General features: G+C 38.4%; 1 protein-coding gene across 1 annotated transcript; it reads right to left on the bottom strand.

Annotated features, from left to right (window-relative positions):
* Window positions 1-13945: 13945 nt before the first annotated feature.
* Window positions 13946-69039, bottom strand: LOC126473203 (tektin-2). Its single transcript, XM_050100106.1, has 8 exons — window positions 69002-69039; window positions 68167-68244; window positions 53212-53441; window positions 50266-50482; window positions 48056-48270; window positions 39360-39582; window positions 15223-15446; window positions 13946-14252 (listed from the first exon to the last, which is right to left on the bottom strand). The coding sequence occupies exons 3-8, from the start codon at window positions 53412-53414 to the stop codon at window positions 14123-14125; spliced, it is 1212 nt and encodes a 403-aa protein (XP_049956063.1). The 5' UTR covers window positions 53415-53441; window positions 68167-68244; window positions 69002-69039; the 3' UTR covers window positions 13946-14122.
* Between the last annotated feature and the right edge of the window lie 3050 nt (window positions 69040-72089).

Below are 72089 nucleotides of genomic sequence, written 5' to 3'. Positions count from 1 at the left end.
GTGGAATGGAGTATTACTTATTATTATTTTAAATACTTGTAACAATATTAACACTTCAGAATTCTGAAGATATCGGGGATAAACATATGAAGTTAAAGGTAATCAGACTGCAGTTACATAAGATTTCAAGGGCAGGACAGGAGATAATAGTTGAGAAGAAAGTAAGAGAGGACTGTAGCCTATCCCCCATGTTAGTCAATTTGTAGTTAAGTTAAGCCAACGGGAAACTTGGGAAGAGAATTAAAGCTCAGACATCATAATTCTGCCAGAGATGGCAAGCAGCATGGAAGACCAGCTGAGTGGAATGGACAGTCTCTTGAAAAGAGAGCGTAAAAGTAACTTCCATAAAAGGAAGACAAGAGTAATGAATTATGCTAGAGTGAAGTCTGGTGGTGCGGATGGAATTACATTAGGAAATGAGACACTAGAAATAGTGAATGAGAGTAGGTCAGCAAAATAAGTGACAGCAGCAGAAGTAAAAGGGCTATGAAGTGCAGATTGGCAATTGCAAGAAAAGTTTTTTGGAAAGAAAAATTCTGAGGCGACTGACAGACATGGCGAGCTGCCCCAGGGCAGCATTTTGTCCAAGCATTAGAGGTTTACAGCATCCTCGGGGGAACTGATGAGGAAAAGGGGGGTGGGGGGGCTGTGATTGTATTCTGCTGGCCATTCCAGTGTGTTGTGGTCACTAAAGCCACTCTGTGAAATTATGAACAGTGTTGGTGGAAGCCGTCATTGGCAGAGACAAACAGCCATTGCACATGAACTTTTCATTTGGAGTGCTAAATTATTTATCTGGAGAGGAAATTATTTATGCTGTGCAGGGGGCTCTTAAAAATGTAGGTTCCCTTGCTGGGTCCTGCTTGGCCTAATGGATAATCTACCCTGATTATGTGTGATCTGTTACTTACTTTTGAACGATTATAGTAACTCTGACTGATAATAAAAAAAAGTGCCCACTCAATAACAATCTGTGATGTGAGTCTACATAATGTGAAAGTAAGCTATTTATTTATTCATTTGTGTTTCCGTGCAGTACAATCACACAAAAAAGATAGCATAGGGCAAAAGCATGAGAATCTGGAAACAGAGATTTTTAGTAGAAGAATTGAAATGTTTTTCAGAAACAGATGTAGCTTTCTTCATTTACACAAAACAAGTACTTTAGCAGTGTGATGGACAGCATGAGATTCAAATTTCTATATTCAATCACAGTTTGTTGTAATGTCAAAATTATTTTTCTCTGATTTCTGTAACACAACGATAATAATAAAATTCTCCAGTAGGATAGCAGGACATTCAAACTTTTTCCTCAAATTCCTCCCAGAACCTGGTCAGAAGATTGAAAGGTACGGCATGTCTGGGATCTTTTGTGGCATGGGTTGCCCTAAAGTTCACAGTACGTGAGAATAGTTGTTCCATCATAGGAAAGGAAATTCTTATTACTTTTTTGGCCTACATAAGTTTCAGATACCTGTTACCAAGCAAGGCAAATGATTATTGTGAAGACAAATGACAGAAGTTTAACATTTTTGATATCTAGTAAGTAACTTAACAGAAGAATAATCACAAAAGAACAGAAGAATAAACACACAAGAAAAGCAATGGTGCCTTTCAACTGAGCACATCTTTATTCATTGTCAAGTTAAGACTAATGTTTATTCTTTGTAAGTGACATGAAAGCTGGTGGCATTAACACAAGCCAAGTACATTGAAATGATCGTGATATATAAGGTAACATCTACATTCACACATAATAATAATGGACATTCTGGCTTCACATAAATGGCACGGTTTGTAGTGTGACAAGATACTGGAGTTTTCATACTGCTGTATCTATCACCTAAGATCTTACAGGTGAGATGATAGTAATGCAACATACATTAGAATAATATTATGTGTATTCAAACAATGTTTTTGTGCATTGGAATGTTATGTGAAACATATACTTAACATATCTTTATTTCTGTTTCACATCGAGTGCACAAGTGACACAACATTCCAGCAGCAGTATCTTCACTGCACAAGCCATAGACACCGAACTGACAATCACCAAAACTTATGCAATGATCAGCAGACACTGCTGTTCAGCACTGCACGCCTCTAACTCGACTGTGTTAAGTAAAATTTACTTGTAAAACTTTAGTTATGGAAATTCCAGGTAAGAATATCAACAATGTAGGGCAAATTAAAAAACATTTACACAAGCCTTGGCCAAGCCTTTTAATCAGCAAAAGAGGAACACACACCATTCATACACACAAGCAAGCACACTTCCCACACACATGACCACCAGCAGCTCAGGTCAGACTGCAACTATCACATGGGATGGAAGCACCAATCTGGAGGGGGCAGGGAAGGGGAAGGGATAGTAGTGTATGTTGGGAGGGGGGGGGGGGGGGGAAGGAGGAATGCTATCTGGCAGAGTGAGTAGATTAAAATGCCAATAGGCACAGTGTTGGGAGGTTGTGGGGCAACAAGGTGGGGAAAAAAGGAGCGAAAAAGCAGAGGAGCAGGGAAAGATGGGTAGGTGCATTAGCAGAGAGCAGCAAACAAAGAGGCTGGGAGGCGAGAGTGGGGAGGAGATGATAAGACAGAGGGGGTTGAAACTATTGAGTGGAGGGTGTGGATACAGTATGTTATGGTAGTCTGATGCCAGGATAATTACAGGAATGGAGAACGTGTTGTAAGAATAACTCCAGCAGCACAGTTCAGAAAAGCTGATGGTGGAGTGGAGGATCCATATGGCTCGTGTAGTGAAGCAGCCATTGAAATCAAGCATGTTATGTTCAGCTGCTTGTTGTGCTACACGATGGTCTACTTTGCTCTTGGTCACAGATTGGTGGTGGCTGTTCATCCTTGTGGACAGCTGGGTGGTAGTTGCACCAATATAAAAAGGTGTGCAGTTATTGCAGCAGAGCTGGTAAATGACATGGCTGCTTTCACAAGTGACCCGGCCCCTGATCAAGTAGGATCACCCTGTGACAGGACTGGAACAGGAAGTGCTGGGTGCAGTGACTCAGGCAGGTTTTGCACCTTGGTCCTCCACAGGGATATAATCCATATGGCATGAGGTTGGGATTAATTAAAGTAATTGGGTGACTATCATGTATGTAATGTTGAAATTGTCCATTTTCTTGCCAGTCTTTGTCAAGAACAGACACACCAATTTTATATGCAATATACCTGTGTACACTGAAAGACATTAATCACTGTAACATTGGGAGTATTTACAAGCAAATGATGTTACAACCTTTTAAAAGTTATTAGTTTGATTGAAAAAATTCCATATAGCATTACTTTCCTAAAAAAATAAAAAAGATATTACAGAAATTTTACACTGAATGAAAATTTATGAAAATAAAACACAGACACAGAAGTACATAAAAAGTTCATAGAAAAAAGGCAGTTTCAGAGATTAAAGGGAATCACTAATGCTACATATTAAAAGGAAGTTTCTTTATTTTGCTCGCAGTTTAATGAACCTATAAAAATATAAGCAATATACTAAGTTTTTAAAATATTCATACTAAGAAAATTGTTTTAGCCTACATTCGGGAGTAAGTTATTGTTCTGATGAAGGTCGTAGTATGAAAATCAAATTTTAAGAGGTCCAGTTATAGTACTACACCTTATGAAGTATAGATGTTACAAAATCTCACCTAAGGCAGTCTAGGAACCTGGGTTTAGTCTGCAGAATGGATAACACAGGCTAGATGAAAATTTATTTCTCCTGTGACATATTGTTTACAAATGAAGCTCACTTTTATGCAAATGGAGAGGTAAATGTACAGAATCATAGACACTGGTCAGATGTAAATCTTCACTGGATGGATCTGTGAACTGAGAACCACCAGCTAAATATTTCACGTGCGCAGTATAAACTCTTTGATTCTCCACACTCCCTCTGAGCTAAAAAAACAAAGCCTAGATATAAACACACTTATCAGTTTTACTCATTGTAATTAACTGTCATGTTTGTACTTAAGTAAATTGCATTTTCATGTGGCAGTTGATGATGCCAAGTTTCTGAATTATGCACTGTAATAATCCCAGAGCATGCTGGAAAAACTGAGTTTTGCTGAAGAATGGTAAAACACTTTGCATCAACTGCGCCACTGAGAATCACTCATAAATAACTGCATCACACAATCAATGCTTACCAGGACAAGTATTATTGACCTACCAATGGTAAATGTGATCCTTAGTCCATTTGGGGATTCTGGTAGGATAATTCAGTAATGTGGTTCACCCAAGTTGAAAACCAATTTCTCTTGGCCTACATAACCTCAGATGAAACCAAATACAGTTGTGTAGTGGCTGCACTTAACAAGCAGATAGCTACAGAAGTACAAGACATCCCAGATTCACCACCAAAGACTGAAAGATTTGCCTCTAGGAAGCATGCACTTGTTGCAGTCAGAAGCTAAAGGACTTGAAAAGTTGCTCCACACTGAAGAACTCAGTGACTCCACACCATCTCAATTACTTTTTCATCTTTGCATGCTGGTTGACAATGCAATTAATGATGATGTTCTGCAGAATATATGGCTGTTGCACTTACCTGCAGATGCACAGAAAATACAATTTGCAGCTGGTGACCTTGATGCTCTTACTTAAACTATGACTGAATAGTCAAGATGTATCCATCGCTGGGTCATTGTAACTGCCTTTGTGAAAACAGAGACTTCTCTGAAAGCACTGCAAGGACAAGTAGCTGAACTGTGTAAGCAGCTCGCATTCCTAAAAATAGGACGCTACATACGTGCATCACGATGACTATGTTCCTCCAGCAGCATACAAGCATTCGTCCACAAGCTAGTACCACAAAAAATTTGTAGCTGAAGCTCAGCAGTGTTGCCCACCTTGTGACAAGGGAGACACTGCTGGAAATCAGTAGCAGGTGATTCCAAACTGGACAGCTGTTCACTATTCATAGCAGAGCACTCTACCAAATTGCAATTTCTCTTTGACACATGTGCTGATATCACAGTTTACCCTTCTTTTCACCATCCATGGCAGAATAGCAATGAAAATTACCTGTATACTTTGACTGGATCTTCCATCAAGACTTAGGGCTACATCAATTTATGTCTAAATTTCGATCTACGTCATGAATTTGTGTTGCCAATGTGTTGTAGTCGACTGTTTGAGCAAAATTCTTAGCTTTTTACACTCTTCACACAGATCTTTGCATTCAACATCTGCTTGATTTTACTTGATTATGCAACGCAGTTGTCTAGTCATGGGTATCTATGCTGTGCCTACCATGCTGGCATCAAAGTGATTGTAGGTGATTTGCCATAAAAATGACTTGCTTCATCAGTTTCTCGAAACCACCTGTCCATTGCCTACTCCAGCACCAGTAAGTCACTCAACAGTACATCATACTGTCACTCTGCCAGGACCACCTGTTCACAAGACCTCAGGGACTGCATCCACAAAACCTAAAGACCACAAAGCAAGAGTTCTCTTTCAAGTTAGCACATGGGATCTGTCATCCTCCAGGGTAGTTGAGCCTCACCACTTCTTATTGTCCCCAAGAAGATTAATGGGTGACTGTTGTCAGCCTAGTGCCAGAAGAATATTTGATCATTATCATGTGCCACATATTGAAAACTTTACTATGCACATTAATTGTAAGACTGTTTTCGCCATGATCGACCTCATCCGTGCTTTTCATCATTTACCAATAACACTGGAAGATATACTCAGGACCACTGTTTACACTCTGTTCAGACTTTTTGAATTTGGGTGAATGCTATTCATAATGTGCAATGCCACTTAGACTAGAGATTTTTAGTTTTGTTGTGTCTGCATTGATGACCTGCTTGTAATGTCATCTAGTGAGGCAGATCATCCAGCATACCTGCAACTACTATTCACTAAACTACAAGAACACAATTTAGTGATTAACCCATAAAAAGGTGTCTTGTGAGTGATGGATGTAAAATTCTCTGGGTATCTTATCAATGCACAAGAAATCTTTCCACCTCAAGACAGAGTAGAAGCTATTTCTCAGTTTCCTCAGCCCACAGCAACTTGACAATTACACTGGTTCTTGGACATGACCAACTTTTATAGATTTTTGGGTGCAATCGTGCACTGTTGAAAGCATATCTCAACAAAATGTTAAAAGGTTTGGCTAAATCTGTAGATGTGCTACAGGGGTCTGTTGCAAAGAAAGCATCCTTGGCCAAAGTAAGCACAGAGAAGTTCCTGACACAGCCAGCAGGGTGGGTGGGTCAGATTGTGGCTACAGACTGAAGGGAAATGTGAATGTGTGTCATTCATCTCATAACATACAGAATTTCATAACGTAAGTCTGATGTACAGGAGACATGTTAGGTTTGCAATTTACTTATTTAAAATTTTATTAAACTTACAATATTACTTGTTAAAGAATTTACTTATTTAAAATGTGTCAAACTTACAATATTACTTGTTGAAGAATTTAATTATTTAAAATTTGTCAAACTTACAATATTACTTGTTGAAAAATTTATATAAGATTCTTTCTAATGCTGTTTCAGAATTTGCATCTTCTATAACTAACATAAATTTTTATTTCATTTTAAGGATCCAGCTCAAGGTACCACTTTGTCCTTCATGAAATCTTCCCCTGAGTAGTAGCATCCTTCAGTTGGAAAATCATGTAACTTGCTTCTTAAAAATGTTTCTTCATATTCATTGTGTAACATCCTTTTATTTTGTTGTGAAGTTTCATAGCTATGCAACACTCACATAGCAGTGAAACGTGAGCATACATTTATCTGATTATTCCCCCTTCCAAATAGTTCACGCTATCTTCTCTTAACACGTGACTACCTCATAGTGAAATGCTTTGTACTAGTAGGTATACAGCACCTGAATAATATGACTGGGAAGCAATAGCATTTTTATGGGTGAGATTCTTTTATATTAGTCTAGGGTCAATAAGTAACTGGAAGCACTGGTTAATTAGCAAAGACATGCTCAAGATCTTACAAAATAGACATCGCTGGTATATAGACCAGAGCTACCTCAAAATCAGTCTGGGTTTTGTAAAGGAAGAGTGACCAGAGATCAAACTGCCAACATCCAATGGATTATGGAGAAGGCAAGAGAGTTCCACAAAGATTTGTGTCTCTGCTTTATGGATTATGTTAAAGCCTTTGACTGTGATGATCACAATAAACATTGGGAAGTGCTCAAAAGCTTGCGAATACCAGATCACCTCATTTACCTCATATGGAATTTATCGTCTGACCAAGAAGCCACAATGAAAACCATATATGGATCAATTAAGTGGGTCAAGATTCAGACAGCAGTATGGCAAGGCTGCATACTGTCACCTTATTTATTCAATCTGTATGCAGAGCACATTGTGAGGAATGTCAGGCTAGATGAAGAAGAAACTAGAATTAAAATAGCTGAATAAATATAAATAACCTTAGATATCAGTTGATGCCATACTGATGGCAGGAAGTGAGGAAAAGTTAAAGATCCTCTTACAGAAGGTGAAAGAAGAAAGTGCAATTCTGACTCTGTGCTCCCGTAAACTAAAGAACACCAATTTCCTCTGGCCTGGACTTTATTCTCCAGACTTTCCAGGTTGAAATCCATTACTCCTATGATGATATTCACCCATTTCATTCTCTACTGCCCTCTTCTCCTCGTGCCTTTGATCTTCCCCAGCATTAACGTCTTTTCCAGCACATGTCTTCTCATAGTGTGTCCAAAATAGGTCAGTTTCCGTTTGAGTATCAGACCTTCCAAAGAGCAGTTTGCTTTCATTTGAGGTAATACTGATCTTTTCATTCTCTTTTCAGTCCATGGGACTCTAAGGAATTTCTTCCAATGCCACAATTTAAAGGTGTCTTTCTATGCTGTTCATCCTTTCTTATCATCCAGATTTCATTTCTGTACATCACAACTTGAACACTAGCCCTTACTACACGAATCTTTGTTAAAGCTGTGTTTCTGCTCCTTAAAATATTGTCAAGGTTGGACATTGCCTTTCAGCCAAGTAACAAGTACCTATTGATTTTGTGGCTACAGTCATTATTAGCAACAGAAATCTGAGAGCCAAGATAACTGAACATAGAAACTACCTCCATTGTTTCTCCTCTCATATGCCATGAAGCGATAGGGGTAGTTGCCATAATTTTCATTTTCTTGATGTTCAGCATTAGACCAGCCTTTGCACTTGATTCTTTCACCTTCCGTCAGAGGATCTGTAACTCTTCTTCTCTTGCACTTGGTTATATTTATATCCCAGCTATTTTAAACCCAGTTTCTCCTTAATCTAACCTGACATTTCTCATAATGTGCTTTGCATATGGACTGAATAAATAAAGTGACAGTTGCAACCTTGCGAAACTCGTTTCTGAATCTTGACCCACTTAGTTACTCCATATATGGTTTTTCATTGTGGCTTCTTGGTCAGAGTATAAATTCCATCTGTGGTAAATAAGGTGATCTGTTACTCACACATTTTTGAGTAACACCTTACCATACTCCTTTCTGAATCTTGACCCACCTATTTGATCCATATATGGATTTTCACTGTGGTGCCTGGGTCAGAGTATAAATTCCATATGATGTAAATGAGGTGATCTGGTACTCAAATGCTTTTGACTACTTGCCATAGTTTACTGTGGTTGACACAGTGAAATGCTTTATTGCATAATCCATAAACATATTTCTGAAATTCTCTTGCCTTCTTCACAATCCATTGCTGTTGGACTTATGATCTCTGATCACTCTTCTTTTACAGAACCCAGCTTGTTTCCCAAGTAGCTCCGGTATATGTACCGGTGATGTCTATTTTGTAAGATTTTAAGCGTATCTTTGCTAATTAACCAGTGCTTCTAGTTACTTATTGAACATAGTTTAATCATGGTTAGGACTTAGCCGCAAATGAAAGAACATGGTTCTAGAAACCTTTTCAAGTTTCAAACATCTATGATGTACATATGCAGACTGAAGCAATGAATTAAAATTTGTACCAAGCTCAGGATTTGAATGCGGCTTACCTGATCACTAGGCAGATGCACTAACCACTACACCACCATGGCACATTGGTTTTTCACAACTGCATGGACTACACTGCATGCCTTCCTCTTCAGTCTGACTTCCCATTCCCATCTCAGCCCATGCGATGTTCCCCACTCAAACAGAATTTCAGAGCATCTTCAACTGTATTGGAATAGCACATTAGCATCAAACCAAAAGGGGGATCTTGCCTGACACCCAGGCTGAAATGAAACTATATGGTTCCACAGTCCTATTCAAGTCTCAAAAATCTATGATGTATATGTGCAGAGTGAAGTGTCAAATGAGATTTTATACCAAGGATGGGATTCACTCAGTCTCCTGCTCCCTAGACAAATGCACTAACCACTAAGCCACCCTGGCAACCCTCTGTGATGCTGTTCGAGTTTAGGGGGAACACCAAGTTGGCTGAGGCATGGATGGGAACTTGGATTGAGGAGGGAGGCACACTAGGGTAGTCTGTGCAGTTCTGCAAATCCACTGTCCTATGGTGGTGTAGTGGTTAGCGCGTCTGCCTTACAAACGGGAGACCCAAGTTTGAATACCAGCCTAGGTACGAATTTTCATTCGTCACTTCAGTCTAAATATATACATCATAGATGTTTGAGACATTAAAAGATCTCTGGAACCATATAGTTTTATTTGATTAATGCCTGGGTTTCATGCAGAATTCCCCATTTTGTTCGATGCTGAGGTACTGTTCATTACAGTTGGAGAGCCTCTGCAGTGCTGTTCAAGTTTAGGGGGAATACCGAATGAGCTGAGGAGTGAATGGGAATTTGGATTGAGAAAGGAGGAGTGCTACAGTAGTCCGTACAGCCATGCAAAGTCACTGTGCCAGGGTGACATAGTGGTTAGCGCATCTGTCTGGTGAGCAGGAGACCCAAGTTTAAATCTCGGATGTGGTACAAACTTTCATTATTCATTTCAGTCTGTATATGTACATCAAAACTGTTCTAGCATAACCACAAGCACCGGAACAAAGAGGAAGAACACAAGACCAGAGAAGGCGGTGAGCAGATGTCAGCCAATAGCCTGCTGATGAGGACCGCGCCACAACAGGAGCGACCTCTGCAAGAAGACAATATAAGTGCTGCTCCTGCCAGCCTCGGCCGGACATTAGTGGGCAGTATTTGCACGGCCTAGCAGAGTGTGCTATGGTAGCAGTTATTAGTGATCCACAAACTGTGTGTCAAACTTGCATGAACATTATATATAGCAAAGGACTCAGATGTACGTTGTATCTCACCCAATGCTTGTGACACCATTGTTATTTCATAGTTAAATGTTGTCAGTCTGCTTCATTGAAATAAAACTACTAATGTTATCTGATTGAATTGTTGTATAGCATTCTGAGAACGCAGCATCCCTCAGGCACCCTATACGCGACTAGTGGGCTGGACCCCAGAAAACACCCCTTATTTACATTTTTCCTCATACCTGTATGTGCTCAATAATCATTTAACTCTGTAGTTAACGCTACAACAAAAATTGTTGAAGGTTGCAGATGCCACCAATGACCCACTTGTCCTGTATCCAGCTACAAGGTATGACAAAGCTGCACTATGTTAATGATCATAGTGACATAATTGGGTTATGCAGAAGAGACATGTTTATTTAATTGCATAAGTGGCAATAGTTAAAAGCTATACATTTATCATGAAAAATTATGAGTCTACAACTAATATCGAATGTTTTCAATTATTTTTTCCATGTCACTTCCTTCCCAAACCCATCCCCCTCCCCCAACTACTAGCCATGCTGCAGGTGTCTTAGCACAGGGTATATTTTCCTAGTAGTAAGCTATATATGTATAGTTTGGTTCAAAATGCTCCAAGCATTGCAAAGTTAAACTTTGTCACACCTTTCTCAGCCATCCCACTCCTACAAATTCAATTTCATCTGGACTGTCGCCAGTCCACACAGTAAGTCATATATGTACCAAGTTTGGTTGAAATTGCTTTAGTTGTTCCAGAGTTAACACTAGCAGGACCGAGGGACCAAATTGGCCCCTTTTCGATCTTTTCAATTGTTTTCTGAGCAAATCGTAAGTTTGACTAACTTGATATTTTGTGACTTTTCATCAGTCATATGAAATATTCATCAACATGTTTTGGAGTGTCCTATTTTTATTAGGTTGAGAAATATGAAGCTTACCATCTAGAAGGACAGCGGGGCCAATTTAGCTCCTCCGACATTTCTCTTTATTTAGAGGCTACTTCTTTGCAATACTGCATATCAAATCACATCAACTGTTGTCCCTTTGTTGTTCAAATATGCAACAACAATGTCATTCAATCCAGCACTGATTGTTGGTTAGTTGACGCAAGGATTTCAGCTCTTGTCTGTTGTGACGGTATCTGAGAGTCGTCCCTGCAGTCATGAGCTACGAATACAAGAAGCGGCTAACAGACGCTGAAACACTAGCAGAACTGAGAAAAATAGAAGATAAAAGTTCAGGTGAAGAATTTGAGTTTTCCGACAGCGATCAGTACAATGAAGAAAGTATAGTAGTTCCAGTATGTGCAAATGAAGAATGTGATTCGTGCAACGAATGTGATGATGTAAACACAGCCCAGGACAGTTTTCCGCTAAATTTAGGGGAAAATGAAGCTTCTACATCCAGCATGCCTTCTGATGTTCCAAATTCTAGCTCTATAAGATCAACAACCCGGACAACATTTGTTTCCCGTGGAAGTCAGTCAAAAACTGATACTGGGCAACCTACTGAATAAAATGAAACAGCAAAAGATGGGACTGTGTGGAAAATTGTACCAGTGGGTTCTAATGCAGGTCAGTAATATTTCTACTCTTTGTGTAGAGTTTTAGTTTGTAAAATTACAAGAACAGATATACTCAAATAATATCAGTACATTACACATTCTAAAAATACTGTTCTTTTTTCATATGTTTTCAGGTCATCTACAAAGTCATAACATTTTGCGGGAGAGCTCAGGACCAACATCATATACTAAAAGGAAAATTCAAAGTGGGAAACTTCTTAGTGCTTGGCAGTTAATTTTCAGTGCTTCCATGATGCGTCACATCAAGCACTGTACTGAAGCTGAGGCTCGTCGTCGAACACAAGATGATTCCTGGACAGTAGACACTGAAGAACTGGATGCTTTTGTTGCCATAATGTATGCAAGAGGAGTGTATGGGGCAAAGTATTTTCCTCTCAAAAGTCTATGGTCAACAGTATGGAGTCCTCTGTTTTTCAGACAAACTATGGGACAAAACAAAGTTATTGAAATAATGAAGTATATGAGGTTTGACACCAAGTCCACTAGATCTGAACGCCTCAAGGCTGACAAATTTGCTCTTGTCTCAGATACTTGGAATGCTTTCATAGAAAACAGGGTGTCGTGCTATAAAGCAGAACCTTATCTTACAGTTGATGAACAACTTTTGCTGTTTAAAACAAGATGCCCATTCACACAATATATTGCAAGCAAGTCAGATAAGTTTGGCATAAAATTCTGGTTACTTGTAGGTGTTTCTAGTAAATACATACTGAATGGATTCCCATATACTAGTGCTGATCCCCTTCGACTAGCTGACCTAGGCGTAGGTGAAAATGTTGTTCTTAGGCTCATGGGACCATACTTAGGCAAAAGTTTGAATGTCACTACTGACAGTTACTTTACTTCACTAAGCCTTGCACATCCACAACTTTAGTAGGTACTTTGAACCGTAATCGAAGGGAGGTGCCTCCTGCTGCAAAGACCAGAAAACAAACACTCCACTCGACTATTGTGTATAAAAATGATGATGGAACAACACCAACAGTTTATCAAGGGAAAACAAATAAGAATGTTTTGTTACTGAGTTCACTTCACTCTCATGTATCACTGTCTGATAGTCAGAAGAAGACTCCTGTAACAGTGCAATTCTACAATGAAACAAAATTTGGGTTCGACGTTGTCGATCAAATGACAAGAATGTGCTCTGCAAAAGCCGGTACAAGACGTTGGCCAATGCATGTATTTTACAACATTCTTGATTTGGCTGCCATAAATTCCTGGGTGTTGTATAAGGAAGTGACTGGTACGCGACTTAGCAGGCGGAAGCATATTTTTGATTTGTGTGAAGAGCTGCAAGCGCAGTATGTATCACCAAGAAATAAAGAGCCAGACCAGAATCATGCAGACACTAAAGGCGGACCACAGAGGGCAACTAAGAGAGAGAAGTGTAAAATCCGTACCTCATGTAAAGGAAACCATACTGCTACTGTTTGTTCAGGTTGTGAGAAAGCAGTATGTGGCAAATGTGAGAAGAGAAGACGAGTGTGGTATGACAAGTGCAGCAGTAAACAGCAGTGAACTACGGTGGAGAGAGAGAGAGAGAGTGTGTGTGTGTGTGTGTGTGTGTGTGTGTGTATTTATTTCATTAATAAAAATCAATAAAAGCTATATATGTCTGTTACATTCCATTACCTATCACAATATGATCAAATAAACAAAAATAAACATGGCACCAATTTGGCCCTGTCGGTCCTTGTAGGTAGTAGCCTGCTGCTAGTGTTAAACTTCAATATTACCAATTTCCCATCCCAACCCCACAAATAGGGATGCCAGGGGATGTCTTAGTCCCCTGGTAACTGTTTCCTTATACTAAGTCACATATGTGTACCAAGCTTGGTTGAAACTGCTCCTGATGTTCCACAGCTTTGGTAGATCATACACATACATACACAGCCATCCATTATTATACTGTTGATTAATATCACGTAACAACCAAGCATTAACAGTGGACAGTGTACAAATGAAACAATTAATGATGCTGACTTTTTTCTGCCCCAGCATCTCTTGTTTTGTTCCACATGTTTAAAGGTGTATGCATGTGTGAATGAATCATCAACAGTTCTATAAAAATGCTGTACCAAAATTACTGAAACATAAGTAAGCTGTAAACCACATGCTTTTATTACTAAAAAGTATCAATATTGTATACAAATGAAAATTAACATCTCAGTTGGTTATGGAATCTTCTTTGATGAATAACATGACGAGACCAAAGAACAAGTTGTATGTATATTACTGTAAGAATAATTCTTAAGCACAAAGTGGGAGGCAGCAGGATGAATCTACCTCTCATCAGGGTGCAATGCAGACCGTATGTCACAACAGCGGTTCAGTAAAGTCAGAGCTTGGTTCTTGCAGTCGATATCGGCGGCCAGTCGTACACTGTGCTGCTGCAGAGCATTGTATGTTGCTCTGGAAGAATAGACATAGTCTAACATCATTTATCTTAAAAGTTTAACACAATAAGGCAAGTATAATAGATAAAAATTGTGTGTGTGTCTTGAGACAGCACAACTGATGCCATGCAATGACACGGACTTCAGTCACCCAGTATTTGAGAATGAGAGCGCTTTGCAACTTCCAATGAACTTTACAATCAGTTTCAAACTTTTATGAAACCTTTTATCACTGTCAACCCCCACATAGTTCACTTTTTGTTTGAAATGGAGCACAAATTGTGCTGACTGTATTCTTACAGTTTTTCATAATGTCAGTATCTCATGACTTCCAACAAACTTCAAGAACAATTTCAAACCTCTTCTAATCTTTTTCTCGCTTAAATGCATAATGTCAAGTATTTGTCACAGCAACTCATTTGTAAAGTAATCAACATTTGAAGCTGTTTTATACATGGGTGTTTGATCCTTAAAAGAATCGGTGGTTTTGCTGCATCAGTATTATTTATTGTTCTACCTCTCATTTTTTTACAGATCATGTTATGTTGAAATTTTTTGACGACTAAAACTAGACCATATTTCTTAAATTTGTTATGTAGTAGACACTCCTCTCTCTGTACAAATATTTTAAACTATTATCTATATTATTTCCAATTATTAGGTGATACATAATATATTTCGAAATGGTGGTATGAACATTGTCAGAAATAAGAACTTAAAGGCCATGGTGTTCACAGTAGTGTAAGAGATGTGCTCATTGATGATCCTGAATTCATCCTAAATTGTTTATATAAAATTGTGATCCAGACTACTGACTGCACTTTAGGGTTAAATTTTTTTTAATGTCATTTGATTAAACTTTCAAAATTTATTTTATTGCATGAAAAATAAAACTAGACATAGCTTATAAAATTTCTTGCTAAAATGTATGCACAGAACTCTCGAACAGTGTTAGAAAGGAAAAAGAGTAGTCATGAATTCCTTACTTTGCATCAGCAATCTGCTGTGTGAGCTTTTGTCGAGACAGTTGGAGCTGGAGTAGTTCATTTTTTATTGTCTGTTGGGCATCATCATACAAAAGTTCTGCGCGTGGCCGCCACAGACGTATCTCGAGACGTGACTCTGCCAACTTTGATGGACCTGTTTTATCAGCTAGAGCTTCTTCCAATAGCGAAATTTCACGATTTATAACACCCATTTCATTTTCAGTCTGGGGAAACAGAGGACAAGCTTTTGTTACTGGACAAGATGGTCAGCTTCATTTAAATTATGAGTATAATAAGTATTTCTGGTGCCACTGAAATAAAGCAATAACCTTAATTCACAGATAATGTTAGAATAAAAAATAGGAGAAAAGAAAAACAATTGCATAATAAGCAATAGTATTTATTTCTCTCTCATTGTGACCTCTTTTCTCCACCAAATCTCCAACCAGCTGTGATATTTGTTGCTTTGTTAATTGATCCTTGTACAGTCCCATTCCCTTCAACCTCCTCTTCTCTTTGCCACATCTAGGAATGTCTGATGCTGAAAGCCAGAATTTCTGTCATCTTATATTCACATGTGATTTCTATAACTGTCTGATAGGTTAACAGTTTGCAAAACATATTACCATCTTCAAAAACGAGAAATAATGTGTGCAGTGTGGCTTCTGAAGAAAATATGCTGTGAATGTTAATGTATACTGAGGAGTTAACTTATTCTGTTGGGTGTAGGAGAAAGGTATGAAGGATTTTACCAAACAAGAAAAAAATTAGATAAAGAGAAATTAAATAAAGACATTTGCAGAACATACTTGCAGACCATGGGTCTGTGACCTCTTATAGTTTGTTGCCTTATATATGTGGTGTCTGTTCTTTCAGGTATATCCCAAAGAACAGACACTATTTTGATTCTGAAATCACTATGAATCAAGATACAAAGGAATTAAAGACATTAGCTGCCAGTGGGCATTGATTTTATATGAGTGAAACAAGTTGAAAATTTGTGCCGGATTGGTATTCAAACTCCGATCTCTTGCTTTCAAAGGTGGTGAGATGCCATGAACAATGAGGCTGATGAGCAGGGGCTCTACATCAGTAGTGTGTGGTATAAGTTGAGAATTTGGGTCTGCTGGGAGGGGTGCTAGGGCAGTCCTTGTGCTTTTGCTGACCACTGTGTCCATATGGCATAGTGGTCAGCGCATCTGCCTGGTAAGCAGGAGAGCCAGATTCGAATCCCGGTCTGGCACAAATTTTCAACTTGCCCCACTGGTATAAAATTAATGCCCGCTGGCAGCTAATGTCTTTAATTCCTTTGTGTCTTGTTGCTTCAGCACCAAAATTACCTGTGAAAAAGAGTGACACAGTCCAAGGTGTGACATTGTAAGCACATTCCAGTGTGAGCTGTCCTTGAGCAGTCAACTACAATAACCTTCACAGTACTATTCACTCTGAGATGTGGAGTAGCACAGTTAAATTTACAAAATGAGAAAAGTAATACTGCATTTTCTTAGTATTAATTGTGACAGTAGTAGACAGTTGAACTAGAATCGTTAGAGAGAGGAGCATGATTCTCAGTTGATCCGACACACATATTTTCAATAATTTTCTAGCTGCCATAAAAAGTTTAAATACTGATAAAGTTTGGTCTAAGAGGAACATAAATGATTTGTTGGTGGTCAACTCCTTCTACTCCATTGACGAATTTTTTGGTAGAACCAACTGATTTGTATATATTACTGGTAATATCAAATAATGCAAGGAGGAGGAGGAGGAGATTAGAGTTTAACGTCCCGTCGACAACGAGGTCATTAGAAACGGAGTGCAAGATCGGGTGAGGGAAGGATGCGGAAGGAAATCGGGCGTGCCCTTTCAAAGGAACCATCCCGGCATTTGCCTGAAGCGATTTAGGGAAGTCACGGAAAACCTAAATCAGGATGGTCGGAGACGGGATTGAACCGTCGACCTCCCGAATGCAAGTCCAGTGTGCTAACCACTGCGCCACCTCGCTCAGTCAAATAATGCAAGTATCAGTGCAGTAATGACAACATTGTAAGTAAGTGCTGTAAAATTATTTTGCCATTTGGTGATGCATGGCTACAACAGCCTAAGGATTATCGTATGCAGCTCAGTGTATAGAACATTTACTTGTTTTGTAAAAGTTATATATTACCATTTAAATAAAAATACATTTTAAGATTTTTTTATTTATTCCACATTCACGTGAACCATTTCACCTAGAATCTATGGAAGGTACATATTCATTTTTCTTTGTAAATATTTATTGTGCATGGTTGTTGTTCTGGTTTGTTCCACACTCTGGATGATCTCCACACTATGCAACAAACATACTATGGAACAAAAAGTATATTTAATCTAAACTAATCTACAATAATGACTATTGATGATGGTGGAGCCTCCATTAGCTCTGCACATTACCGCTTGCAAGTGTTTAAATATTAGAAATGTCTTAAGTTTGTTAAAAGTAATGTAGATGTATTCACAGAATAATCTGGTATTGTAGAACAATACAGAAAATGAAACTTCACTTCACACTTTTTTTTAAAAATTGTAATTTTCAGAATGAAGATCTGATACACAATAGCTTGCCAATGGAATAAAGTTTGTTAAAAGTAATGTAGATGTATTCACAGAATAATCTGGTATTGTAGAACAAGCCAAAAAATGAAACTTCACTTCACACTTTTTTTTAAAATTGTAATTTTCAGAATGAAGATCTGACACGTAATAACTTGCCAATGGAAATGATATTTAAAAATAATCAACTAGGTCTATTTTCTTGTTTGGTTGGAATCTAAAAGTCCTCTTAGTTGTCACTGTCTGAACAGTATACCTGAATTTTTTGCGCAAATGAGTTCAAATAAATATAATAATTAAATGCAGAAATAATTTTGTAAAAGAAATATACACAATCCAGTCACATTAATCTGATCACCCCATATGCTCAACATCTACATGCGATAACGACTCACCGACGACAGGTACAGCACTATCAGTGGGGAACGCAGAAAACAGTGCAGTCGTTGTCATTGTGTGGAAACAGAGCAATATATCTGACATCCAAAAGAATATGATCATTGGCTCTCGGGCCAAGGATGGAAGCATTTCTGAAACAGCTAAATTTGTAAACTGTTCACATACTGTTGTGGTTAAAGTATACTATGCATGGCAAAATGACACTATTCGAAACCAGTGCCGAGGCAACTGTGGTGCAACATAGGATATAGATGACAGGGGTGAACAATGGCTGCAGAGATTTGTACAGATGAATCGACATGCAACTGTTGAGCAAACAACCACCCACATGAACCAATGGGCTACCAACAGTGTCTCCTCAATGACCATTCAATGAACGTTGCTACATATGGGTTTCTGCAGCAGGTGCCTGGTTCATGCGCCCATACTGACTGCTGTTCATTGGGGATGAAGACTGGAATTTGCATGCCACTACTGCAACTGGATGTGCGTCCACTGAGTTCCAACATGTGGCCTTTCCAGATGAATCACATTTTATGCTCCATGAGGCAGATGGGCATTGATGTATATTGTGTGAAATGTCTTAAAGCAAATGCCCTGAATGTGTTATGGTCTATGGAATGTTTTCTTGGCATTCCTGGGGTGATCTTTTAATTCTGGAAGCCACAGTGGATCAACCCAAGCAAGCATCTATCCTTGCAAACCATGTCCATCCCTAAATGCAGTTTGTTTTTATTTGGCATGATGGCATCTACCAGCAGGACAATGCAACATGTCACAGCTTACACTGTATGTGTGTGGTTCAAAGAGCACCACGACGATTCTACCATATTCCCCTGGCCACCACACTCCCTGTATTAAAACCCTGTCAAGAATCTGTGGGACTACCTCGAATGGCTGATTGCGCCGTGGATCATCAACCAAGAGACCTAGCACAGCTGGTTACAAGATTGGAGTCAGCATGGCTCCACATCCCTGTTGGAACCCTCCAGAACATCACTGACTCTCTTCCTGCACACCTTACAGCGGACTGTGCTGCAAAAGGTGGCTATTCAGGCTTTTGACAGGTGGTCACAATAATGTGGCACTGGTGCATTCAGTGTGTATGCCTGGAGGCACATTGGAGATGCTACTCCGGCAGCCATTGAGGGAACAGGATGCAACCAACTGCAGATTGTGGTGCATGTTAGAACAAATGATGTCTGTTGTCTGGGCTCTGAGGTCATTCTTGGGTCATTCCAGTGACTGGCATAGAAGGTTGAGAAGACCAGCTTTGCTTGTGGAGTTTAAATGGAGCTCACAATTTGCAGCATTGTCCCCAGAACTGATTGTGGCCCTTTGGTTCTGAGTCAAATGGAAGGACTGAACCAGAGACTTCAAAGGTTCTGTGACAAACTAGGCTGTGGCTTCCTGGGCTTGCACCATAGGGTTGAGAACTGTAGAGTCCCCCTAAATAGGTCAGGTGTGCACTATACATCAGAGGCTGCTACTGAGGCAGCTGACTGTGTGTAGGGGGCACGCAAGGGTTTTTAGATTAGGTGACTCTCCATCCAATGCAGATAATGATAACTGTAGGAAACCCAGCAGTACCTGTGTAAAATCGAAAGAAATGCATCCCATAGGTGAGAGTATTAAAATCCTAATGGTAAACTGCCGAAGCATTCGCAACAAGGTGCCAGAGTTTGAAGCGCTAATGAAAAGCAGTGAAGCGCACATAATACCAGGTACAGAAAGGTGGTTGAAACCTGAAATTGATAGCAGTGAGATTTTTGGGTAACATTTAAGTGTATATCGAAAGAATAGGCAAATGGCAAATGGAGGTGGTGGTATTTGTCACAATAGGCAAAACGCTCAAATCCACCGAGATAGAAAATAAAGCTGCATGTGAGATTGTTTGGAAAAGACTTAGTATCAGGGGTGGGCATTAACCATAATTGGACCCTTCTATAGCCCACCACGCCTATCTCCTGATGTAACCAAAAACTTTAGAGAAAACTTATACGTAAGTTACCCAATCATACTGTAATCATCAGTGGAGACTTTAATCATCCAACAAATAATTGGGAAAATTACAATTTTGTTAGTGGTGGGCATGATAAAATGCCCTGTGAAATTTTACTGCATGCCCTGTCTTAAAACCGCCTAGAACAGGTAGTTAGGAACCCCACTCATGGTGGAAATATATTTGATCTAATGGCAACAAACAGACCTGACATCTCTGAGTATGTTCACATCAAAACTATTATTAGTGGTTATGAGTGATAAAATATCAGTGGTTATAGTGTTCAGAAAAGACCCTTTTTTTAGGATAGAGAGGACAGAAAGAAACCAAGTTTTAAGAGAGGTTAGGATTGAGACAAACCTTCAGTTTGAGAAAGAAACCAAAAAACATAATTCTAGCTAATTACATCAGCATAAACAGCTGTTGGTTAAGAGTTTTCAACAGTCAGCAGAAATTTCAACTCTACCCAATTTTAACTCAGTCAATGTGAAATGTCAGCTGTCTTTATTGCAACAAAATATTTGAGGACTGAGAAATAAAATTAATGAATTAATTATCTGCATAGATGAATAAGAGTCCTCAAACCCAGATGACATAATTTGCCTCTCTGAACATCATGTGACCACTGGTATAGAACTTCTAAGTGTTACAGGATTTAGGTTAGCATCTCACTTTTGAAGAACAGAAATGGAGAAAGCAGGAGTTGTCACATTCATCAGGAACTGTCATAAATTTAAGAACATAGACATTCATAAATTTTGCCTTGAACAGCATACGGAAGTATGTGCAACAGAAGTAGAATTTCACTAAAAATCCTTCATAAAATGAAGTGTATATTGAGCACCTGCAGGTAAATTTAATCTGTTCATAAACCACCTTGAAGCTGTACCAGCCCATTTAACAACCAAAAACAAAGAAATAGTGGTTGCTGGTGACTTCAATGTAGATTTCCTTAAAGACTCTCCCAGTAAGAATTTATTTGAGTTAGTAACACTATCATTCAACTTAATTCCCACTGTAAAGTTCTCACTATGGTAGCCAATTGCTCACAAACAGCCATTGATAATATCTTTATAGAAAAGTGCAATGAACAAAATTATATTACAAAACCAATAGGCAATGGCCTCTCAGACCATGACATGCAGTTCCTTCTGTTAGACGTTAATACTGAACAGGATATAAAATCTGTTAATTATGTGTTCAAGAGTGTAATCAATAAGCCAAAAATTGATTATTTTAGGACACTTCTCAGAGACATTCACTGGAGTGATGTTTACAGTGCTCATGGGATGAATGAAAAATATAACACTTTTGCTAACAAAGTACTTACCTTATTTGAACACTGTTTTTCCCAAAAACTAACCAAGGTTAGAGCAAACTCTACAAAGAAGCCATGGATTACTCAGGAATAGAGGTATCTTGAAAAACAAAAAGAAAACTGTATTTGTCAATCCGAAACAGTTATGATGTTTATGCTATAGCACATCACAAGAAATACTGCAAAATATTAAAGACTGTAATACAGACATCAAAGCAAATATATTAAAAAGAAAAGATAGTCATATCAGATAACAAAATAAAGGCAATATGGGATATAGTGAAGGAGGAGACCAGTAGAACCAGACATGAGGAGTGACAAATAGCATTAAGAGTAAATGATACATTGCTGACAGATGTGTATAGTGTTGCAGCACTTTTTAACAAACATTTTATAACAGTTACTGAAAAGATGAGGTTGTCAGGTTCTGTAGATGCCGCTATGGAATACATCAGTCCAGACATTTCAAGTAACTTCCACAATACGAATTTGACCCTCGCTACCCCAGCAGAATTAGTGTCCATCATAAAATCTTTAAAACCAAAAACATCTAGTGGGTATGATGAAACATCAACAAAGTTAATTAAAGACTGTGATTCTGAGTTAAGTAACATATTAAGCTATCTTTGTAACCATTTGTTTATCAGTGGAATATTCTGTGAATGGTTGAAATATGTTGAAGTTAAGCCCCTGTTTAAGAAGGGAGATAAAGAAATAGCATCAAATTTCCGTCCAATTTCACTTTTGTCAGCATTCTCAAAAAATTTATAAAAGGTAATGCACAATCAGCTTTATAATCATCTTTCACAAATAACACACTGTCAAAGTTGCAGTTCGGATTTCTAAAGAGTTCTGATATTGAGAAGGTTGTCTACACCTACAGTGAAAATGTACTTAATACATTAGACAAAAAATTGCAAGCAACTGGTATATTTTGGGATCTGTCAAAGGCATTTGACTGTGTAACTCACAGTATCATTTTAAGTAAATTAGAATATTTTGGTGTAACAGGAAATGTCTTCCCCTGAACCATAGACCTTGCCATTGGCGGGGAGACTTCTGTGCCTCAGCAATACAGATGGCCGTACTGTAGATACAAACATCCATACTGTAGGTGCAACCACAACTCAGGGGCATCTCTTGAGAGGCCAGACAAACATGTGGTTCCTGAAGAGGGGCAGCAGCCTTCTGAGTAGTTTCAGGCACAACAGTCTGGATGATTGATTGATCTGGCCTTGTAACACTAGCCAAAACAGCCTTGCTGTGCTGGTACTGCGAACGGCTGAAAGGAAGGGGAAACTACAGCCGTAATTTTTCCCGAGGGCATGCGGCTTTACTATATGGGTAAATGATGATGGTGTCCTCTTGGGTAAAATATTCTGGAGGTAAAATAGTCCCTCATTCAGATCTCCAGCCTGGGACTACTCAGGAGGGCATCGTTATCAGGAGAATAGAAAGTCAGACCCTTAATCGGGCAGGTAGGTTAGAAAATCTAAAAAGGGAAATGGATAGCTTAAAGTCAGATATAGCAGGAATTAGTGAAGTTGGTTGGCCAGAGAAACTACACTTCTTGTCAGGTGAATATAGGGTTATAAATACAAAATCAAATAGGGGTAATGCAGGAGTAGATTTAATAAAGAATAAAAAAATAGGAGTGTGGGTAGGCTACTACAAACAGCATAGTGAATGCATTATTGTGGCCAAGATAGACATGAAGCCCACGCCTACCACAGTTGTACAAGTTTATATGCCAACTAGCTCTGCAGATGATAAAGAGATTGATGAAATGTATGATGTTTTAAAAATAATTATTCAGATAGTGAAGGGAGACGAAAATTTAATAGTCATGGGTGACTGGAATTCGATATAGGAAAAGGAAGAGGAAGAAAAGAAGTAAGTGAATATGGAATGGGGGTAAGGAATGAAAGAGGAAGCTGCCTGGTAGAATTTTGCACAGAGCATAACTTAATCATAGCTAACACTTGATTTAAGTATCATGAAAGAATGCTGTATGCGTGAAAGAGGCATGGAGACCCTGGAAGATACCAGATTGATTATATAATGGTAAGACAGAGATTTAAGAACCAGGTTTTAAATTGTAAGACATTTCCAGGGCAGATGTAAATTCTGACCACAATCTATTGGTTATGAACTGTCGCTTAAAACTGAAGAAACTGCAAACAGGTGGGACCTGGATAAACTGACTAAACCAGAGGTTGTAGAGAGATTCAGAGAGAGCATTAGGAAATGATTGACAAGATCGGGGGAAGAAGAATGGGGAGCTTTGAGAGATGAAATAGTGAAGACAGCAGAGGATCAAGTAGGTAAGAAGATGAGGGCTAATAGAAATCCTTGAGTAACAGAAGAGATATTGATTTTAATTGATGAAAGGAGAAAATATCAAAGTGCAGTAAATGAAGCACCCAAAAAGGAATACAAATGTCTCAAAAATGAGATCAACAGGAAGTGCAAAATGGCTAAGCAGGGTCAACTGTAAGAATGTAGAGACAAATCTCATTAGGGGTAAGATAGATACTGCCTACAGGAAAATTAAAGAGACCTTTGGAGAAAAAGAGAACCTCTTGTATGAATATCAAGAGCTCAGATGGAGACCCAGTTCTAAGCAAAGAAGGGAAGCAGAAAGGTGGAAGCAGTATATAGAGGGTTATACAAGGGCAATGTATTTGAGGACAATATTATGGAAATGGAAGAGGATGTAGGTGAAGATGAAATGGGAGATATGATACTGCATGAAGAGTCTGACAGAGCACTGAAAGAACTAAGTTGAAACAAGGCCACGGGGGTAGACACATGTAACCTCCCCCTCACTTATCGACCTTAATGACAGTGAAAAATTAAACCGCGTGTACCTAATGGAAATTTGGGAAAAGCAATTGTCACCGAAGTTAATCTGTCGGTAAAGAGGGAGGAAAGGGTTACATCTAAATGAAAGGAAAAATGCAAATGAAACTGGTGGAAATTAATTTTGGAAAGGGGTAAAGTTAAAGAAGAAAGTAAATGTGCGGCCGTTACGTTAACAATTAACTAGCGGTAATTAGATATTTGAGATTAGGGGGAAATTATGGTCGCCAGTCCTAAGGACAATTACTATAGTAACTGAAAAACAAAGGTAATTACACATATAAATAGCACTAGAAGCGTGGCAACTGAAGGTTGACACGTGTAGTGTGAAAACTGAAAGTTTGTCAGAAGTAATAACTTTCGCTGCACTCTGACTTAATTTAGCAAAAGAATTAATAAAACCAGAAAACTGAAAGTCAATTTAGTGACTGAAATTAATAGTGAGCTTTCTTTCTGAAGCACATCGAAATCCAGTAAAATACGGTTAGTCTTGGACTACCTCAACAATCATTTCAAAAGCAACTTGACTCTACGCAATTTAGAAACAAGAGATTTAATTTTGAACTTGAATTAAATGATTCTGAACAATTAACAATAGTAAAATTTAGTACGTACCAAGCTGAGCTGCAGTCACAGGTAAGCTAAAATATGCTAACAAAACTCGCACTCTTAATTTGTGCTCGTGTAATCTAAATATTGTAGCCAGCTATGAATACTTTAACTGAACTTTGAAATTAAAGCAGTGAAATCTAATCATATTATTTTAATGCTGGCGTTTGAATTTCAATGACACTCGGGTTCATTTTGGAAAAGGAAGGGATCTTGCTTGGCAATGCAATTGGGACAATGAGCAACAAAGGTTCATGCTAAGTTGCTGTAATTTTGCGAGGCAAATGGAACAATTTGAAAAGCTGAGGTCTGCCATACAGTTCTGAAACTTTACGTGCTTTTAGTCTTCCTTGTTGGTTGATTGAAGGTTTGAAGCCGTCGATCGAGGAGGTGGCGACAGTCACTCATTGTCGGCCGTCGCTGTTGAAGAAGCTGGATGCTGGCGCGCCTTCTTCTCGACACGGTCACCAGGTGAAACGGGCTCTTGATGTCCGCCAGCTAATGCTTCCCATCCGCGACACCATGTCAGAAACTATCATTGCAAGTCGAGCGCAATTACATGCTGCTGAACCCGGAAAGCGCGGCAACTCGCGGGAGCGTCACACACCACCTCCTCCACTCGCTACTCCAGCCAGACTCCCTCTGCCCGCACTCCACGCGGCAGAGTTCACACTACCAAAGATCCTACACACTTTTTGATTCTTCACACGACCTATCGATTTAATCGTTCGATAGCAGTTTTCCCTAGGCAAGACCCAGCGTAAAAATACAAATAATATTTACGAAACAAACCAATTATACATCGACATAAATGTGTGTGTGTGTGTGTGTGTGTGTGTGTGTGTGTGTGTGTGTGTGTGTGTGTGTGTGTGTATATATATATATATATATATATATATATATATATCTAAAAACAAAGATGATGTGACTTACCAAATGAAAGTGCTGGCAGGTCGACAGACAACCATATCATATATATATATATATATATATATATATATAGTAAAACAATTACAATATATAAAGGCACAGAAATGTCATATCTTGAGGTAACAAAACAAGGAAAAAAATAATAGTACAATAGATGGAAATAGGAGGATATGCATTTCCGGCGTTACAAACATTCCATTAGAACTACTGACGGCCTTGGGAGAGCCAGTCCTGACAAAACTCTACCATCTGGTGAGCAAGATGTATGAGACAGGCGAAATACCCTCAGACTTCAAGAAGAATATAATAATTCCAATCCCAAAGAAAGTAGGTGTTGACAGATGTGAAAATTACTGAACTATCAGTTTAATAAGTCACGGCTGCAAAATACTAATGTGAATTCTTTACAGATGAAATGATAAACTGGTAGAAGCCGACTTCGGGGAAGATGATTTTGGATTTTGTAGAAATGTTGGAACACATGAGGCAATACTGACCCTATGACTTATCTTAGAAAATAGATTAAGGAAAGGCAAACCTATGTTTCTAGCATTTGTAGACTTAGAGAAAGGTTTTGACAATGTTGAGTGGAATACTCTCTTTCAAATTATGAAGGTGGCAGGGCTAAAATACAGGGAGCGAAAGGCAATTTAATATTTTTACTGAAACCAGATGGCAGTTATAAGAGTTGAGGGACATGAAAGGGAAGCAGTGGTTGGGAAAGGAGTGAGACAGGGTTGTAGCCTATCCCCAATGATGTTCAATCTGTGTATTAAGCCAGCAGTATAGGAAACAAAAGAAAAATTCAGAGTAGGAATAAAAGCCCATGGAAAAAAAATTAAAACTTTGATGTTCACCAATGACATTGTAATTCTGTCAGAGACAGCAAAGGACCTGGAAAAGCAGCTGAACGGAATGGACAGTGTCTTGAAAGGAGGATATAAGATGAACATCAACAAAAGCAAAACGAGGATAATGGAATGTAGTCGAATTAAGTCAGGTGATGCTGAGGGAATTAGATTAGGAAATGAGACACTTAAAGTAGTGGATGAGTTTTGTTATTTGGGGAGCAAAATAACTGATTATGGTCGAATTAGAGAGGATATAAAACGTAGGCTGGCAATGGCAAGGAAAGCATTTCCAAAGAAGAGAAATTTGTTAACATTGAGTATAGATTTAAGTGTCAGGAAGTCTTTTCTGAAAGTATTTGTATGGAGTGTAGCCAGGTATGGAAGCGAAACGTGGACGATAAATATTTTAGACGAAAAGAGAATAGAAGCTTTCAAAATGTGGCGCTACAGAAGAATGCTGAAGATTAATGGGTCAATCACATAACTAATGAGGAGGTATTGAATAGAATTGGGGAGAAAAGAAATTTGTGGCACAACTTGACTAGAAGAAGGGATCGGTTGGTAGGACATGTTCTGAGGCATCAAGGGTTCACCAATTTAGTATTGGAGGGCAGTGTGGAGGTTAAAAATCATAGAGGGAGACCAAGATATAAATACTCTAAGCAGATTCAGAAGGATGTAGTTTGCAGTAGGTACTGGGAGAGGAAGAAACTTGCACAGGATAGAATAGCATGGAGAGCTGCATCAAACCAGTCTCTGGACTGAAGACCACCACCATCACAACAAAAATTACAGGAAATGCTGCAAAATGGTTCAAATCTTATATCTCTGGCAGGGAACAAAGGGTGTTATTAGGAAAGAGACATGTATTAAGCTATCAGGCATCATCCAACTGGGAACTAATTACATGTGGGGTCCCACAAGGTCCCATCTGAGGGCTCTTACTTTTTCTTGTGTACATCAATGACCTTTCATCAATAACATTACCAAATGCCAAATTTGTTTTATTTGACAATGCTACAAACATTTCAATAAATAACAAATCAAGTGTAGATCATCTAATAAAATATTTGTGGACATTAATCACTGGTTCCTAGCCAATTCTTTGTCGCTGAACTACATGCAATTCAGAACTTGTAAGGGGTGTCCCATGAGTATATGCCTAACATATGACGACAAGCAGATAGAAGAAGTGGACAGTGTTAAATTCTTGGGATTACAGCTTGATAATTAATTCAACTGGGAGGAGCACACCACAGAACTGCTGAAGCATCTTAACAGATCTCTATTTGCAATGCAAATTGTGTCAGACATAAGGGATATAAAAATGAAAAAGCTGGCATACTATGCTTACTTTCATTCGATGATGTCATATGGGATTATTTTGTGGGGTAATTCATCAAGCCAAGCTAAAGTTTCTTGGGCACAAAAACGTGCAATAAGAGTTATGTGTGGTGTGAACTCAAGAACGTCCTGCAGAAGCCTGTTTAGGGAACTAGGGATAGTAACTACTGCTTCCCAACATATTTATTCCTTAATGATATTTGTCATTGAAAATATATCACTTTTGCAAACCAACAGCTCAATTCATGGAATCAATGCTAGAAGTAAGAATAATCTTCACAAAGATTTAAAGTCACTTACTCTTGTACAAAAAGGTGTGCATTATTCAGGAACACACATTTTCAGTAACTTGCCAGCAGCCATAAAAAGCTTAACAACCAATGAAATTCAGTTTGGGAGAATCCTAGAGCATAAAAAGAAAAACTTTTTTTTTCATTTTAAATTCAGTGCATTAATGCAATCTTAGTAGATGAATGTTTGTAAAATGATTCTTTCATATAGTGTTCATTATAAAAAATGATGATCATTCCACTTGGAACCTGTGGAAGGTACATTAGCTTATTTGTTTCAGTTGTAAATATTTGTCATGTATTATTGATCTTCTGACATATTCTATATCCTAGAATACCTCCTCATTATGGATCAATTGGAATGAAAGTAAATCTAATCTAATCTACTAATCATGACACGGTTGTGGCAACAATGATTATCAAAGTACAAAAGACAACTAAAACAAGCAGAAATATATATATTATTGTCTTTAAATATGTCTGCTTGTGTCTGTATATGTGTGGATGGATATGTTTGTGTGTGTGTGTGCGCGCGAGTGTATACCCGTCCTTTTTTCCCCCTAATGTAAGTCTTTCCGCTCCCGGGATTGGAATGACTCCTTACCCTCTTCCTTAAAACCCACATCCTTTCGTCTTTCCCCTCCTTCCCTCTTTCCTGATGAGGCAACAGTTTGTTGCGAAAGCTTGAATTTTGTGTGTATGTTTGTGTTCGTTTGTGTGTCTGTCGACCTGCCAGCACTTTCATTTGGTAAGTCACATCATCTTTGTTTTTAGATATATATTTCCTACGTGGAATGTTTCCCTCTATTTTATATATATATATATATATATATATATATATATATATATATATATATATATATATATATATATATATATATATATATATAAAAAAAGAAAGATGATGAAACTTACCAAACAAAAGCGCTGGCAGGTCGATAGACACACAAACAAACACAAACATACACACAAAATTCTGGTTTCGCAACCAATGGTTGCCTCGCCATTGGTTGCGAAAGCAGAATTTTGTGTGTATGTTTGTGTTTGTTTGCGTGTCTATCGACCTGCCAGCGCTTTTGTTTGGTAAGTTTCATCATCTTTCTTTTTAGATATATTTTTCCCACGTGGTATGTTTCCCTCTATTATATATATATATATATATATATATATATATATATTCCACGTGGGAAAAATATATCTAAAAAGAAAGATGATGAAACTTACCAAACAAAAGCGCTGGCAGGTCGATAGACACACAAACAAACACAAACACACACACAAAATTCTAGCTTTCGCAACCAATGGTTGCCTCGTCAGGAAAGAGGGAAGGAGAAGGAAAGACAAAAGGATATGGGTTTTAAGGGAGAGGGTAAGGAGTCATTCCAATCCCGGGAGCGGAAAGACTTACCTTAGGGGGAAAAAAGGACAGGTATACACTCGCACACACACACATATCTATCCACACATACACAGACACAAGCAGACATTTGTAAAGGCAAAGAGTTTGGGCATTTTTTGGGCAGAGATGTCAGTCGGGGCGGATGTACAGAGGCAAAGATGAAGTTGAAAGACAGGTGAGGTATGAGCGGCGGCAAATTGAAATTAGAAATTAGCGGAGATTGAGGCCTGGCGGATAGCGAGAAGAAAGGATATGCTGAAGGGCAAGTTCCCATCTCCGGAGTTCTGACAGGTTGGTGTTAGTGGGAAGTATCCAGATAACCCGGACGGTGTAACACTGTGCCAAGATGTGCTGGCCGTGCACCAAGGCATGTTTAGCCACAGGGTGATCCTCATTACCAACAAACACTGTCTGCCTGTGTCCATTCATGCAAATGGACAGTTTGTTGCTGGTCATTCCCACATAGAACGCTTCACAGTGTAGGCAGGTCAGTTGGTAAATCACGTGGGTGCTTTCACACGTGGCTCTGCCTTTGATCGTGTACACCTTCCGGGTTACAGGACTGGAATAGGTGGTGGTGGGAGGGTGCATGGGACAGGTTTTACACCGGGGGCGGTTACAGGGGTAGGAGCCAGAGGGTAGGGAAGGTGGTTTGGGGATTTCATAGGGATGAACTAAGAGGTTGCGAAGGTTAGGTGGACGGCGGAAAGACACTCTTGGTGGAGTGGGGAGGATTTCATGAAGGATGGATCTCATTTCAGGGCAGGATTTGAGGAAGTCGTATCCCTGCTGGAGAGCCACATTCAGAATCTGATCCAGTCCCGGAAAGTATCCTGTCACAAGTGGGGCACTTTTGGGGTTCTTCTGTGGAAGGTTCCGGGTTTGAGGAGATGAGGATGTGGCTCTGGTTATTTGCTTCTGTTGCAAGCAACAGTACCTCCATTATGACAGCTGCCACCCATTCCACATCAAACGGTCCCTTCCCTACAGCCTAGGTCTTCGTGGCAAACGAATCTGCTCCAGTCCGGAACCATTACACCAACAACCTGAAAACAGCTTTTGCATCCCGTAACTACCCTCCCGACCTGGTACAGAAGCAAATAACCAGAGCCACATCCTGATCTCCTCAAACCCGGAACCTTCCACAGAAGAACCCCAAAAGTGCCCCACTTGTGACAGGATACTTTCCGGGACTGGATCAGATTCTGAATGTGGCTCTCCAGCAGGGATACGACTTCCTCAAATCCTGCCCTGAAATGAGATCCATCCTTCATGAAATCCTCCCCACTCCACCAAGAGTGTCTTTCCGCCGTCCACCTAACCTTCGCAACCTCTTAGTTCATCCCTATGAAATCCCCAAACCACCTTCCCTACCCTCTGGCTCCTACCCCTGTAACCGCCCCCGGTGTAAAACCTGTCCCATGCACCCTCCCACCACCACCTATTCCAGTCCTGTAACCCGGAAGGTGTACACGATCAAAGGCAGAGCCACGTGTGAAAGCACCCACGTGATTTACCAACTGACCTGCCTACACTGTGAAGCGTTCTATGTGGGAATGACCAGCAACAAACTGTCCATTCGCATGAATGGACACAGGCAGACAGTGTTTGTTGGTAATGAGGATCACCCTGTGGCTAAACATGCCTTGGTGCACGGCCAGCACATCTTGGCACAGTGTTACACCGTCCGGGTTATCTGGATACTTCCCACTAACACCAACCTGTCAGAACTCCGGAGATGGGAACTTGCCCTTCAGCATATCCTTTCTTCTCGCTATCCGCCAGGCCTCAATCTCCGCTAATTTCTAATTTCAATTTGCCGCCGCTCATACCTCACCTGTCTTTCAACTTCATCTTTGCCTCTGTACATCCGCCCCGACTGACATCTCTGCCCAAAAAATGCCCAAACTCTTTGCCTTTACAAATGTCTGCTTGTGTCTGTGTATGTGTGGATGGATATGTGTGTGTGTGCGAGTGTATACCTGTCCTTTTTTCCCCCTAAGGTAAGTCTTTCCGCTCCCGGGATTGGAATGACTCCTTACCCTCTCCCTTAAAACCCATATCCTTTTGTCTTTCCTTCTCCTTCCCTCTTTCCTGACGAGGCAACCATTGGTTGCGAAAGCTAGAATTTTGTGTGTGTGTTTGTGTTTGTTTGTGTGTCTATCGACCTGCCAGCGCTTTTGTTTGGTAAGTTTCATCATCTTTCTTTTTAGATATATATATATATATATATATATATATATATATATATATATATATATATATATATATACACACACACACACACACACACACACACACACACACACACACACACACACACACACACATTTTCAGTAAACTAGATAAAAAAAATCAGTTATGTCATATCTCAGTGAGGAACTTGAAAGTTGGAGCACAGGTCAGGAGCATGTAGAGGAAGTATGACTCAAATTTTAGAGAATAGTTGACCACGCACTGGATAGGCATGTACCCAGTAGAACAGTTCATAATGGGAGGGAACTTCCATGGTATACACTCACCATAAAGAAATTTCTAAAGAAACAGAGATTACTGCATAATAGGTGTAAAACATAGTGTAAGGCTATAGATAGAGAGATGCTGAATGAAACATGTTTGGCTGTCAAGAGTGCAGTGCATGATGTCTTCAATGACTATTGTAGCAGAATATTGCCAAATGACATTTTACAGAATCCAAAGAAATTCTGAACCTATATAAAAGCTGTTAGCAGCAGCAATGTTAGTGTCCAGTTGTTAACGAATGAGACAGGAACTGAAATTGAGGGTACCAAAGCAAAAGCTGAAATGCGTAACTGCTTTTTCAAATGATCCTTTAAAAAAGGAAAACACAGGAGAATTGCCCTAATTTAATCCTTGTATCACTGAAAAGATGAATGAAATAAGTATAAGCGTCAGTGGTGTTGAGAAACAGCTGAACTCGTTAAAACTGAACAAACCTATAGGGATCAATGGAACCCCTGTCAGATTCTATACTGAATTTGTGGCTGAGTTAGCCGCTCTCCTGACTATAATGTATCATAGATCCCTCAAACAAAAAACTGTGCCCAGTTCTTGGAAAAAGGCATAGGTCACACACATCTACAAGAAGGGTAGTTAAAGTGATCCACAATACTAGCGTCCAATATCCTTGACATCAATTTGTTGTAGAATCTTAGGACATATTCTGAGCTCAAAGATAATGAAGTATCTTGAACAGTGTGACTTCTTCAGTGTCAACCAATATAGATTTTGAAAACATCGATCATAGGAAATACTACTCACACTTTTCTCACACAACATACTGAAAGCTTCGGATCAAGTCAGTCAGTCAGATCCAGTGTTTCTTGATTACTGAAAAGCATTTGACTCAGTACCACATCTACTCTTATCGTCAAAAGTACAATTATATGGTGTATCAAGTGAAATTTGTGACTGGATTGAGGACTCTTTGGTAGGGAGGGTACAGCATGTTATCTTGGATGGAGAGTCATCGACAAATGTAGAAGTAACTTCAGGTGGTAACATTTAAGTGTGTTGCGCCCACTGCTGTTCATGTTGTGTATTAATGACCTTGCAGACAATAGTAAAATCAGGTTTTTTGCAGATGATGCAGTTATCTATAATGAAGTACTATCTGAGATAATCTGTGTAAACATTAAGTCAGATCTTGATAAGATTTGAACATGGTACAGAAATTCGCAACTTGCTCTAAATGTTCAGAAATTTAAAATTTTGCACTTCACAAAACGAAAAAAATGTAGTGTTCTAAGACTATAATATCAAGAGTCACTGTTGGAATCAGCCGACTTTTACAAATACCTGGATGTAACACTTTGTAGGGATATGACAGGGAATGATCACATAGGTTCAGCTGTGGGGTAAGCAGGTGGTAGACTTCAGTTTATTGGTAGAATACTGGGGACATGCAATCAGTCTACAAAAGAGATTGCTTACAAATCACTTGTGTGACCCATCCTACAATACTGCTGAAGTGTATGGGACCCATACCAGGCAGGACTAACAGGGGATATTGAACGTATACAGAGAAGTGCAGCATGAGTGGGGTTTGTTTAACCAATGGGAGAGTGTGCAGAGATTCTGAAGGAACTGAACTGACATACTTTTGAAGAGAGACATAAACTATACCAAGTAAGTCTGCTCTAGGGATATACAACAACCATGAACATACTGCTCACACAGGGATCATGAGGATAAGATTAGAATAATTATTGCATGCATAGAGGCATTCAAACAGTCATTCTTCCCATGCTCCACATGTAAATGGAACAAGAAGAAACCCTAGTAACTGGTACAATGGGACGTTCCCTCTGCCATGTATCTCATGGTGGTTTGCAGAGTATAGATGTAGATATAGATGTAAATGTGACTGGACATAGTATTATAGTGCAAAATCTGTTTACACAGGGTTTTGCATTTACATAACTATAACTTAATCTATCACATAGTCGGGTCTGGTGGTCCAGTGGTAAAGCATGTGCATGGAAACCAAAACGTCGTGGGATCAAATCCTGGTCTGCCTTTAACCTAGTCTTCACCTCTCAGTAATGTGAAGATCTCCCAGAAACAACATGTGGTTTGGATTCCACATTAAACAGTAGGTCACTTTTCTCCATATGGATACCTGGGGTAGGTTGGGAATGTGAAGGTGGCCAAAGTGGTGTCCAATTAAAAGACTTGCATCAGGCCACTGAGCCACATGAAGACATGAAGTTATTAATTATTATTGTGTGTGTGTTTGTGTGGGTGTGTGTGGGGGGGGGGGGGGAGATAGATAGATAGATAGATAGATAGATAGATAGATAGATAGAAAGAGAGAGAGAGAGTGAGAGAGAGATAGAGAGAGAGAGAGAGAGAGAATACATTAAGGGAAGGGAATGCATATTACTTGTCCCATATCATAATGGATCTATTTTCCACCATCTGCATGTCTTGCACAAAAATGGACACAAAATATCAATCCACTGGTCATTAAAACTGTAACACCACAAATAATGGCAAATCATGAAATTTTACTTTTTATCTCCCTACAGTACAGTGGGAAAAATCCATGACTAAATTTAGAGGTGGCTAGGGGTGTCCAGAGTGTGAAATTTAGCAAACAGAACTGCCACATCTGGCAGAGACAATGACTCTAATCAGGGTGGGTGCTGAGTCAAAGTGAGCTTGGATGATCATTCCAAGCTGCTTCAGCAATATGCTAAAAGTCATCAGTTGTAGTTTGTTGTATTCAGCCTTCATCATGTTGCAGTTTTAATGAGCAGCAGTGTCTATAATAATAATACAAAATTAGCAGTCCTATAAGATGGATCTGTGGAACAATGAGTATTTGTTGTATTTGTAAATTTATTAGTACTCTCATTTGGTTAAATGATTTTTACTAGATGATAGTGGTAATTACATCATTTAGCTAGTTAACTGAACGTCATCCTTCCTAGGAATTCTTGTAGGCAAATATTTGCACTGAAAAGGTAGCCTATAGAAGGTATTGTACACATTTTGCTGCACAATTGATGTACGCACAACAAGCAGTGTGGTGACATGTGACTATTTTCCTCTTAGCCATTGGTGAAGCAAAGTGCCACGTGATGCATCAGGCATTCAGAGTGACGAGAACATTTTCAACAATATAAACAGTGGTTCTGTAACTACCTTAGTAGTAACACAAGTTATAATTTACTATCAAAATGATTGCTCAACTGGGTGAAATACAAAAATAAATGAACAAAGCTAATGGTGACAAGATGCTTCACAAGAAAAGAAACCTTTTTAAAAAAAAGACAAACAAAGGGGTAAGAAGATCATAAAAGATACATGCTATTTAGGACTAATGTACAGGTGACATGACTCTCTCAACCAAAGGATCTGTTCTCAGCGGCCATAGTCTCTTTGCGGCTAACGTTTCCTGATTATTTACTTTTCTGTTCCCAGAATGAGATTTTCATTCTGCAGCGTAGATTAAAGCTATGTGCCAGATGGAGACTCAAACTCCAGACTTTTACCGTTTGTGGACGAATGCTGACTGGGTTATCCAAGCATGACTTATGAGCTGTCCTTACAGATTTACTTTTCTGTTAGCATTTAAAATAGATTCAACATAGTTCCTGTTTACAGTGCCCACGAAAGCCAATTCATGCTCAGTAAATAACCAACACCAAACACAAAGTGCCATTTGTGGAGACGATTAAACTCAAGTTGTAATGTCTACCATCATGGTCGCTTGACTAGAATATAAATGAGATGCTGAGATCCATAAGGGCCTAAAGTTCACCACCATCAGACCCACATTTAAGTGCATATCAGAGAAACTAGTGATACAGCTTTTCACGGATTTTCATACATATAATGTGTGCCTCACTATCAATGGTCATGTGCTTTAGGCCCTTATGACTCTCAGGGCCTCAAATGGATTACTGTATGATAAAATTCATAACTTAATATACTATAACTCATTCAGAAACCCACAAAATAAGTTTACTGTAAGTAGAACTTTATCATCTTCCAATCTAATTTTACTATATAGTGAGTTAATTAGCATATCTGAGGAGTGTGCTATCATATAGCAGGATTTATGCTGAACAAACAAGGATAAAAGTCTGCCACAGTGTGCTACCACCTTATGGCACTGACTTAAACTTCTAGTTGAGTGGCAAGGGCCAGCTGTGCACATCATGAACCGTGCACAAATCCACATGTATTTGGCCGTAAGGCAATTCTGTCAAGCTCCTTAAAACATGTACAACTGAAGGTGTGCTCATGACCCTCATGCCAGTTTTCATGACGTTTAGAGGAACAGCAACGTGATAGATTTAAGTGCCATATCTCTCAGATTGCAGCATCTATGTTACACTTAACAGCATTCAAAGAAAAATAACCAACAATTCCACAAGGCGTCAAAATTTAGGGTGCTCTTGTGTTCTTACACAGCAACTGCCATTGGGTGCCAATGAAAATATTCTCAGTGTGCTGAGAAAAATGTCAGACAGAATGGACCTCATTTTACATCTTGATTTTACGAAGTCATAGCCTTGTTGAAGCAGCTGATTAATATATTCAAGAGCAGCATAATACTGAGTGACAGGCATACTCACAGGCTGTTTCTGGAGGGATCAGCAGTACCAGGATTCAATGTGATGGCCTGGGAAGTCTGCTTTTGAACTAGGCTGGTGGGGTAATTACTTCCAATAAAGGCTGAGGTGAGAATGGTGGTGTATTACTATGCAGAATCAGCATCTGAACAAATATGTTTGTCTCAAATGGCAAGGCTTTATGGGAGGGAACATTTGACATGGAAAGAATGGCAACTGCCAAAATGTAAGTATTATTGATTTTTAGTAGGTTTAATGTGAACAGAAGTGTGTAGCTGACTCTCGGTAAAGAGGAGGTCAACATCAAGGAAAGCAGCATGGGATTCAGAATAGGGGCATGTGAAATTTAGTTGGGAGAATGTATTTAGAGATTCCAACCATTTTAATATGTTAGCTTTACCATGAGTCCATATGGCTATGATGTCATCAATGTATCTACACCAAACCAGGGGTTCTATGGGATCCCTGGTGTGGTTTTGATACGCTGATGACATCTTTGGCAGATGGACTCATTGGTGATGCTGACTTTTACACTTAAATTATATTTTCAAAAACTGATTATTTTCATTGGTATACTAAATGATAATTTGTGCACCACAGTGGGACACAATGAAAATGAACCATGGACTGTTCAAATAACTAACTTCTGTTTCATTTAAAAACAACAAAGAACACATGTTTGCACTCTCTCTCTCTCTCTCTCTCTCTCTCTCTCTCTCTCTCTCTCTCACACACACACACACACACACACACACACACACACACACACACACACACACACACACACACACCAAGAGAGGGGGGGGGGGGGGGGGGGGGGGGAGAGGAGGGAGATAGGCTGTGTAGGGTGGGGTAGGTGAAAGGGTGAGATAGGCTGTGTAGGGTGGGGTAGGTGAAAGGGTGAGATAGACTGTGTAGGGTGGGGTAGGTGAAAGGAATGAAGGAGAGGCAGTGGCTGGAGCAGCAATGTGGGACACATGAGCCTTCCTGGTTTGTTTAGGGCACACAATGAAGAAAACTTCCAGAGCTTTGTCTACCTATCATTGTGCTCTAAAGTGAGGAACACTGTTCCCACTTCTCCCAATATGGTTTCCTGCCACCCACCCAGTCTACAACACATCCTGGTCCACCCTTGTAGCACACCTACATTCAGATCCTTGTCACATGAGTCATACCCCTACAGAATATCCAGGTGCAAAACCTGTCTTATGCATACCCCCAGCACAACCTATTCCAGTTCTTTTGCTGTAACATTTGCACAGCCCTTATATGGACATGATCAGCAGTAGACTGTCCACCCATATGATGGCCACTGCCAAACTGTGATCAAGAAGAAAGTTGACTTCACTGGGACAGAACATGCCACTCAGTGCAAAATGCTAGAGTTTAATGAATGTCTTACAATCCATGCCTTCTGGATCCTCCCCCCTCCCCAGTTCCAATTATAGCTCCTCTTAACTCCACAAATGGGAATTATCCTTCAAGACCACAATCTTCCAAACTTCCTTCTCCATAGCCCTTGTCTCGTACCTACCTCCATTCCCATCCCCCTGCGTTCCACCCCCCCCCCCCCCAAAATAAATCATATATATCACCATGATTGATGTACTTATTAATCTCTACCCCCATTTCAACATTCAGTGTTTCACACAGTCAGCTGTGTGTTTATATAGAGTGGCTGACATTGGTATCAGTAATGGATATGTCTATTGGTGCTTCAACACTGAAGGTAATTGGATCAAAGAAATGCAGCTGACAATGACTTTTGCCCTGTGCACTTGCACCCTTTTTGAGCCATCTGCAACTGAAAATAAGCGAAAGCTAGATTTAGCAGTCATGGATGGAGCAGATCACTATTCTGACATAAAATTAAAATTAAAGGCTTATCACATAATGTCTATCCATACACCTCCACTAGTAAGAAAACCTGTCCTCAATTTGAAGGTTAGTTTGAATACTGCAGTGCTTTTTGCAGTTCTGTTGCAGGTGGTACATCCCCAACCTCCTCGAATCACTGAACTAATTTACCCATCTATTTGTATGAGCACCTACGGCAGGTGGTATACCCCTGTCCTCCTCCAATCTTTGAACTGTCTTAAACATCCATTTATAAAGGGCCTACAGTTTAACATGGGCTCCAAACCCCAGTGCAACTTTCCATTTTCACATTTACAAATCTTTGTTTGAGGTGAAAGAAGGAGTAAGTAACAAAAAAACCATAGATAGGGCTGACTGGGATTGAACCTTTGGATTGTTGGCCTGGCACTTACTGAGTCATCAAGCCATATGCTATCTTCATCTAAATGTCCAAACTCTGAAATACCAGCTTGTGTATTCACCCACCGTTGTGGCATGAGCCATTCAACACAAAACTAACAAATATTGAGTTTCTGTGTATGGTTCCCATCCTGGTGTATGTCTACTTTAATTCTCACCTCCTCCTTCTGCCACTGAAGTTCATTGTGGGCTCGCTGGACTTCATACATGCGTCTGCTGAGAGCATGGTCTGTATCAGAATGTTGGGCATGCAGTGAATTAGTGACATCCGCTCGCAGTGAAAACATGTTCAAGCGCTGACTTCGAGACTTTTGAATTTCTTCTTCGGCTCTGTTCATATTAGATTCGGAAACTTGTTGCCATGTCTCATATGGGATACATCTGAAATGTCAAAAACAAATCAGTGGTCTTTGTCAAACATCTTACAATTTTAGCCATTTGATGTTTTGAAAGAGCCAGAATTAAGGGAGTGGGGAGGAGATGTACAAAATAAAAAGTTCTACGGGATGTCAAATCAGTGAATACACAAGAGAAAAAGCAAAATTAAACTATCATTCATCTCATTTCCACAGTTTATTGGAAGAGCTGTGCACAGATTAGATTAGATTAGATTAGTACTTGTTCCATAGATCATGAATACAACACTTCGTAATGATGTGAAACATGTCAGGTTAATAAAAGGTGTCTATACAAGATATTACATTACACAAAATATTACATGACACTTAATATTTTTAATTCTTTTTTTTGTGGGGGTTGGGGAAATTACCCACTTACTATATACAAAAATTCATCTATTGAGTAGAAGGAGTTGCCATTAAGAAATTCTTTTAATTTCCTTTTAAATGTTATATGGCTATCTGTCAGACTTTTGCTGCTATTAGGTAAGTGACCAAAAACTTTTATGGCAGCATAATTTACCCCTTTCTGAGCCAAAGTTAGATTTAACCTTGAGTAGTGAAGATCATCCTTTCTCCTAGTGTTGTAGCCATGCACACTGCTATTAGTTTTATATAAAATAGAAAGAAACATTCCACATGGGAAAAATATATTAAAAACAAAGATTCCATGACTTACCAAACGGGAAAGCGCTGGTAGATAGACACAATAAAAACACAAACACACACACAATATGTGTGCTGGAAATGCCATCAATTCCATGTGAGCTTTTATTCTTGAAAGAGTTGTGTGTGTGTTTTTTTATTGTGTCTATCTACCAGCGCTTTCCCGTTTCCCGTTTGGTAAGTCATGGAATCTTTGTTTTTAATATATATATTAAGACTTACCTTAGGGGGAAAAAAGGACAGGTATACCCTCGCACACACACACATATCCATCTGCACGTGTGTGTGTGTGTGTGTGTGTGTGTGTGTGTGTGTGTGTGTGTGTCTATATATATATATATATATATATATATATATATATATATATATATATATATATATAAAAAAACCAAAGATGATGTGACTTACCAAATGAAAGTGCTGGCAGGTCGACAGACACACAAACAAACACAAACATACACATAAAATTCAAGCTTTCGCAACAAACTGTTGCCTCATCAGGAAAGAGGGAAGGAGAGGGAAAGACGAAAGGATGTGGGTTTTAAGGGAGAGGGTAAGGAGTCATTCCAATCCCGGGAGCGGAAAGACTTACCTTAGGGGGAAAAAAGGACAGGTATACACTCACACTCGCACACACACACACACACACACACACACACACACACACACACACAGATATCCATCCACACATATACAGACACAAGCAGACATACAGTGAAGATCTCTAGCTCTTTAAATAAGTGTCTGCAGGATGGGATGAGCTCCAGCAATTATTCTGATTACACGCTTTTGTGCAATGAACACTCTTTTACTCAATGATGAGTTTCCCCAGAATATGATGCCATACAAAAGCAGAAAATGAAAAACAGGCGTGGTAAGCTAATCTACTGAGATGTATATCGCCAAAATTTGCAAAGACCCTAATAGCATAAGTAGCTGAACTCAAATGTTTCAGCAGATCCTCAGTGTGTTTTTTCCAGTTCAACCCTTCATCAATGCATACACCTAGAAATTTTGAATATTCTACCTTAGCTAGCGATTTCTGATCGAAGTCTATATTTATTAATGGTCATCCATTTACTGTGTGGAACTGTATATACTGTGCTTCGTCAAAGTTTAATGAGAGCCCATTTGCAGAGAACCACTTAATGATTTTCTGAAAAACATCATTTACAATTTCACCAGTAAATTCTTGTATGTTGGGTGTGATAGCTATACTTGTATCATTGGCAAAAAGTACCAGCTTTGCATCTTCATGAATATAGAATGGCAAGTTATTAATATATATTAAGAACAGCAGAGGACCCAAGACCAAACCTTGTGGCACACCATTCTTGATTGTTCCCCAGTTTAAGAAATCACCAGTTTTTTGTATATTATATGAACTGCTTATTTCAACTTTCTGCACTCTTCCAGTTTGGTATGATTTAAACCATTTGAGCACTGTTCCATTCATACCACAGTACTTGAGCTTATTTAGAAGTATTCCATGATTTACACAATCAAAAGCCTTTGAGAGATCACAAAAATCCCAACAGGTGACTTCCGGTTACTCAGATCATTTAATAATTCATTAGTGAAAGTATATATAGCAGTTTCCATTGAAAAACCCTTCTGAAAACAAAACTGATATTTTGTTAAAACTTTATTTTTACAAAGGTTTGAAGCTACTCTACAATACATTACTTTTTCAAGACTTTTGGATAAGGCTGTCAGAAGAGAGATTGGGTGGTAGTTATTGACATCAGATGTATCCTCTTTTTTATGCAGTGGTTTAACAATGGCATACTTCAGTCTATCTGGGAAAATACCCTGCTTCAGAGAGCTATTACATATGTGGCTAAGAATCCCACTTATTTCTTGGGAACAAGCTTTTATTATTGTGCTGGAAATGCCATAAATTCCATGTGAGCTTTTATTCTTGAAAGAGTTTATCATCTTCGTAATTTCGGAAGGAGAGGTGGGTGGAATTTCAATTGTATCAAATGGTGTTGGTAAGGCCTCTTCCATCAACTGCCTTGCTTCTTTTAATGAACATTTAGATCCTATTTTCTCTATAACATTTAAAAAACAATTATTCAAAATGTTTTCAACTTCAGGCTTGTTGTTCGTCAAGTTTTCATTTGCTTTGATGGTGATGCCGTCATCCTGTACTCTTGGTTGCCCTGTCTCCCTTGTAATAATATTCCAAATTGTTTTGATTTTGTTATCAGAGGTATTAATCTCAGTCATGATGCACATTCTTCTGGACTTTTTAATAACCTTTCTTAATGTAGCACAGTAGTTTTTATAATATGTGGCTGTTTCTGTGTCATTACTCTTTCTTGTTGTTAGATACAGTTCCCTTTTGTGGTTACAAGATATTTTAATTCCTATAGTAAGCCAAGGTTTTTTGCATGGTTTCTTATAATTAGATTTAACTATTTTCTTGGGGAAACAGTTTTCAAATTCTTTTACAAGTGTATCATGAAATAAGTTATATTTTAAATTAGCATCAGGTTCCTTGAACACCTCATCCCAGTCTAACTGCTGAAGATTTTCTCTGAAATTTCTAATTGTTGAGTCATTAAGTGAACGTACAACTTTGGAGGGTAGTTTTGAATTACTGAATGGAGCTATGTCATATACTGTAACTAGCTGAGCGCCATAATCAGAAAGGCCATTCTCAACAGGACAAGAATTTATGTTTTTAAACCTATCTTGGTCTATAAAAAAAGGACAGAGAGACCATGGGTATGTGGAATGTTTGTGTAAAGGGATGTAGCATCTATGGTGACAAGAAAGGTTTCGGGTGGGAGAGGAGTTGGAATGGATTTGAGGCAGTCTAGGAAGTGGTTTGTGTCTTTGATGTAGGATGGGAGTCTGCGGGTGATAGGTTGGAGGTGTTGGTCCACCAGAGCTGAGATACGCTCTGTTGGGGTTTTGAAGCCTGCCACAATAGGACGGCCAGGATGGTTCTCTTTGTGGATTTTGGGTAATAGGTAGAAGGTATGGGTACATGACTCAGGTAGAGTGAGTAGGTCTATGGAAGCCATTGTGAGGCCTTGTGAAGGACCTTAGATTTTTAGGATTTTCTGCAGATCAGTCTGGATGGAGGGAATGGGATCCTGGGTAACAGCTTTGTAGGTTGAGGTGTCGGAGAGTTGAAGCAGTACTTCTGCCACATACTCCATACGGTCAAGTACCACAGTTGTGGACCCTTTATCTGCCGGGAGGATGACAGTAGAGTGGTCTGTTTTCAGCTCCTTAATGGCACGGGATTCAGCTGGGGTGATGGGGTGATGTTGGGGGCTTAAGTTGACAGCCACATGCTTCTATATGTTGCTCTAGACAAAACTTTTTTGTATCTAAGCTTTTTACACAGTGATAACTTTTGACATATAAGCCAACTCCTCTTCTCACCTTATTCTCTCTGCTCATATGTGCAGCTGGTTTATAACTACTGATATTTACATTTTCCATATCAGACACAATGTGATGCTCAGACAGGCATAGTATATCTATTACATTATCAGATTCAATGTCATCTAAACAAACCAGGAGCTCATCTACTTTATTCTTCAATCCTGGAATATTTTAGTGAAAACTGGAAACATTATTTTTTACTTTACTTTTGTGAGAATCTACTTTTTTTCTTTAATCCACCAGTATTTTGGTTAAATATGGTAACATTATTATTTACTTTCATATTGTGAGTATTTTGTGAGTTTTGGACCTCTTTAGCACCTGCCTGCCTGAACTTCTCATTGGACACTGATATCAGTCTAAAAAAGAGGTACATCCATGAGTACTAGTGTCCCCCCTTATGGATTTTGCTAACAACCCTGCCAGTTACCCTTTCCTATTGAGGTGTAGGCCATGTCTTGTGATATCCCCCCTATCAATAGCCTCGACAGGAACCAATCCAATGTCTGACAAAGCGGCCGCCCTACACAACTGATCCGACTCCATATTTACCCTCCTGACAGAACCGTTCAACTGGGGCTGATCATGCTGCACGAAAGCAGGCACCAGCCCAACATTGGTATGGGTTGTTGCCGAGGCTATTTTCACCAGGTCATACTCAATACTGTAGCCCTTATCCCTATCAATACTGTTTCCCACTCCACCCATCATGACATGATCCTGCTTTGTGAAACCCTTGCACAAGGAACCTATATCCTCTACCACCTGCTCATATCCGGGTAAAAGCCAGTTTATGATATATGACAATATTCACAATAATAATTACTCATCAGTATCGTAACATACTTTTCATTGACATTATGTGCCACTGATGAACATGACTGCACAAAGTGACAACACTTGCCAGTTATAAATTTAGCTGGAAACTTGAGTCTGTAGGTATTTCTGGAACATTTTGAAGACCCAGATACAGCAAAAGTCAGTCTTATTTCCTACATTGTTCCTACAACTGTTTTACCTCCCTGCAGCAAGGCATACAAGACAGCTTCAGTGAAGTTTGGAATGTAGTAGAAAGCTGCTGTAGAGCTGAGGCTGTAATGCTGTGTCCTGAGAAGAATGTAGCCCATGACTGACAGAGGCAAAGGCAAAAAGCAAACACTCCAGGTTTGAGTCTCAGTCCAGTATGCAATTTTAATCTCAAAAAGTTTCAGAACCAGATTATTAAATGTTCTGGCATTTTTACATTAGTATGTATTCAAAACAGTTTCTGTACTACGGCACTTGTCACTGAGTGCTAAGTATTCTAAGCCGTCATCTAATTTGCAAAATTAGAATACTATACCAAGCTTAAGACAATTTCTGACTCATTCAACACTGTTAGAGGGTCACCTTTTAAGTTTTTACAAATGACCTCTGTATAGCGCCACTGAGGCAGACATCACTATTGTTTTAAAATTTGTTAATGTTAAAACAATGGTAGTTCAGAAATTGGCCAAATAGTTTGTCTACAGTGAACACTGAAAGAAACAGTGTTATGAAAAAATGGAAATTTCATGTGAATGTGCCTGTTCGATAATTTTTATAATTTTTGTAAAGACCTTATTCAACATCAGTGCCTTGAGTCACTTCATTCAGCTTTAGGTAATCAGTCACCTTCAGGCAGTACAGTTTATGACTGGTTTGCTGAATTTTGCAAAGATCAAATGTGATCAGTTGCTGTCCCAAGAAACAATCACACTGTACACAACTCGATCGAAGAGGACAACCATATGACTGAGTGTGAGACAGGGGCATCCTTAGGCACATCAAAAAGTGCAGTCAGTACATTCAGTTCAGCATTAAAATTTAGCTGTGAAAAAAGATCTGTTCTCGATGGATTCAGCACAATTTGACTTGAGCTCAAAAAGAGAGACTGTCAATTAGTGTATGGAAATGCTTTAAAAATTCAACCAAGCATGTGCAAAACCTGTCTATAAGATCATAACAGGATATGAAACTTTGATATATACATACAAGCTGGAAACTAAGCAGTAGACAATTGTTTGGGTGTTTCAAGATGAGCTGAAATCAGCAAAAGTGGTTCAGTTATGAAGTTCATCCAGAAAAGACTTGTTACTTTTATTACACAGGACATGTGGCCATTGCTTTAGAGGACTGATGAACAGTAAATGCTATATGAGAGGTTGTGTACCACAAGTCACTGATGCAGTAAGAAAAAACAATTGAAAATATTGCATTGTTCTTCATTATGACAATGCCAGCTATTGCACAACATGTCGAACAATCAAGCTAATGTCTCATCACCTACATTCATCTGATTATCACTGACAACTTCTTTTTGTTCCATTACATCAAACGAAATGTGCATGGACAGTCATTTTCATCACGCCACGATGTAGCTGAATCTTTCAAGAAGCACAGTTTTGAGGTATGAGCATAAAAGCGTCAAAAATGTTTCCAAAATTGATACAAAGGCATACAGAACTGTATAAATTCTTATATTAAGGAACAACAAAATGGTTTGTATCAAAACTCTTTTGTTTTTCATTGAGTTTGTGAAAACTTAAAACAGGGCCCTCATATTCCAGATACTGAGTCATCTAATAAATGAGAATGGTTCTGTAGCACTATAAAACAGAAACTCAATATTGTAAATGCTGAAGGACTGGTAAGGAAAAGTCAGGTTGTGTACAAGGGCTGTAGTAGCTCTGTACAAGTTGGAGAGGAACAATCTTCATGGTTTCAGATCAAGGATGGAACAAGGCACTGCACTATCCTCTCTACTGTTCATCACTGTTATGCATGATATAATACAGAACAGAAAGAAAAGTTTTGGTGAACTCCATGCAGTTCCTTTGCTTATGATGTCATGATCTGAGATGGAGAAGAAGAGGAATTTCAGACCAGACTCAACATATGGAAATCACAGTTGCATGAATAAAACCTTACATGAGCAAGACCAAGACAGTGGTGATGCCAACCAACAGAGATGGGCATCCTGCAAGTGGGAAACTACGATACCACCAACTAAAGTGATCAGACAGTAATCCATAGCTCATGAAGTATAACCTCCAGGGACAATTTGATTAGACAGGAGATTATCAACAAAGTGCAGAAGATTTCTGAATTCTAACAACAAGTTAGAATCTTGTTATGGGACAACATGTTTTCAGAAAAAGCAAAAGCAGTGATAGTTAACAGTTAATTAATACCAGTATTGACATATTGTACCAAATCATGAATTCTCACAGTATCATTGAGACTCCAAGCATCAAAACTGAAATTCCTTAGCTCCACTATCTAGAAGACCAAGACAGATACATTAAGAAATGGGAAAGTGAGGAAGGAAGCTGGAATCAAGACATTCCTTTAAACCAGATCAGTTAATACAGACTATGGTGCTACCTGCAAGTAATAAGTTTGGAGCCTACAAGAACAGACCAAATAAGTTTCAAAAGAGAATTGGAAGGGAAACATTCTGTAGGAAGACTCAGAACCTGTTGGGTGGATGAATTAAGGAGACCTTTCTGCCAGAGGAATGACAATGGATGATGTTCTCTGTGCTAGGCAATACATGGAGAGATGGAAGTGCAAGAGGTTCATTAACAGTATCTGGGAAATTAGGACCGTATGATGATGATGACAACAATGATGATGATAACAATGATGATGATGATGATGATGATGATGATAAATGCTACAGTTGCGTATAACATGATATTCCTCCAAACTTTTATCTGTAAGCAATGTAACTTACATATTATTGAATTAATAGAGGGAAACATTCCACATGGGAAAAATATACCTAAAAACAAATATGATGTGACTTAGCAAACGAAAGCGCTGGCACGTCGATAGACACACAAACAAACACAAACATACACACAAAATTCAAGCTTTCGCAACAAACTGTTGCCTCATCAGGAAAGAGGGAAGGAGAGGGAAAGACGAAAGGATGTGGGTTTTAAGGAAGAGGGTAAGGAGTCATTCCAATCCCGGGAGCGGAAAGACTTACATTAGGGGGGAAAAAAGGACAGGTATACACTCGCACACACACTCATATCCATCCGCACATGTCTGCTTGTGTCTGTGTATGTGCGGATGGATATGAGTGTGTGTGCGAGTGTATACCTGTCCCTTTTTCCCCCTAAGGTAAGTCTTTCCGCTCCCGGGATTGGAATGACTCCTTACCCTCTCCCTTAAAACCCACATCCTTTCGTCTTTCCCTCTCCTTCCCTCTTTCCTGATGAGGCAACAGTTTGTTGCGAAAGCTTGAATTTTGTGTGTGTGTTTGTGTTTGTTTGTGTGTCTATCGAGGTGCCAGCACTTTCGTTTGGTAAGTCACATCATCTTTGTTTTTACATATTATTGAGAAATATGCTCACTCTTTGGGATGTCTTGTTGGGTCCTGCCTGAACCCAACACCACTACTGGAGGGTTTCAGACCAAGTGCACTCTCATCCACCGCGATCGCCTCACCCTTGTTCTGCAGGTCTCTAGACAGCTGGTTGAGGCACTCCCCGAGTCTCTGCAGCTGCTCCCAGGCTGCCTTGCACTCTGCTTCCAGGTCATTCTTCTTCTGTTCTATCAGTCCCAGCTCCTGTACACAATAAACAATTTATAAGTGTAACAGTACAACCTTGGCATCTTAATATAGTTAGTGATTTGGGTTAATTTGTGGTTTCAGAGTCTCTTACAACATATGGTGCAGTGGTATGTGTCAGCTGGTGAGATGGAACAGCAGCTGCCAGGGCACAGTTATGGCCATTACTGGCTAACCTGGTGGAAGTCTTGAAAAATGATGGGAATCTATGTATGATACCACATATAAACATAACAATATAATTAATATACTGGAGTCATTGAAGCAGGGATATTCATTTAGTTATGTAAAATTTCTAGGGCTGGCTGGATCTTGGGAGTAGTTCACTCTGTAGACTACTTGTAATTGCTGTTACATCTAATATATTTGACATTTGTGTTAATTGTGGTGAAACTTACTGCCGACTAAAGAAACTTGTGGAATATTAAAAGTGTGTGGAAGCTGACAAGAAGAGGCAGTGCAGTTCTAGATTAGTATCAGTATGAGGAATAAAATACAAATGCCTGCTGTCAATAATTTTATCTCAAAACAAAAGATTGCCTTCAAAGTTTAATACAAGAAGCCTGTTCACTCACAACTGGATGTTCAAAAATTGATGCAACTTTATGAAAGAATGCTTCTTTCTGTTGCATCTTCCTTGCTCAGTTGTTCATCACCCTTGATGTTTCAGTTGTACTGAGACTTGGAATGACTTTACAGAAAAATATTGTAAGTTTGCAGCAAGCAAGTACTGCAAGATCTGAAAGAAGTGAAATATTGCAGATGGAACTAACAATGCATAATCTTTGAGCCTCATGAAGTCCATGCAGTGCCTATCTGCCAAGTCTGGTGTCTCAGTTGATGCCACCCAAGTGTTAAAAGTTGCACCCCTACAAACTTCATGCTGCTAATGACCTTTTTAATTGAACACAATGGAAAAAGTGTACCTCTCTGTCAGTGCAGGGTTTCATTTCATCTATAATGTCAGATGGGAAAAAACTTCATGATTGGTTTTGGTTAGATGAGGCGTGGTTTCGTCATGGTCGACATGTGATGCAGAGAATTCCAGTATTTGTGCTATAGTTGCACAAGTCTACTCTGCACACACAAAAAGTTTCAAGTTGATGAATCTTTTTCACATTCTTTCATGGCACAGTGAACAGTAATGCTATACACAGATGGTGCAAAAATTTGTAAACACCGTAATTGAAGACCAGCTACAGTGTAAGTGGTTTCAGAGGAAGAATGCATCATCTCGTTCAACCAACAAAATCAGTTCATTCTTGGATAAGTGTTTTCACAGAGAAGAGATTCTGAAGGAATAGTAGTTCCACTGATCTCGTGATTTATCCCCACTTGACTTTTTCTTGTAGCTACAACTTGAGGATACTGCTTACAAAACTCACCCTCACACTATCCCTAAATTTCAGAATGAAAGTCAACAGTATGTTCCTGTTTTTGGATCTGAAGATGGATGTAGATCACAGCTGAAAAATAAAAATCAGTGATTGTCATCAGGCATAATAAAAGAAAAAAAATCATTTTTCAATCACAGTCTCCTGAATGGACAATTACATCATATGTCACAAGTGGAAAAATTCTAATGGGGAAGCCACAACTGTGTAAGTCTATTTTGTGAAATGAAGAAGCCACACAACAGTTGCTTGACCAATGAACTTTTATTATATATATGAATAGTTCCAGAACACTTACAGTGCCATCACTTGGTGTAAAACATAAATCATTTAATCAGCCTGACTCCAATGTTGTCATGGAACCAAAAGTTCCATGTCAAAAGGATAAAAGGGGGGCCATAAATTTCATAAAAACCATTCCCTCTGTGCTATGTGACTGGGAACACATACAGATAAAAACAGTGTTCTGAAACCTGCCGTATATACAGTACAAGATTTTTAATTAAGCAGCTGGTTTGTGGTTTCTTCATTTTACAAAATGGAGAAGTACACTTTGTAAAAGCAATGAGATCTCACTAGGAGGCCACTGAGGAGGTACCTTCTGCAGCTGCAGATGCACAGGGTCTCTAAGGAGGTCAGTGTCCAGTCTCTGGTCGATAGCCAGTTGGCACTCGACGGTCACGGCTCTCGGCACAGACAGCAGCTCTAGCTGCCGCTGACACACAGCTTTCTCCTCCTCTAGGCGTTCCATCTCACAGACTGTTGCCGCCCTCTTCAATTCCAGCAGGTGTTCCACTTGGCGAACTTCGGTACATCTATCAGCATATTAAGTAAAACCTAGCTAATGTCTGCCACACTATGGATTACATCATTTCTGCAGATCAATAGACAAGGGGTAATTGTCACTCTGAGAAGTGAATTATTATTCAAAATGGCAGACGGCATCAGTATCAAAAAGTGAGCCCCAGAGCTCCATTCTAGGGTCTTTTATTGTACTTAAATGATTTAGCCATAATACACATTGACCAGCAGGTCTGTTTAAAGATTACACTATGTGTTAATTGAAGGTAAGGATGCAAAAAAATTGTAGGCTCTATTTTGAACACCATAATATCCTAAAAATTAGTTCAATTTAAGTTGGTTGAAACTTGTCATCATAGAAACCCATTGGTCTGAAAACCAAGAGTTAAAATAAATCAAGCATCAACATACTGAAGAAGTCGAAGCTGTAAAAGGTCTTCTAGCAATGTTCCAATGAAGACTGTCTGCTGTGCACTGATTGTCAGCATGTGTGTTTCTCTCACATTTGTAAGTTTATTGGTATTCAGTATTATGAATGGAGATGCAGAGTCGCAGATTGGCACAACAAAAAGGCTGTTCTAAATAAAGCTTTCGGCCCGTAAGGTCTTCGTCAAAAATAGACGACACACACACACACACACACACACACACACACACACACACACACACACACACACAAGGTAACTTGGTATTCAGTTGTTTTACGGATTGTTTACTGATTGGTAATATTAATTACATCATTTAGCTAGTTAATTAAAGAAATGCTTTTGTGGAAACAATTGTTACAAAATGTTTCCACTGGAAAGTTGACGTATAAAAAGCATTGTACACATTTTGCTGCACAACTGATGTTGAAGCAACTAGCAGTACAATTATGTACCATTGTATTTACCTCATTGCCCTTAATGATGAGTAATCAGAAATAAATTTTTCAGCCTCTGAAATACCTATTACTCTTTAGAGAAAACTTTAAGAACCTAACTCATGAAATAAGTATAGCAGTCATCATCCCACAGACCTTGTAATAGGAGATGGAACATGTAGCCAGACCCTGAGGAGTGTTTTCCTTTCATTAAACCCCTGGCTTGCTGCTGAATTCTAGGAGACGTAGGAAGCGAAACTTTAATCTCTTCACTCTAGGGTTCAGCAGCAATACAAAATCATAATATATAAGTTTAAATTATCCAGGTTACATGAGTTATACAAAGAAGGATACCATATCTTCTGCATGAGAAGAGATCATAACAGGCATCCCATAGAGTTAGATCAAGCGAGTAATACTGTTCTTGCTATATGTGAATAATCTACCAATTTATTTGTATGAGGCAGCAGAATTAGTCCTTTTTGTAGATGATACAAATATTGTTGCCAAGCTGTACAATAAAGTATAAACAGCAGAAACAGTAAATAATGTTTTTGTAAAAGTTGTTAATGGTTTTGCACCAATGGGTTAACTTTGAACTTTCGAATAGACACAGCTCATCCAGTTTTGTACTCTCAAAAACACCATATCTCCTGTTAATGTATTGTACCAACAAAAATAAGAAACACTGTTGAAATATTTAAGTTATTGTGTGCTCATACTGATGAAAACTCAAACTGGAAACACAATATAGGAAACCTGCTAAAAAGTTTAGCTTCAGTTACTTTTGTCAAAAGAATTGTTGCCAGATAAATCACTTCATTATCATACTTCACAGATTTTTATTCACTGGTGTCCTACATGATAATATTCTGGTGTATCTGCTCAGTTAGGCAAAAAGTATTCACTGTACAAAAGAAAGTAATTGTAATTACATGTGGGGTTCATACACGTACATCCTGCAGAAATCTCTTTAACCAACTGGGTGTATTAAGCCTAGCCTCACAGTGAATGAACTTTGTTCTCAACAATCCACTGCAGTGTTATGGTAGTAGAGACATTCATAAATACATTACTAGAGAGAAAAATGATCTGCACTTCACTGTATTGAATCTACCTTAGGCACAGAAATGTGTGAAGTACACAGCTGTAAAACAGTTTGACAGTCTGCCTATGAAAATAAAATGTGTGGTGGATGGCAGCAGCAGAAGTGTTTTCTTCAGCAGATGAAAGCTGTTTCTCTGTAACTCTTCCTCCTATGCCATAAAAGAACTCACGAAAAACATTATTAGTTAATGATTTTTAGATTATGTCTGCATATGTGCATCTAAATAAACATGTCTTATCTTAATTTATTGAGACATCTTCAACTGCAGTGAATGTTGTTGCCTGTCTCATATATACTTACTATTCTTCTAGTGAAGCTGTTGTCCTGGCTACACCACTAAGTAACCCTGTCAGCAGAACATGCAAACTGTATGACAACTTTCCACAATGTTATTATGTTTGCACAAAGATTTCATTGTGATGTAGGCAGAAGAATAGCTTCATCAGAATAACAGCAAGCATACATGCAAAAAGACAGCAACACATACTGCCACTGAAGAGGCCTCAACAAATTGAGGCAAAATACATCTCACCAAATAAAATGTACATTAATTCAACTGCATATAGTCAGACATAAAAATCATAATATCATATTACTCTATAAATGGACAGCATGCAACAACATAAATAATTTGTTTTAAATTTTCTATGCAATCTTTGTCCAGTCAACATGTTTCTCATCATAATCTTTACCATGAGTATGATATAAGAAAGATATTATTGGACAACTGAATTGAGTATAGAGTGTGCTGTCTGATCTGCATATTGTCTAACCTGTCTTGTAGAGATTGTGAACTTTGCAGCAGGCTCCAGTGTGTTGTGACACCCGTGTCAGCACGCAGCTGGATACTCTCTTGTCGCAAGTCGTGAGCCTCCTTCCTCCTCCTGCATGCTGTCTCTCGCAGCTCCTGAATGCGAGCATCCCAGTCTGCGACTGTTACGTGGTCAATAGGCTTTTCTGGTCGTCGGTCACACATTTTTTGTCATGAATAGTAGAGCAATTCCTATAGAGGAACAGTATATGTAAGATAAGCAACAAATTGCTTTCGATAAATCTGAAATTTTTCATTTTGTGAGTGCATCTCCTTGTTGCATCACTGACCAACCAACGTGAATTATTTCAGCTTGCGTTTGATACAGTGATTTATTTACATCACTCATCATACATGTCACAAAAAGAGGGGAGTAAAATATAGAACCAGAAATATTCATGGAAATCCATCCACTAGCCTTAAGTTGGATTTAGATTCTGCATTTTCTTTAATTTTGCTTCTTCAAATGTCATAACAAGACAAGTTTCTGGAATGAAAATGATTAGATGGAACAGATATTATTTCTGTACAAATTTGTTATCTTATTTATTATAATTGAAACTGTGACCTTACACAAGTGGTATCCATAGCTCATTAAACTACACAATTATTAAGGGAAAAAATTCAGAGCCTTTACCAAGTTTGCTATTGAAATTACATATCACTGTTGGGAGAAGGATCAATATTTGTGCAGATAATCTTGTTTGCTCAATAACTGTATTACTTGCAAAGTAAAACTTTCGTAACCCAGCACAAAGTTTAATTTGAACCATAATCTAGTCTGCCAATGTGATTTGACAATTCAGTTTTGTTGGATAAGTATTTCCACAGTGGTTGAGTACATAGTCAAATTTTTCTCCCTCTGAGCAGAAGCATTTCCCAACCCAATTGAGACATAACAGTCCATTAAAACCAATTTTTTTAAAAATATTTTCGACCATAAATAGAAAATTTCTTATGTAAATACTATAGGGGTGTAGATAAACATGTACTTGTGGAATAGTCACTAACAAGTTAATTAGTATACTAAAATTGTATTGAAGAGTGTAGGTCCTGTAATTAGTAGGAATGTTCACTTCAGTATGAATCTTTTGTAATTAATAAAAACATCCAAAGTATTGTTAATATTTCATGTTTGAGTATTTTCACATTTATAAAATATCAAATGGTTAAATTTCGTTATATGTATTTGTTCTGTAAGTGTCAATGCAACTGATGGAATCAGACATTAATATGTAGATAACAGTTTTAATTATAATTTTATTAAAAAATCCTTTATAACAATACTGAGGATTGTTCGGATTTGTATATAAAGGGGCAGCCATATTGGCAAGTGAGTCAGTACTTTGTGTGTATTTGGACAGAAAGCACGTAGCTTGTTAAGATTCATTTCATTACTGTAAGTATGTTACTACTTATTTGAGTTTTGTAAAGATTCTTTGATATTCTTTGAGATCGTAATAAACACTCTATTGAAACATAATACAGGATTAAATATTGATTTGATCAAATAGTTAAATGTTACAGGAACTGTCTAAGAATCCAGGACTACGACTGCGACAGATCATCTGTAGCGATGAGTACAAGACCTTAAATCAAACTAATTCATAAAAACATCAATATAATGGAAGGAAACATTCCACGTGGGAAAAATTATATATAAAAACAAAGATGAGGTGACTTACCGAACAAAAGCGCTGGCAGGTCGATAGACACACAAACAAACACAAACACACACACAAAATTCAAGCTTTCGCAACAAACTGTTGCCTCATCAGGAAAGAGGGAAGGAGAGGGGAAGACGAAAGGAAGTGGGTTTTAAATATTCCTTTCGTCTTCCCCTCTCCTTCCCTCTTTCCTGATGAGGCAACAGTTTGTTGCGAAAGCTTGAATTTTGTGTGTGTGTTTGTGTTTGTTTGTGTGTCTATCGACCTGCCAGCGCTTTTGTTCGGTAAGTCACCTCATCTTTGTTTTTATATATAATTCATAAAAACGTTTTACAGTTCACTGATATTTATAATAAGACAGCTAGTCCATCTAAGAAAGAAAAATTTTCTCCCTCTGAGCAGAAGGATTTCTCAACCCAATTCACTGATATTTGTAGTACGACAACTAGTATGTCTAATGTGGTAGCAGATATCCACAATGTAAGACTGATACAAATCCAAACAAGCATCTCTGTATTCATCTATAGGGTACATTAGTGTAAAATAAACTAATTCTTTTGATGCTATTATGAAATGTAGAGCTGCTACTCATCATACAATGGAGATGCTGAGTCACTGGTAGGCACAACAAAAAGACTGTCAAATAAGTAAGCTTTTACAAAAAAAGGCCTTTGTCAGAATTAGACAACTCTCTCTCTCTCTCTCTCTCTCTCTCTCTCTCTATGCAAACACAACTTACACACACACAACCACAGTCTCTGGCTGCATTTGCATAGTATGTGTGTGTATGTTGTCTAATTCTGACAAAGGCCTTTTTAGTGAAAGCTTGCTTGTTTGACAGTCTTTTTGTTGTGTCTACCTGTGACTCAGCATCCCTGCTCTATGGTGAGTAGCAACTATCATTTTCATAATACTATCATTATTCCATCCTGGATTTTCAATTGTTTAAACTAATTCTTTTGCCTCTTTGTAGCTTCTTGCCAATGCCCACATCACAAAACAGAGAGATCTGCATGTTCTGCTCACTTTACTTCTAACATGTTCAACAAAATTTAGGTATCTATGTCTTCATACATTCTACACAAACCATTGTACAGAAGTGGCAGAGGCAGTATTCTACTATTTCTAGTCATTCCCTTTCCTACTCCATTCCCAAACAGAGTTCACAAAAACACTTTGGTTCCAAATCTCTGTACAAGAACTTGACCTTAAGCCATTTGGGGAAATGTACGTGAAAGGTCATAGAATCATTCAGTTGCAAATGTTGATCCTCTGAACTTTATATTATTTCATAAAAAGAATTGCTTTAAATCCCAAAGGTTTCTCCTTTGTGTTCATGTAGCAGTTCCATAGCAAATCAACCAATAGTAAATCTGGTAGCATGCATTTGAATTGCTTTTATGTTTTACATTAATCAAATCTGATAGAGAACCCAACCAACGTGTCTATTCAAATTTGGGAAAAAATTCCTGTGAATTACAGATGTAAGGAGGAAGATGGTGTCAAGAAGCTCCTGATAAATTTATGGTGAGTGGTAGAGGGAAAGCGAGTGGGGTGGGGGGGGGGGGGGGAGAGAGGGAGCAGCATACCAGAATAAGGACTTTTCTTTCCTCTTAGCTGAGCTGTATACCAGCCATAAGCAATAGTATAAGCACAGTTTTTAAACATCAGTAATGTATGTAGAATAATATTCATATAATTAACATACTTTGAGATATTAAGTATTTTAAAATTGGCGATTTATAAAACTAAATAAAATTCGATTTCAGTGCTAGGTAAAAACACAGAATTCCCTGAGATTTTATGAAATTTCAGAATTCCCTGAGATTTCCCCGATTTTTCAAGGTAAAATTTAATTCCCTGATAATTTCAAGCTTTCTAAAAGAATTGCCACACAGCCAAATACTCAAACAGTATTCATGAATCACAGTGTTCAAGACATTCACCATGGTCTTCTTTATAGGTGCCCTACAATTTTCCAGTAGACAACATATTTAATAACCAACTCCTTGAAGTAGCTCATAAGACTGGCATGGAGAGTTCAAGGGATAAATACATTCAAAACACAGTTGTACATACATGTAGGCAAATCACAATCACTCCATGTTCTACCAAACAAATTAAGAATGTAATTAACACCTTCAAAATCAGAAGAAACTGTCAAGGAGTTGATAATACCTGAAGCACTAAAATCCTGTTCTTCACATATATGTAATGTTTTCTGTAACATACATAATTGTAGGGGATGCTTCCAGACAGACTGAAATACACTATTGTCAGGCTCCTGTACAAGAAAGGCAGAAAGACATATTAATAATTACCAATCAGTCTCACTATTTACCTACTTCTCAAAGGTACTAGAAATGATTGTGCATGCAAGAATCAAAATGCACCTCTTTCAAAATAAGGTACTTTGTCAGTTTCAATTTCAGTTTCAGAAGATTTCCTCCACAGAATACACAAATTTGCAATTCACGAATCAGATTATACACAATTTAAATGACAAAACATTGGCAACTAGTATTTTCTGTGACTTGAGGAAACCTCTGATTGTTCAGTTCACAGTATTCTAGCTGAAGATCCCAAATATTATGGTATGAAAGATCTTGCTGGTAATTGCTGTGTATACATTTAGTTTTTGTATGTTTGCTTTTAAAGTCCTGTGTCACATATTTACATTCATGGCATGCAATGCACATTTTAAGTAGTGACTAATGCAATACGATGGCTTAAACCATTTCAACCTTCATCTGTGAATATAGTCCAAGACCGAAACCGGTAGATGTTTGGGTGTAACATAAAAACAGCTGATGGTTCAAATATACATTTTATACAACTGCTTTTCATTCAGTCTTCCTAAAAGGATGCACACATTAAGAACCCCAAGAAGTGTACACAATGAAAGGGCACCTTCAGAATGAGGAGTAGTAACTACATGTGTACCACAGAGATCAATATTGGATCTGCTCTTTTCTTGTTTACAAATGACATCAAATAAGCAGAAATAGTTTCATTTGCTGATGATGCAACTATTATAAACAGACATCAAACAAGCAGAAATAGTTTCCTTTGCTGATGATGCAACTATTATGAACAAGCCTAAAGGAATAACTTCACCTGAAAATGTAAATAATCAATGAAAAATGCAAGATGGAATGTAATAATACTACAAGAAGGAAAGTTGCTACTCACCATACTGTGGAGATGCTGAGTCACAGACAGGCACAACAAAACGACTCTCACAATTAAAGCTTTTTGCTATTAAGGCCTTTCTCAACATTAGACACACATGTGCAAACACACACACTCATGCAAACGCAACTCACACAAAAACCCAGTCTCAGGCAACTGAAACAACACTGCGAGCCACAGCACCAGTTCATAATAGGAGTGGCGACTGGGTGGGGATGAGGAGGAGTCTGGGGTGGGGAGGGGGAGGGATAGTATGGTGGAGGGCAGGAGAGGGGAGAGGGGTGGGTGGGAAGTAGCGGAAGGGGAGAGAAATAAAAAGACTGGATGTGGTGGTGGAATGACAGCTGTGTAATGCTGGAATGGGAACAGGGAAGGGGCTGGATGGGTGAGGACAGTTACTAACGAAGGTTGAGGCCAGGAGGGTTACAGAAACTAGGATGTATTACACGGAAAGTTCCCACCTGCACAGTTCAGAAAAGCTGGTGTTGATGGTAAGAATCCATATGGCAAAGGCTGTGAAGCAGTCATTGAAATGAAGGATGTCATGTTTGGCAGCGTGTTCGGCAACAGGGTGGTCCACTTGTTTCTTGGCTACAGTTTGTCGGTGGCCATTCATGTGGACAGACAGCTTGTTGGTTGTCATGTCTACATAGAATGCAGCACAGTGGTTGCAACTTAGCTTGTACACCACATGACTGGTTTCACTGACTGTGAATGAACATGATGTCCTTCATTTCAATGACTGCTTCATAGCCTGTGTCATATGGATCCTTCCCACAAACACCAGCTTTTCTGAATTGCGTAGGTGGGAACTTTCCCTGCAATACATCCTATGTCCCCGTAACCCTCCTGGCCTCAACCTTCGTTAGTCACTGTCCTCACCCATCCGGTCCTTTCCCTGTTCCCATTGCAGCACTACACAGCTGTCATTCCACCAACACATCCAGTCTTTTTACTTTTCTTCTACTTCCCGTCCCCCCCCCCCCCTCCCCGCCTCTCCTCTGCCCTCCGTCTGACCTGCAGCATTTCACTGTCCACCACCCCCACCATACTATCCCTCCCCCTCCCCACCCCAGCCTCCTCCTTACCCCCACCCCATCGTCACTCTCATCATGCATTGGTGCTGCTGCTTGCAGTGTGCAGTGTGGTTTCAGTTGCCTGAGACTGCAGTCGTGTGTACTAGTTTTGTGTGTGTGTGTGTGTGTGTGTGTGTGTGTGTGTGTGTGTGTGTGTGTGTGTAGTGTTGACAAAGGCCTTAATTGCTGAAAGCTTTAATTGTGAGAGTCTTTATGTTGTGCCTGTCTGCGACTCAGCACCTCTGCTATATGGTGAGTGGCAACTTTCTTTCTGATAATGTTGAAAATGTGAGTAATATTTTCTAGAAAATTAATAACTGATGCTCTGCAAATGAACTGTCACTAAACATAGATAAAACACAATACACAAATTCTGTACTGCACAAAGCTGACTGTACCATTTGAAATAAAATGCAAGGGGTAAATCAATAAATGAAACAGAATATTCAAAATTCTGTATGTGTTTATACTGATAAGAACCTGAACTGGAAATCAAATGTTGCAGATCATCTTAAATATCTCAAGTTTGTAAAACTGGTCAGGCACAGTGAAAAAGCACTGCTAGATATTATAAAATACCAGACTAAGACACACACACACACACACACACACACACACACACACACACACAGATTCATACATTCATAATTCACACACACATGACCATTGTCATGTCTAGGCGATAAAGCCTTATCAGTCTGTGTTCAGTGTGCTTGTCTGCCCCTCAGTGCCTCCTTTATAAGATGATTATCAATCTATCCTTTTCACAATGTGGGGTTATCAAGTTCGGTGAACAGTGCAATGGAGTATCTGAGACCAATCTTTCAAAATAACTTCAGTAAAATGGAAATGACACTCACATCTCCCAAAGAAGTAGCATCCATCATAAAATCCTTAAACTCTAAGTATTGTAGTGGGTATGATAACATACCAATGAAGTTAACCTAAGAGTGCTCATGCACATTGAGTTCTATCTTAAGTTATTTGTGTAATCACTCCCTTATCAACAGAACATTTCCAGACTGCTAAAATATCATGAAGTTAAGCCTTTTTACAAAAAGGGGATAAAGAGATGCCATCAAACTATCAACCAATTTTACATTTGCTGGCTTTCTCAAAAATATTTGAAAAGGTTGTGTTCAAGCATCTCCTTAAGCATATGACTGAAAATAATATATTGTACAAGCCACAGTTTGGTTTTCTTAGGGGTTCTGATATGGAGAAAGCTATTTACACTTACAGCAAGAATGTACTTAATTCATTAGATAATAAACTAGAGGCTACTGGCATTTTCTACGATCTGTCAAAAGCCTTTGACTGTGTGAACCACACCATTCCCCTAAGTAAATTAGAATATTACGGTGTCACTGGCAGTGCTGTGAAATGGTTTGAGTCTTATGTTACAGGAAACAAAGGGTGTCGTTGCAAAATAAATGCGCAATAAGCAGTCACTCTTCATCTGATTGGGAATTAATTCCATGTGGTGTGCCTCAAGGTTCCATCTTGGGTCCATTGTTTTATGTTGTGTACATTAATGACCTCTCATCTGTTACACTGCCAGATGCTAAGTTTGTTTTGTTTGCAAATAATACAAACACTGCAATAAGTAGCAAGTCAAGTAAATATTTAGAAATAGATGCTAATCAAATTTTCACTGACATTAATAAATGGTTTAAAGCTAATTCGCTGTCATTAAACTTTGAAAAGACCCACTATATGCAGTTCAGAACCTATAAGAGATTTTCTTCCAGCACGCGTATAACATATGGAGACATGCAGATCAAAGATGTTGCCAGTGTTAAATTTCTGGGATTAAAACTCGATAATAAATTCAGTTGGGAAAGGCATACCAGAGAACTGCTTAAGTGCCTAAACAAGTCTGTATTTGCAGTGAGAATGATGTCAGATGTAGGAGATATAAATATAAAAAAAACTTGAATACTTTCATTTTATTATGTCATATGGGACTGTATGCTAGGATAAATCATCAAACCAAGCAAAAGTTTTTAGCATGCAAAAGTGAGTAATAAGAATTCTTTTGTAGTGTAAATCCAAGAACATAATGTAGAAACCTGTTCAAGGAACTTTGTATTCTAACCACCGCTTCTCAGTATATTTATTCCTTAATGAAATTTGTTGCAAGTAATATATCTCAATTACCAACTGATAGCTCAATACATAGTATCAATACCAGCAATAAGAACAATCTACATAAATACCTAAAATCTCTTACTTTTGTCTAAAAAGGGGTCCAATATTCAGTAACACACATTTTCAATAAATTGCCAGCAACCATTAAAAACTTGGCTTCAGATAAAGCACAGTTTAAACATAGTTTGAAAGATTTTTTGATAGGCAAACTCATTCTACTCTATAGATGAGTATCTTAAAATAGACTGTTGTTGTTGTTGTTGGTGGTGGTGGTGGTGGTGTTGGTGTCTTCAGTCCAGAGACTGGTCTGATGCAGCTCTCCATATTACTCTATCCTGTGCAACCTTCTTCATATTCAAGTACCTACTGCAAGCTACATCCTTCTGAATCTGTTTAGTGTATTCATCTCTTGGTCTCCCTCTACGATTTTTACCCTCCACACTACCCTCCAATACTAAATTGGTGATCCCTTGATGCCTCAGAACATGTCCTACCAACTGATCCCTTCTTCTAGTCAAATTGTGCCACAAATTTCTCTTCTCCCCAGTTCTATTCAATACCTCCTTATTAGTTATGTGATCTATCCATCTAATCTTCAGCATTCTTCTGCAGCACCACATTTTGAAAGCTTCTATTCACTTCTTGTCCAAACTATTTCTCGTCCACGTTTCACTTCCATACATGGTTATACTCCGTACAAATACTTTCAGAAAAGACTTCCTGACTCTTAAATCTATACTCGATGTTAACAAATTTCTCTTCTTCAGAAACGCTTTCAAATGGCTCTGAGCACTATGGGACTCAACTGCTGTGGTCATAAGTCCACTAGAACTTAGAACTACTTAAACCTAACTAACCTAAGGACAGCACACAACACCCAGCCATCACGAGGCAGAGAAAATCCCTGACCCCGCCGGGAATCGAACCCGGGAACCCGGGCGTGGGAAGCAAGAACGCTACCGCACGACCACGAGATGCGGGCAGAAACGCTTTCCTTGCCATTGCCAGGCTACATTTTATATCCTCTCTACATCGACCATCATCAGTTATTTTGCTCCCCACATAGCAAAACTCATTTACTACTTTAAGTGCCTTATTTCCTAATCATTATTTTCATCATTGCAGCAACACCAGCAACTGTTTCAAAACTTTTTTTGAATGAAAAACAGACCACAGTTGCACTAATTATGTTGGTACTAAATCTTATAAACATAATTAGTGCAACTGTGGGCTGTTTTTCATCCGGGGAAAAAAAAAATCATTTCCTAATCTAATTCCCTCAGCATCACGTGATGTAATTCGACTACATTCCATTATGGTTCATGCAAGTTTGGGGTAGATTACATAGCATTGAGCACATGTTTCACTTTCTCGATGAGTCCTTTGGGAATAGAGTCGTTGCATTGGATTATTGCAAATTTATTGGTGCAGGGATCAATCGGCTTCCATATTCACCAGATCTAACTCCTTGTGACTACTTATTTGGGGGACACTGAAAAACACTGTCTACCAGAGTCATCCCACCCTCCTGTTGAGACACTATGGGATGTAATGGCAAATTTCATTGTTTGCCTGCATCTACTCTGTACTGCAAGTGGTGGACATTACATTTTAAAAAGATTGTGATGTGACTGCAAAGTATGCTTGCAGAGGATGAGTTTAATTGCACGCACTGATACTATACAAGCTACACAGCCTACACCAACATCTTTTAGCACTTTTTTTTTAGCTATTTTGAAACTTCTGTATAAAATTCTTACAGCTTTCACTATAAACATACCTTTTGTTGCACTTGTCTATGAGTCTTAATTTTCGAGATATTTGATTTTGAAATCAGTAACAACCTCTTTGAGGTAGTAGATAAAACAGCATAGGGCAGGAGGAAGGTAAGTGCATTTTCTAGAGCAGCTGCCCCCTCCCCTCGCCCAGCCCACACACACATCTTATACATATTGTAACTATTGGTATGAGTAGATTAGCTCTATTCATAATTGGATTTTACAGGTATAGGACACAGTGGTTGTTCCTGCCTGTTAATGTATAATATGACTGATTCCACATCCATGAGGGCTCTCCTTCATGATGGAATTTGTGGAACATGACATGTGAATGAATGAGATGACAAATAAATGAATGAAGGGCTTTCTTAGATTAGAGAAGTGAACTCAAACGGAATGAGTGTTAATGGAAAAAAAGATCAAACAGGAAATGCAATCATATTTCAATGCACTGAAAAGGGGCAGGGGTGTCCTACTCAGAGGTGGTGTCCTCAGTGCGAAAGAATATGTAAGTCTCATTTTGAATAGTGTACTTCCAGGTAGTGTCAATACCAATATTACTGGATTATTCGTCTTGAAGTGGAACCAAGAAGAGCAGTAAGCTCTTCAGGAAACTGTCATTTATTACAGTACATGGAGAGCCATGATCAGATATCCTAAATGAAGATGATAATTGAACAAGAGGCAGAGTAAGTTCAAAGTAAAATCTAAATTGTACTCACGGAAAGTGGCTAAAAATGAATAGTCAGGTGTTTGAGATAATTTCAGTATAGAAGATTGCAGGACTGGGAGACCAGACATTGACATAATCATCATCATCATCATCATCATCATCATCGTCATCTTGAACAGGTTCCAGCCCTAGGCTGCATCTGTTTGGAACATAAGCCTCACCAGGTAGTTCTATTTTCCCATCACCTTTCTGCATTCACTCTGGTCCAGTTCTAGCCTCTTTTTTTCAACACACTTATCCTAGCCTTTCTGCCATCTATCCCTTGGTCATTCTCTTCGCACCTCTATTTGATGTGTTTTCTTGGGAATCATCTTGTTTTTCACTTGCTTTAAGTGCCCATACCACCTCAGCCTTGATGTTTCTGTACTGCTCTGCAAGGGTTCCTCTTTCGCTGTTTCCCTTGCCCTTTCATTCTTCATCCTATCTCTCCTGGTTATTCCCATTTGGCTTCTGATGGAATGTCTTTCACATGCCTCTAATCTGCTTACATCATACTAATTTCTATATATTACTTCTTTGCCTTTTTGTGGGACGTCTTTGTTCCAAACCAGGCTGCTAACACTTTACAGGAATGCTTTACCCATTTGCTATGTTCACTGATATCTTTCTCATTTCTTCCATTTCCCACTACCATGCTTCCCAAGTACTTGACACTTCCCACTTCCTTCAATCGTCCATCTCCTATCCTTATTCAACTAGTTGGTCAAGCTTTCTTTCTAGTTGTAACATGAATTTCACATTTGTTTACATTACATTTTGTTCCATACTGTCTCTCAGTTTTTTCCCAAGCATCTAGCTGTTCCTGAATCTCATCCTCCCTGTCTCCCCAGATCACCAAGTCATCTGCAAACACCATTGCTTTCATCTTGTCTTCTCCAGTTTTTTCTGCCACCTTAGTCATAATCTCATAAAAGACCACAATGAAGAGGAAAGGTGACAATGCATTGCCCTGTTTCATACCACTCGTTTGCTGGAATCAAGCTGTCCTTTCATTTCCCACTTTCACACAACTCAGACTTCCACAGTATATCTCAAACACTCTGCTTGTTGCCTCTTTTTCCACTCCCTTCTTTGTGTTGCTTCCCAGGCCTTTCTTCTTTTTCTGCATCAAGAAAGGCCATCACCACATCTACACTACATTCCTAGTGATGCTCCTGAGGCTGTCTCAATGTGCATACGAGGTCAACAGTTGACCTCCCAGGTCTAAAGCCATGCTGTTCCTCTCTCAATTTCTTCTTGAGACTTATTCAGTTTCTACTCTCCAGGATCTTTTCGTATTCCTGGGCAAAGTGTGACTCTCCTGTAGTTTCTACACTAAGGACTAGACGTTGTTTACAAAATAAATGTGTTTCAATATAACACAGTAACGGGGAGCATATCCTTGACAAAAAGGGAGTAATGGATTGAAACATTTTGTGAAAAGAGTTTGTTAACCCTTGTTTGTAACACTACACTGTTTCAAAAGGGGGATGGTATGCTGTGATGGGGAGGGTGTGCAAACATAAGTGAGTCATGCATTTATTGCTTATAGTCTGTACATTTGTTAGTCAATAGCCACTCACTGAACAAGATGGCACAGTGTGTAAGGAACTGGACTCACTCAGGAGGAATGAGATTCAAATCCCCAGACGATCACCTATATTTAAGTTGTCTGTGGTTGTCCCTTTCTTACGAACAAGATCATACTCAGTTTCATTCTTTCTGTATTCTCATTCAGTTCAAGCTTGTGACCTTTCACCACTTACCATATCACTACTGAAAAGTGCATGGCAGGGGGTACTTCCTAGTGTAACACATATTACAAGGTCTTCCCATTCCACTCTCAAACACAGTGCAGGAACAATGTCCGCTTAAACACCCGTAATTAGTCCAATATCATTTACTCTGTTCATATGAGAGTGATACACCGGGGGATGAAGTATAATTCTGGAATCTTCACTCAACACTGGTTCTCAAAACTTCACAAAGCAGGGTAGTTGACATCTATCTTCAAGCTTCTGCCATTTTAAGTTTTTCATGATGCTCTCCTGTGAGTCAAGTATACCTGTCATTATATAATAATAATAATAATAATAATAACAATTATTATTATTATTATTTTATTATTATTATTAAATTCCAGTGTGATCAGTAAGTGTCAAAGTTTTTATTTCTTCTCCATGAACCCTAATACTCTCTCCAAATCTGTCCGTGGTTTCCTTCACAGTGTGATTGTTGTACAGACTGAACAACATAAGAGAGAGTCTACAACCCTCTCACTCATTTTTCAACCACTGCTTCCCTTTCATGTCCTTTGACTCACAACTGCAGTCTGGTTTCTCTAAAGGTTGAAAATAACCTTTTGCTCCTTGTATTTTATCACTGATAATTTATTCCATTCCTCACTAAAAATGCACATAATTTTCTAAAAGAACTGTGATGATGATAATTACTGTTGTTATTATCACAGGTCTTTGAGGAAATTATGTGCATTTTTAATGAGGAATGGAATAAATGGTCATGGTAAAATAGAGGGAGCAAAATGTTATTTGCAACTTTTGTAGGAACCAGACTGCAGTTGTGAGTCAAAGGACACAAAATGGAAGCAATAGTTGAGAAAGAAGTGAGAGTGTTGTAAGCTATATCTCATGTTATTCAATCTGTAAAATGATCAGACTGTGTAGGAAACCAAGGACAGATTTGGAGAAGGTACTAGTGTTCATCAAGAAAATAAAAACTTCGAGGTTCACTGATGACATTGAAATTCTCTCAATGAAGCAAAGGAATTGATAGTGTCTTGAAAAGAGGTTGTGAGTACCAAGAAAAGTGAAAGAAAGGTAATGAAATGTAATGGAAATAAATCAGGTAATGCTGAGGGAATTAAATTAGAAGATGAGGACCCTGAGAGTAGTTGATGGGCTTTACTACTTAGGTAGGAAAACAATGGACGATGGCAAAGGTAAAGAGCATGTGTAATATGTAAACTGGCTGTAGTACGAAAAGCTTGCCTGCAATAGAGAAATATGCTAAAATTGAATACAAATTTAAGTGGTAGTAAGTCTGTTCTAAAAGTATTTATCTGAACTAAAGCCTTGTATGGAAGTGAAATGCGGTTGGTAAAGATTAAGGATCAGAAGAGAAAGGAAACTTTTGAAATGTGGTGGTACAGAGGAATGTGAGAAACTAGATTGATAGATCAGATAACTACTGAAGAGGCACTGATAAAACTGGGGAGGAAGGACCTTTATGAAACAACTTGCTTTAAAGAAGTAGTAAGATGAGAGACCATATCCTCACTCATCAAACAATAGTTAATTTGGTGATGGACAGAAGTGTGGAAGAGTAAACATTGCAAAGAGAATACAGTTAGTAAATTCAAATACAATAGTTACATGGAGATAAACAGATTTGCACTGGTTAGGATAATGGGAAGATCTGCTTCAAACCAGTCTTCATATTAACAACTTGGACAAGTATGGAAGAAAATATAAATATTGTTTCATTAACATGCACTGAGCAGAATGTTTGCTTTTGCTTTATGCTCTTCCCATGGTCTATTATTATTTCAACTTTTAGATGTGGTATAAAAACTGGTGTTACACATACAATTATGAACTTACCATTACTAAAATGAGAGTTATATGACAGATATAGATTATTCTGCGAATACAGAAATTTACTTCAAGGGATCTGATACTGATCACTGTAAATTACAATAACGGCTTAAGTACTCTTTTTGCCTTAGTTTTCATTACTGGCAATAAATGTATATATCTTATAAATAAGTAATGACAGTTGAAAGTGGCAGTTTACATACAGCTTCATCTTCACACAAACCAACAAATCTACATCCAACAATATTATGAAAAGGACAGATTACCACTCTCCATGTAGATGAGACACTGATTCACAGACATGCACAATGAAGACCCTGCTACACATTTCACCTTTTGGCCAAAAAGCCTTCTTCTGAAGTAGAAAACACACACTGCTTCAGTAGAAAGCCTTTTGGCCAAAATCTAAAATGTATAGCAGTATTTGTGTTGTGCTTGTCTGCAACTCCATGTCTCCTCTATACGGTGAGTAGCAATCTATCCTTTTCATAATATTGTTATCATTTCATCCTGATTTTATGAAGGCAATGTGATGTTGATTTGTCAGCAGACAAATTGCAGAAATTGAACTGCAATTTTAACTAAGTAAATGTAATAAAAATGGGCACTAGTCACTTGAGAAAATCCTCAGTTCTAGATTTGTTAAAATATTCCAACTTGAGGTGACCAATTAGAAAGCAACAGAAGATATTTCTGTGCAAGAAAAATGGTGGAAAAACGTGAATACCTTTAAAGCTTGCTTTCATGTGGTCACCTTTAATAAGAGTCCGTGTAAGATCTAGGCAGGGAGACCATGCAGCACAGCCTGTGGACATTAAAAACCATTTCTGTAAACTTTGTTTATGTAAACCAAACTGTTTCTCTCTCTTTTCTGTAATAATGCAATACAGTTCAAACTGTTTTTGAATATCACTGTTGTTTTGGTCCTTAACTAATTGCCAAAGATTTGTTGTTAAGTACTCAGGCTACTGGAACCAGGAAAGAGAGAGAGAGAGAGAGAGAGAGAGAGAGAGAAAAAATATATTTCACAAATCTACAAAAAACTATTTTATTTTCAAAAATTTAGTGCTTCAACTTTCATCATGATGCTTGGTAAATATTCATTGTTAATTATTTAGACTGTAATTTCCAAATTTTGAAACATAACTCGTAATTTATGTTTCTGAGCCCACTAAACTGAATTTCCAACTACTCTGTGAAGAAGCTTGTACAGTTTACAATAACAAACTGTACAGTAGATAAATGTGCAATACAAAACAATTTCATTACATACCACTCCAAAAGCTAGGAAGACTGAAGACATTACATGGCAAATTTAACAAAACACTCATTAGTACACACCACTTAATTACTAAAACAGTAATACTACAATATGCTAAATTATCTTGAAATAGATAACTTGAAAACTATGGATCAGGTCCCTGCAAATATATAACTGTTATCAGACCACCTATGTAAATACAATTATCAGAGAACATATGGATAAACTGGAAAGTTTAATTATTTATATATTAATAATATGAATATTCTATTCTTTGTGAGTATATGAAATGGAGACCAACATATCCCATCCTGACGGGCTTCAGCAAGTGTAGTTAAACTTGTCAAATTAGGCTGAAACAGTGAGCTCTGTACCAAACCCAAACAAATGTTCTGTTACTATGGTAACAAACTCTGTAAATATTGTGTTGATGGAGAGAAAATTCTCTCATGGTTCACATACATGTGTGTATTCATTCTTTTTTAATTGGTAACAGATATTGGTTTCATGTATTAATTCAAACAATTGTGATTATGCCAGTTATAAAAGTTGAAATAAGAACATAACAATTTTTACTGTCATGCTCAGTATTTTATATTTATTCTGGTTTAAATATACTTGTATTGAGCAAGTGTTACTAAATTACCCTGCTACATGTATTGTTAGATTTTGGCAAAAGATAAATGCAAAAACAAATCTTTTGAATGCTGTTTCCTCAAATTATACCTATAAATACTTTACTCAGTTACAAATGAAGTGAAAACAGATATTTAATTGACAACTACTGCTGCAGTGTTGATAAATAATCCAGCAAGTTGTAAGTCACTATTTCTATATTTGTACAAAGGAAGTTAGCTTGTTATTAATTCTCTAAGGACACATACTGTAATCCAACAAGCATTCAAATCATTTGATGTGCATTTACTGGAAATGCTTCATAAGCAATCATAAAAACCTAAATTTACTTTATTACTAAAAAAATTGCATATTTGCTAATTTAGAGGTGTATATTAGTGAACCTTATTATATTATGTTAATGAATACTGTATGCATCCCTCCACTTCTCATTTTAGTTAATCTTGAATACATTCTCTTTCTTCACATTTTGTGTAAATCACATGAGGAATGCTAGTCTTGCAAGCTTTGCAGGTAACCTTCTGTGATGTTTGGAAGGTAGGAGATAAGGAACAAGCGGCAGTAGAGGTGTGAGAACACATTTGAGTCATACTCGGGTAGTTGAGACGTAGAACATTGCCCACGAAAAGCAAAGGTTCCGAGTTCGAGTCTCAGCCCGCACACAGTTTTAATCCGCCAGGAAGTTTCAGTAATCATGTTGTGAACAAGTTAAACAATGGAAACTCCAGGGAGGAACATCAACAATGTAAGAAGCTTGCTACTCACCATGAAGATGACATGTCACATTGCAATCAGGCATACTTAAGACAGTTGTGCCTGTCTGCAAATTAACGTTCATCTTTTCTTACGTGGTGCACAAGCTAATACATTTAGTTTACTTGGAAGACTTTGCCTGCTTGTACGGGATTTATATAGCTCATATAGTGCACTGCAAAAAATTCAACAGGGGCCCCTGTAGGCATAAGGCTACAAACTGACAATTTCTGCAAATTAATGGGAAAACAAATATCACTTACTAGCCATCCTTCTAAACATTACATGTTTATCTACAGTCAACAATAGAAATGCTTTGTCAAAAGTATGAAAAATAATCATTTTCACTGTTTTCATCATATTGTTCCACAAATATCAAATAAGCAGTGATATAAAGAACAATATATTTGGTTTAACTGATGAAGCAGTAGCTTTCCTAACAATTTTATAGGTTCAGTTATATGCTACATAAGTGTAGACAGATTGCACCAGTCAAATGATGATAAATTGTTAAATCTACAGAATTAATATGAGAGTTGCCCCTCTCTGTTATACTATACCTTGACTTGTTCCACAACACTGAAATTCTTCTTCATGAAGAGATCTACAGGTTGCCATAAATGAAGTGTCAGGGACTGTCAATTTTAGAGGTTTTTTTTATTTTTATTTTTTTTTAAATAACTTAAATGCACACACACACACACACACACACACACACTCTCTCTCTCTCTCTCTCTCTCTCTCTCTCTCTCTGTGTGTGTGTGTGGAGTGTGAGTGTGTGTGTGTGTGTGTGTGTGTGTGTGGCCTAACTGTGGTAAGTAAGGTTGGTTGTGGTGAATGTAGTAGCAGTGTGGGGAAAGGAGGGGGGCAGCAGGGTGGGATATACAAGGGGATAGCAGAAGAGGGAAGGACAAGAATATGTGAGCTACAGGCAGAGGTGGTGTCGTAGTGAGGAGCAGAGTTGAGGGAGGTTGCTACAGAAGGTGGTGTCGTAGTGAGGAGCAGAGTTGAGGGAGGTTGCTACAGAAACAATCAAATATTGATTTATTTGTTTGTGCTTGTTGCAGGTTTCAAACAATATGTACCCTCAGTTGGTATAGGACACACAATAATACACTGCTCCTATGTTTCATACATCAGACAAAACTTGTTAGCTTCACTCGGGTAGCAATTGCAATGTACTTCTTGTTAATATTGGTACTGAGAACATCTTTTATATTGTTATGGTGTGATCATTTATTTGCATTTTAATAGCTTCAGTTCCATTGATTATGCAGATTAATACCAAAAAATTTACAGTTATACTTTTACGTACAATAAATGAATATTTTCCCATTTTTGTGTAAGGGGACTATGTTTCCTAGGAAACTATATTGACCAATCTACCCTGTTTTCACCATATATTCATTCACTGCAATTTTTAAATGTCGTCTTTTGTAATTTGGTGGACTATCAGAGATGCCACTTTCAATACATTGTTATCTTCTTTTACTTCCCTGACAGTGAAATTAAACATGCATAAGTTGATACCCTATAGGCATCATTCCGTTTGAAGTTACTGTACATGAACTGTAATGTAATGAATACATACAGCAGATACATGGTGCACAGTTGCTTTATGTAATATACATTTTGTACATATAATTATACTTTTATATATAAAAACAAAGATGAGGTGACTTACCGAACAAAAGCGCTGGCAGGTCGATAGACCTGCCAGCGCTTTTGTTCGGTAAGTCACCTCATCTTTGTTTTTATATATAATTTTTCCCACGTGGAATGTTTCCTTCCATTATATTAATTATACTTTTATTGTTATTTCTAATGTCTGCAAATGCTATCGATTTGAAGATTCTATGAAAAATATGCAAATTAATTAATTAATATGTGAATATAGCATCACAAATTCTAAAACGAATATAGGTGTCTTATTTGTAATACAATAATGTTTCACTCCTGTTTCAGTCAGCTTTGTTTATTTTTCAATGTATTTTATATGG

This window comes from Schistocerca serialis, chromosome 4 (assembly GCF_023864345.2).
Source record: "Schistocerca serialis cubense isolate TAMUIC-IGC-003099 chromosome 4, iqSchSeri2.2, whole genome shotgun sequence".
NCBI classification, from domain to species: domain Eukaryota; kingdom Metazoa; phylum Arthropoda; class Insecta; order Orthoptera; family Acrididae; genus Schistocerca; species Schistocerca serialis.
Note: the sequence above shows the minus strand (reverse complement) of the source record. Positions and strands in the feature narration are given on the sequence as shown.

Excerpts from the sequence above, each read along its gene's own strand:
- LOC126473203 (XM_050100106.1), bottom strand. The coding sequence starts at position 53,414 with ATGTGTGACCGACGACCAGAAAAGCCTATTGACCACGTAACAGTCGCA. Across the intron at positions 48,271-50,265 it reads TGCATCTGCAGCTGCAGAAG|GAGCTGGGACTGATAGAACA; the intron begins GTACCTCCTCAG and ends TATTGTGTACAG. Across the intron at positions 14,253-15,222 it reads CAGCAGATTGCTGATGCAAA|AGCAACATACAATGCTCTGC; the intron begins GTAAGGAATTCA and ends CTATTCTTCCAG.